Raw genomic sequence first — 72,089 nt, forward strand, 5'->3', positions numbered from 1 at the left:
AGTCGCACACATGCAGATGCGACACCTGACACAAACACATACACTCTCAACACCTGACACCCACGTGGCAGCTGACGCATACAAATGCAGCACCTGAGATACACACATATACACGTGCAGCACCTGAGACACACACATACACGCACATGTACGTACACGCGCGGCACCTGACACACACACACACACACGTACATACACGTGTGGCACCTGACACACACACACGTATGCACACGCGTGGCTCCTGACACACATACACACATGTACGTACACGCGCGGCTCCTGACACACACACATACACATATATGTACGTACACGCGCGGCTCCTGACACCCACACACATGTACATGCGCGGCTCCTGGCACACACACACACACACGTACACGCACGACACCTGACACACGTACGTACACGCACGGCACCTGACACACGTACGTACACGCACGGCACCTGACACACACGTACATACTAGTGATGAGTGGGTTCGGTTCGTCGGAATCCGAACCCCCGAACTTCACCCATTTTACACGGGTCCGAGGCAGGTTCGAACCTTCCCGCCTCGCTCGGCTAACCCAAGCGCGCCCGAACGTCATCATCCCGCTGTCGGATTCTCGCGAGATTCGGATGTCTGCATTCGTGGAAAGGGGTCCTATGTGTAAACATGGGACCCCTTTCAGTCCGTGTGGTCCGGGTGTTCGGTTTGTTGTTTTGCCAAGTACGTGGATTTAATCTGGAACCTGGATCAGGTGAGTATAATTATCTTTTATTTTCAGGTACCTGTGGATTCTACTTGGAGAAGAGGACCGACTGCTTCGTGTCAACATAGGTAAGTATGTGTGTGTCGGCAGGTGTGAAATAAAGTTATACTTTCACGGTGTCTGTGTCCTGTTTTTATTTGGGTATTTTTTTCCCAGTAGAACTACAGGTACCAGCGGGCCCGTTTTTCTCCAGCATGCTGGTACTTGTGGTTCTCAAAGTACCAGCTTGCGGGGGAGGCTTGCTGGGACTTGTAGTACTACTGGAAAAAACAATATTCTTTCAATTTTCTCAAGGCTATCAGCCTCCCATCCGCAGCCCTTTTATGGGGGGGACAGCCTCGGGCTTCACCCCTGGCCCTTGGGTGGCTGGGGGGGGGACCCCTTGATTGAAGGGGTCCCCACTCCCCCAGGGTACCCCGGCCAGGGGTGACTAGTTGGATATTTAATGCCACGGCCGCAGGGCACTGTATAAAAGTGACCCCCGGCTGTGGCATTATCTGTAGAGCTAGTGGAGCCCGATGCTGGTGTAAAAAATAAGGAGGACCCCTACTCTTTTTGTCCCCCGTATTTTTTGCACCAGGCGCAGAGCCTGGTGCTGGTTTTAAAAATACGTGGGATCCCCTGTCCGTTTTCCCCCTGGATTTTTAGAACCAGGACCGGCTCGAAGAGCCCGAGGCTGGTTATGCTTTAAGGGGGGACTCCACGCAATTTTTTTTACGGGTTTTTCACATTCCATTTAAAAAATAATAATAATCTTTTAAAAAATATATAAATAATACTTGTGCCTCCAAAAAAGACAAACCAAGTACCTAATCCCTTCTAATATAAATAGATATGATATTACCAAAAAAGAAAACTGCAAAAAAAACATGTTTTTACATTTTTTTATTAGATTCCGCCAGCAAAGTGTGGCGGATTGAAAATGACGAATTTACTGTTTAAAAGCACTGTTGTCGAATTTACAAACTTCAATTGAATATACTTTTGTCGAATTGCCGCATTTGTACCATTGCAGAAAAGTCGAATTTGTCAAATGTCGAATTTTTAAAAAAATCGAATTTTGAAAGCCTGTAAGAATAGGCCCCGCCCCCTTCTTCACATCAGCCGTCCCCTTCTACCCCTGTACCTTGCTCTCTCCTGTCTGTGTTCTCTCCCGTCTGTAGGACTAGGCCCCGCCCCCTTCTTACCCTCCAGTGACTGCTCTCTCCTGACAAGTGGACCAGGCCTGCCCCCTACACGCTGCTGGTGTCTTCATTGTTACTTGGTCTGGAGCTCCGTTGGGAAGAGAACTCACGTGAGCTCATTAAGAATGAGGAACTGGGATGCTTTAATTTTATTGTGAGTAGTGTAGTGTGGTGATGTAGTATGTTGTATGGGGGGTATAGTGTAATTATGAAGTGCAGCATATGGGAGGGCTATAGCATAGTGATGTAGTGTGGCATATGGGGGGTGGTAGCGCATAGGCGTGCGTACAGGGGGTGCCTGGTGCGCACAGGCACTCCCTAATGTCCAGCACCGCTGCACGCCACGCTTGCTGTAGCACAGTGATCACTGAGTGTGTGATCGGTGGAGCCTAGCCTGCAGCTCATTTCCGTACCTCCCACCACCGATGCGCCCGCCCCCCCTCTGCCTGCTGCTAATACTATGCTGAGTGCATTAGTTGGCGGCCTCACTGGGGGGACTGGCGTCACCTTGCAATGTGACTTGGTGATGTCCGCCCATGCTCTCCTCCCGCCCACTTGTGCTTTCCTCCCGCTGCGGTCTCTCAGTCCTAGTGTGCCGCGGCCGCCACACCACTGGGGACTGGGAGCCGCCGGCAGACACATTCTGCTGAGACTTACTTGTCAGTGCGGGTTCCGGACGGCAGGCGGCGGGTGGGAGGGCAGACGGGGAGCAGGTGTCACAAGGAGTGTGTGGGTAACTAATTCACAATACTTCCGCTCAACGTGGCACTGCTGGTCCTTCATCTCCCATGTCTCTTCACCAGGTGGCGGGCGGCCCGGAAATTAAGTGATGTGTTGTGCAGCAGTCAGTGTGAAGTGACTGTGAGTAACACTGGTGGTGCTGATGATGCTGCTGCAGAATCGGGAAGCAATTAATTCATAAATATAATGTACTCTATCAATGTATTATACATACATAAACATGGACATTCGTGTATTTGTGTATACATGTATATACATGAGTGTGTGTGTGTGTGTGTGTGTGTGTATATATATATATATATATATATATATATATATGACTTGGGGTTTGTTTTATTAGATAGAGCATGTCCCAGTGAAGTGCCTTTTGGGGTTGTGGTTTTTCAGAAAGTTACAGGTTTTTTATTAATTAAGAGAAATATGCCCCATTAGAGATCGGGCATTTCAATTTGTTGCGCCTGCACAGTGGCCGCCAGCAGGGGGTGTATTAGAGTGCCTTCACTTGAGAGCCGCAATATGGCCGCCTTCTCCCCGGTTATTCTGTAAATAGGAAAATAACCTCACAGGTTCACATAGGGCAGAGTTGCCACCACTAGTGCAGGGCTGTAACGTACAGTACTAAGGAAAAGCCATATACTAAAGCGGCACGGTGACCTCACCCCTCTCAGAGACACCAGGGCGCAGCACACTGTACGGGGTACACTTGGTACACACACCTGTTAGCTCAGGGCAGCACTATAGGACCCTCCTGTAATGCTGTGCTGGCGGCGTGTAGTGATCAGGGCACTGGGAGACTGGCTGGCTGGTCTCCGTCTCTGCTGCCTATAGAACTTCCACCTCTGTTATATATCAGGGCTGCTCTCCTGTGTGTTCTCTTCCTCTCCTACTTCACACTGGAACTAGCCGCCCAGAGAACGAGAGGGCAGCGGCTGACATCAGAGAGGGTGCAGCAATCTGTGTGGGCAGAGCCCCTCACAGCAAGGTGTCCTTTTGCTGTGCCCCATGTAATCACTGTGATCCATACAGACTCTCACCCTGGTAAGCTCTCTATTTATTATTTATTTTTGTACACTGCAGCATGCTCGAGGGAAGGGAGCAGGCACCCCCCCACCCCCACCCCACCGCCACTACTCCTCCGCCAGCATCACTGCCGAGCCGGTCAGTGTTCCGGTGGCAATGAGCAGTAGGCAGCCACCAGCAACAACAGCCAGGAAGCTGTTACTCCCGGCAGCAGTAGCGTCAAGCTGCAATTCAGCCAGCGGCACGATGATCCGGGAGACAGTGGCAGCACAGGGAAGCAGTACCCCCTCCAATCGCAGCACCAACCTGGAGACTGAGGCAGCAACCCACCCCCAGCAGCAGCACCACCCTGATGATAGGTAAGATGCATTTTGGTGTCACAAGAAGGTGGCCGGAGTAGTGGCTGGCTGTGGTCACACCCCGGGCAAAAGTGATAGTGATTTCAGTGTTCCCTTGCGCGGGGATTGGATGTGTAGATGTATGGAGGCTATGTTTGTATAGATGTGAGCGGCAGTGCGCGGATGTATGAGAGCGGCAATGTACGGCTGTATGAGTGCGATGGTGTGCGGCTGTAAGAGTGCGATGGTGTGCGGCTGTAAGAGTGCGATGGTGTGCGGCTGTAAGAGTGCAATGGTGTGCGGCTGTAAGAGTGCGGCAGTGTGCGGATGTATGAGAGCGGGGTTGTACGGATGTATGAGAGCGGCAGTGTATGGATGTATGAGAGCAGCAGTGTACAGTTGTGTGAGAGCGGCAGTGTATGGATGGCAGCATCATGGGGAGGGATGTCAGAATGCTGTTATAGGGTTCCTAATACAAAATGGAATCCGTATAGTGGGCGGGGCTGCACCATGGCACCACGTTGGGCTTGATGGGCAGGTAGTGCGGCAAGCACACCCAAATTGGCGTCTGACGTCGCCCGCAGTCCACACTGTTGTGAGGAGTCAGAGTTAATTTTGACTGTGTAGTGTACTCACAGAGGACCTACCGCCCGTCCCCTCCTCGCATCTGAGCAGCAGGTCAGTCTCTTATTTTCTTTTTAATCAGGAGAGGCCGAGTGAACTCTGAGCAGGGGGGCAGAGCTACATGGGACCCAGAGGGGCTGCTGTGCTGTCAGAGAGGAAGAGAGAGATGAAGCTACTGCAGATCCCCAGCTGATTGTGAGGTGCCGGGTTGAAGGGTGATGTGATCACCCTTCTCCCTCGCTGCAGCTGGGGACCGCATCTAGGCTTCCTCCATCGAGTGCATGCGGCGCAGCAGTGGGCGGCGTGTAATGAGTTTGTCTGACTCATTATACTGCTGCCTGTTGTGGACACCTCCGTCCGTACGGACTGGTGTACATGCCCAGCACAGAGGTGACAGTGTTGGTAGAAGTGCTGCCCAGCTCTGACCCTGCAGGCCTCCCTGATCTGGCTGCGGCCGCTGCTGCTGTGGCCTGAAACCCCTGCCGGTCCCCTCCATAGACTTCCGCCTGGCCAGCGCTGAGGTACTAGGGGTAGCCCAGCTGCGGGAAGGGTATGTCTCTGGCTTTCTCTCCGGCAGGGGAAGGTGACAGCGGCGGAGGAAGTGCTGCCCACCTCAGACACTACAGGCCTCCCCGATCCAGCTGCGGCCACAGCTGATGCTGCCAGAACCCCCTGCTGGTCTCCTTTGTTGACTGCCGCATGGCCAGTGCTGAAGTACTGGGGGTAAGCCAGCTACGGGAAGAGTGTCTCTGGCTCTCTCTCTCTGGCAGGGGAAGGAAGGGCTGATTCTCTGGCACAACAGGGAGGGCTGGGCTGCAGGAACACAGCACTGGAAGAAACAGGAGGCCGAACTCATGACCAAAAAGTGAGCAGTGCAGTGATCAGCCCCCTAGTCTTTCCCTCTCTCTGGGTGCAGAGCTGTATTCTACAGAGAGAGCTGGGATGGGAAGAAGGGGAACGGCACTTGACATACACATACACGCGCAACCTGACACACACATACACGTGCGGCACCTGACACACACACACGTAGCATCAGACACAATAAAATAAACATGCAGCACCTGACCCACACATACACGCGCAACACCTGACACACACACATATACACGTGCGGCACCTGACACACACACGTAGCATCAGACACAATTAAATAAACATGCAGCACCTGACACATGCATATACACGCAGCACCTGACACATACATATACACGCACACCATCAGACACACACATACACATGCAGCACCTTACTCACACACACATAGACACGTGTAGTACCTGACGCACACACATGTACACGCGCAGCACCTGACGCACACTCATGTACACACGCAGCACCTGACGCACACTCATGTACACGTGCAGCACCTAATGCACACTCATGTACACACGCAGCACCCGACGCACACTCATGTACACGCGCAGCACCTAATGCACACTCATGTACACGCGCAGCACCTGATGCACACATGTACACGCGCAGCACCTGACACAGACATACGTATTCATGCACAGCACCAGACCTACCCTTGTACACACGCGGAGCACCTGATACTCACACACATATACACCCGCAACACCTGACACACATACACGTGCGGCAGCTGACGCATACACACGCACCATCAGACACACTCGTATATACACGCAGCACCTGACACACATACACACACACACAGGAGCTGATACACAGGCAGCACCTGACACACACACACACACACATATACACGCGCAGCACCTGACACCACGCACTCACACGTACAAGCAATGCATTTCACGCCTACCTCCAGCCTCAGTCACAGGCTGCTGCCGCCTACCCCCCTCCCTGCATCAGCTGCAAAGGCAGCAAAATATTTTGACCAAAGTCTAAAGGCCCATACACATTAAACGATGTCGCTCTGTGAGCGACATCATCTAATGTTTCCCCCGGCCGGCCGGCGGCCAACTGTACACGCTGAGCGATATGACCGCTCATATCGCTCAGTGACGTCACGCCCCCGCCAGCCCTGCATGAAGGTCGTGGACGACAGTCCACATCCTTCATGCATGACCTACCGACAGCGACGATTGTTGCCGACCCGCGGGGCCGTGCACCGTTCGTCGCTGGCGGCATACACACTTAACGATAAAACGAGCGACATCGCTCAAGGAGGGGGAAAATGAGCGACGTTGCTCATTAAATCGTTAAGTGTGTATGGACCTTAAACAATTCGGTTTGGTTAATAAAATAATTTTGCACAGAACAGTGATGTTATACGAACATTTTCATTAAACATTTAAAAAATCAAATGTTTATTCTTACAGTGAAATTTTACATTTCTGAATAAAAAGAATAAATTTAAAAAAAGCGATGAAATTCCATAGACAAAAAACCTTACGGTTTCACATGTCCCATTAAGGCTTCTTAGACATGATCGAAATTTCAGAAACCTGTTGTAACTCTTCCACTCAAACTCCAAAAAGCAATGAAATTCCGATCATTAAGGCTGACGCCTTAATGGACGTGTTCCTTGCGCAATACAGATATGGTATGCCATCACAGCCTGTGGGTAAGTGCAGATTCAGCACTCTCACAGAGTGAGATTGCTGTCACTCACACAATGGTGGAGCTGCTAATTCACAGATTTGTGTGCTCATTGGAATACACACATGCAGTCTATGCAACTGAAGGTCTGAGCGGAAGACAAAGCTGCTCAGATGAGGTAAGAGTGTTGTTGATTGGAGGGAGGAGAGCGGTGTGGATGGGGGAACAGAAGTGTGTGGATAGAGTTGAACACTAAGCAGCACTGATGGGGGGGACAAAGAAACACAGGGGGTAATTCAGACCGCAGCAGCAGCAATCGCAGTCTGAATTAGTTTGTGAGGTGCGCACGTGCAATGGCCGCACTGCGCGTGCGTACCCCAGGAGCCCAGTGAGATGCTATCAGCATCTCACTGGCTGCGATCACCCTGCCTGATTGATAGGCAGAGGTGGTTGCGGGGAAGGAGGGGGGTGTGCAAACAGCGTTAGCATGCCATTGGCAGGGCATGGTCTGCACAACGGAGGCGTTTCCAGACCACTGGGGGGTGGGCTGTAGCGGTTATCCCCCTGCCAAGAGCACATGATCCACGAAATTTACCTTCAGGATGTCAGCTACATGAATGGGGTAAGAGTGGTGTGGATAGGGGGTAGATTAAGCAGCAAGTATGGGAAGGGAGACAGAGCGGTGCAGATGGGTTGAAAACACTGGCATGGATGGGTAGAAAACTGGTGCAGATGGGAGAGAAAATAGTGTGCCATGTACTGAAGGAGGCAGAGTGACGTTGAAGAAGGAAACACTGAGCAGCACAGAGAGAAGGGAACGGTGGTACAGACAAGGCACAGGTGGGGAAAGACAGATGGTGCAGATAAGTTAGTACAGACTAGCACAGATGGGAGAACACAGCAGTAGGGATTGGGGAAGATGTTTGAGGGAGCTAAATGTGTATACTATGTGAGATGGATGTATGGAGTCAGAAGGATGTTGTAACAAGGTGGGATGGTTGTGACCGAATGGGATGGTTGTGGGCACTGTGTGGGATGGGAGCACCACAAAACTGCTCAGACCTTCAGTTGCATAGACTGCATGTGTGTATTCCAATGAGCACACAAATCTGTGAATTAGCAGCTCCACCATTGTGTGAGTGACAGCAATCTCACTCTGTGAGAGTGCTGAATCTGCACTTACCCACAGGCTGTGATGGCATACCATATCTGTATTGCGCAAGGAACACGTCCATTAAGGCGTCAGCCTTAATGATCGGAATTTCATTGCTTTTTGGAGTTTGAGTGGAAGAGTTACAACAGGTTTCTGAAATTTCGATCATGTCTAAGAAGCCTTAATGGGACATGTGAAACCGTAAGGTTTTTTGTCTATGGAATATATTATATATTTATATAATATATATAACTTGACTCTCATAGAACCCACACACAGTACACACCTACTGAAATGAATGCCTTTCCTTTAAAGTCTCTAGTTTGCATATCAATGCTGTGTGCTTTTTGACTGCCTGTTCAAGAGGGTTGCTCACTGCTAAGAAAAAGCAGTTACACAGGTTAATTTGCATTTCAATGGCTATGTTATAGCAAGCAGAGTTAACTGAATCTTAGAGAAAAAAAACTTTTTTTTTTATATCTGTGTGTACTTCTTACATCAAATATTCATCTTACTATTAACTTTTCACTAGGCCCAGCTGAAACTATTTGTAATTGACTATGGCATGGGTTAAATAAATGCATTGGTAACTCATAAATGGTGATTTCTTTTTGACCAAGGAGGGCTGATTATTCCGGGCAGTGAAAATCAGCCATTTAGAAAAATGACCTTCCCAACATGGCCGCTGCTCCTCCCCCTTCCACATCCATGAGGGTTACACAAAATGGTGGACAAGCCATGTGGTTAGTCCAAAATGGAGGACAGACCATGCGGCTTCCTTTGTCACAAAGAAATCACACACCATGCAAGCCCCTGAAGTTATTTTAGGCCTGAGTTAAAAAAAACACTATATCAAGGCTTTTGCAGCAACTTTTAAATGTACTTTAACCCTACTTAACAGATAAGCAATCCAATCTGAATCAAACACAATATGACTCATTTGAACCTTGTTTTGCAACAATATGATCAGATATGCAGAGTACAGGTGTATGCTTGTATTGTGTGCGCATTTGGCGCCAAACAGAAATTCACAGACTTTAAAAATAGCTTTGTATATTTACCTTACGGATCCTACCAGCATCCCTACAAACCATGCAGAGCAGACGCTTATCTTATCAGCACTTGAGAAAGAGTTTACCAGAGTATCCACCATCCAGGAGAAGGCTTACGTGGATACCTGTCCGCCCTTTGCTGATAGTCTGTCGTACCCTTCTAGGCTGTGGGTATGAGGAAAAACAGGACGATGCCCCCAATTGATAATGTCGATATTATCTTAAACCATAAAGCTATACCTCTAGATACACTTTTACCGTGGAGCCACTATGGCCGCTAGACTGAATACACGCACTACGCACTTTGTACGCTATTTGCGTACAGAGTCCCATATGTGGTACGTACTTGGCGTACACACGCTGCGCTGAGTGTACAGAGTACACACAGCGCGCGCACACACAATTGATAACCTTTAATCCTTTTTAGTAATACAATGTAATAATATGGTTACACTTTAACCCTTTATGCAGCAAAGCACTGCAATTATGTTATACCTTAAACCTTAAGTAGCGCTGATGGTATAAAGTACCCGCAGTGCGTACACCTTATCAATACTTATAAACCTTATACCTGTCACGATCCGGGTATCTGGACGCCATTTCTTACCCATCAGATGTCTCCTAAGGCTGGCTCAGCGCTCCAGGACCGGATCCCATCTGTTATCCTGATGTGTACATTCCTGTATCCTCTCCTGTCACTCTGGGACGCTGTCACAGTAAACGCCATATTACACCTGGCATGGCGTCTCCCGCGGCCTCCGCCGCCGTCCCTGAACTTCTGCATGCAGAGTGTCTGAGTGGCGATTACGTCAGCCGCGGCCTCCGCTGTGTCCGCGTGGTTGGATGTGCATCTGTCAGCCTGGCGCCTCCTGTCTCCGGTGGCCGGCGCCGCCATTACTGTTTTCATTACCACATGGATTACAAACCAAACTTCCCTCCAAGTGTCTGCATGGGCGCAGCCATCTTGGATTCTGTCAGCTGATCATTTCCACCAATCTGTTCTCAGTATTGATAATCTGCATAATTGCCTAGCCAATCCCTTCCTTGCTGCAGGTATAAATACACTGTGCCTGAGCAAGGAAGGCGTCAGTGCTTTGGTTGTCAAACCTAGTTCCTGTTTGTCTCTCTCCTGTGATTGTCTTCCAGGTTCCAGCTCCTGTCTCAAGACTTCCACCATAGAGACCCGCACCAGCATTCCACCTGCGGTGTAGCCTGACTCTCCAATCCATTGTGGATTCATCTGTTTCCAGCTACAACATTACCTGCTTCCAGCTCAGCTTCCAGCAGAGTACAGCTTCCCTTAAAGGGCCGGTGTCCTTTCTACACTTTACCACTCTCCACCGGTATTATTATTTCTCCGCTCTCAAGTTCTACATTTCAGTTCATATTTCATCGCTCCCAAGTTCATTTATTATTTAACTGGTTCCAGCCAGTGTCCACTCCGTGCTAACAACAGTCTGGTTCCAGCCAGTATCCACAGCAGCTGTTTTATCTTCAGCAACCCAGCTTTTCCTGGAACACCAGCTGGCACAATCCTGGGTTGTCTCCATTGCTACAGTCGGGCCTGGTAAGGACTTTCCATCTAGAAGATCATAAGAACTATCTCACACTACCAGTGCCCTGTGGCTCCTGCCATCCTGTAGTACCCAGGAACTGTATTTATTCTTTGCTGACTTTTACGTTTTCTTTTACTGCTGCTGTGTTGCGGAGTTGTCATAATAAACATCATTGACTTTTATCCAAGTTGTCGTGGTCACGCCTTCGGGCAGTTATTATTCATGTTACTTACATGTCCAGGGGTCTGATACAACCTCCCAGGTTCCGGTACATCTCAGCCCCTACAACTGAGGCTGCCTCCCGTCAGCTCAGGCCCTCAGTTGTGACAATACCGTTAAATACGCTTTAAACCCTAGCAGGGAAATGAGGACACAACACCGATATGTAGTTGAACCACAGGGTTCTAAGGCCACAGTGGATTATTTCAAAAGGTAAAACAGTACAAATTATTTACTACAGGCTAACAAGATAAATCTACAACAGAATAATGGCTACAGTCAATGTACATACGTGAGAATGTTCGCTTGCGCAACCCGGCCGGTCCTCCGCTTGTCAGGTAGAAAGCGTTCAAAGTCTTCTGACCAGCCAGGCAGCAACAGGCTTTTTTATACACTACTTCCATATACAATACAATGGTCACTGTAATCCCTTTGTCTATTGGACACAGAGATGTATCTTTATATTACAGGAGAGGTCATAGGTTGATTTGAAAAGGTGGGCGATGTCTTTCTCAACTGCTCTTGTGGGTGGTCTCCTCTGGATTCCCGCCGCATACATAATATACAGTAAATATAGTTTAAACCTATATTCTGCTTCTGCATCTAACTATCCTCAGGGACATGCAATCTTCCTCAAACCAACACCAGAATGTTTCCCTAAAAATACCCTACAGCTGGATACCAAACACCACCTTGTAACCTTGTTCTGTCCCCTCCTATCCTGTAAAGGTGAATCCCTTTGTTCTGTTACCATTTTAAACAGCTATTTCTTTCTGATGTGGTGCAGGGGGCTATGTGTACAATGTGCACTATTTGGGTTAAATATGTAATGTTCTGATAACCCTCTATGCGCTCACAAACTCCGCCGTAAATACCCATACCACGCGCATGATCGCAGTAGCGATCCTACGCAAATTGCGGATATGTGCACGCACGGCGGAATAAGTGCACACGCAGCGGGCATGTGTATGGGGTTAGTACTTGCTGTATGCATTACAATATTTTTTGACTTTGACAGAACGGCTAATGCCCACTCCTATGTTCCTCATGACTAGTGGGTCAGCTTCACATGAGGATGGAAGCACTCATCCTCCCGCTAGAAAAATGAAAAGAGTTAAGCTGGCAAAAGCACAGCAAAGAACTGTGCGTTCTTCTAAATCACAAATCCCCAAGGAGAGTCCAATTGTGTCGGTTGTGATGCCTGACGTTCCCAACACTGGACGGGAAGAGGTGGCTCCTTCCACCATTTGCACGCCTCTTGCAAGTGCTGGAAGGAGCACCCACAGTCCAGTTCCTGATAGTCAAATTGAAGATGTCACTGTTGAAGTACACCAGGATGAGGATATGGGTGTTGCTGGAGCTGAGGGGGAAATTGACCAGGAGGATTCTGATGGTGAGGTGGTTTGTTTAAGTCAGGCACCTGGGGAGACACCTGTTGTCCGTGGGATGAATAAGGCCATTGACATGCCTGGTCAAAATACCCAAAAAAATCACCTCTTTGTTGTGGAATTATTTCAACAGAAATGCGGACAACTGGTGTCAAGCCGCGTGTTGCCTTTGTCAAGCTGTAATAAGTAGGGGTAAGGACGTTAACCACATAGGAACATCCTCCCTTATTCGTCACCTGGAGCGCATTCATCAGAAGTCATTGACAAGTTCAAAAACTTTGGGAGACAGCGGAAGCAGTCCACTTACAACTAAATCCCTTCTTCCTCTTGTACCAAAGCTCCTGCAAACCACACCACCTACTCCCTCTGGCAAGTCTGACGAGTCCTCTCCTGACTGGGATTTCTCCGATGGATCCTTGAGTGTAACGCCTACTGCTGCTGGAGCTGCTGTTGTTGCTGCTGGGAGTCGATCATCATCCCAGTGGGGAAGTCGGAAGACCACTTGTACTACTTCCAATAAGCATTTGACTGTCCAACAGTCCTTTGCGAGGAAGATGAAATATCACAGCAGTCATCCTGTTGCAAAGCGGATAACTCAGGCCCTGACAGCTGTGTTGGTGTTAGACGTGCGTCCGGTATACGCCATTAGTTCACAGGGACTTAGAGAATTTCTTCAGGTAGTGTGTCCCCGGTACCAAATACCATCTAGGTTCCACTTCTCTAGGCAGGCGATACCGAGAATGTACACAGACATCAGAAAAAGAGTCACCAGTGTCCTAAAAAATGCAGTTGTACCCAATGTCCACTTAACCACGGACATGTGGACAAGTGGAGCAGGGCAGGGTCAGGACTATATGACTGTGACAGCCCACTGGGTAGATGTATTGCCTCCCGCAGCAACAACAGCAGCGGCGGCACCAGTAGCAGCATCTCACAAACGCCAACTCGTTCCTAGGCAGGCTACGCTTTGTATCACCGCTTTCCATAAGAGGCACACAGCTGAAAACCTCTTATGGAAACTGAGGAACATCATCGCAGATTGGCTTACCCCAATTGGACTCTCCTGGGGATTTGTGACATCGGACAATGCCACCAATATTGTGCGTGCATTACATCTGGGCAAATTCCAGCACGTCCCATGTTTTGCACATACAATGAATTTGGTGGTGCAGAATTTTTTAAAAAATGACAGGGGCGTGCAAGAGATGCTGTCGGTGGCCTGAAGAATTGCGGGCCACTTTCGGCATTCATCCACCGCGTGCCGAAGACTGGACCACCAGCAAACACTCCTGAACCTGCCCCGCCATCATCTGAAGCAAGAGGTGGTAACGAGGTGGAATTCATCCCTCTATATGCTTCAGAGGATGGAGGAGCAGCAAAAGGCCATTCAAGCCTGTACATGTGCCTACGATATAGGCGAAGGAGGGGGAATGCACCTGACTCAAGCGCAGTGGATAATGATTTCAACGTTGTGCAGGGTACTGCAACCCTTTGAACTTGCCACACGTGAAGTCAGTTCAGACACTGCCAGCCTGTGTCAGGTCATTCCCCTCATCAGGCTTTTGCAGAAGAAGCTGGAGAGATTGAAGGAGGAGCTAAAATGGAGCAATTCCGCTAGGCATGTGGGACTTGTGCATGGAGCCCTTCATTCGCTTAACTAGGATTCACGGGTGGTCAATCTGTTTAAATCAGAGCACTACATTTTGGCCACCGTGCTCGATCCTAGGTTTAAAGCCTATGTTGTATCTCTCTTTCCGGCAGACACAAGTCTGCAGATGTTAAAAGACCTGCTGGTGAGACATTTGTCAAGTCAAGCGGAACGTGACCCGCCAACAGCTCCTCCTTCATTTTCTACCGCCACTGGAGCTGCGAGGAACAGATCAAATTTCCAAAACCACCCTCTTGCGGTGATGCAGGGCAGTCAGTAGAAAACTGACAACAGGTCCGTACTGAAGGATCTGACAACGATTACTGACATGTCATCTACTGTCACTGCATATGATTCTGTCACCATTGAAAGAATGGTGGAGGATTATATGAGTGACAGCATCACTGTAGGCATGTCAGACAGTCCGTATGTATACTGGCAGGCAAAGGAGGCATCTGTGATGATGGGGATGTACACAGTAAAAGGGGTGCGGAATCAGACGATGAGGAGGAGGTGGACATCTTGCCTCTGTAGAGCCAGTTTGTGCAAGGAGAGATTGATTGCTTCTTTTTTGGTGGGGGCCCAAACCAACCAGTCATTTCAGCCACAGTCGTGTGGCAGACCCTGTCGCTGAAATGATGGGTTTGTTAAAGTGTGCATGTCCTGTTTATATAACATAAGGGTGGGTGCTAGGGCCCAAGGACAATTCCATCTTGCTCCTCTTTTTTATTTTTATTTATCTTTGCATCATGTGATGTTTGGGACCAATTTTTTGAAGTGCCATCCTGTCTGACACTGCAGTGCCACTCCTAGATGGGCCAGGTGTTGTTCTGGCCACTTGGGTCGCTTAGCTTAGTTATCCAGCAACCTCGGTGCAAATTTTAGGACTAAAAATAATATTGTGAGGTGTGAGGTGTTCAGAATAGACTGGAAATGAGTGGAAATTATGGTTATTGAGGTCAATTATACTATGGGATCAAAATTAGCCCCCAATTCTATGATTTAAGCTGTTTTTGAGGTTTTTTTTTAAAAAACACCCGAATCCAAAACGCACCCGAATCCGACAAAAAATGTTAAGGGAGGTTTTTGCCAAAACGCGTCCGAATAAAAAACACGGCCGCGGAACGGAATCCAAAACCCGAAAAATTTCCGGTGCACATCACTAATATATACATATATATATATATATATATATATATATATATATATATATACAAACAAAGAACCCAGCACTCACCAAAGTAAACTCACTTATCCTCAACAATTCAATAAATAAATGATGGGGGTTTAGTTAGTGGATTGGCCAATGCACGGAAGCCTGCATACCGATTTTCAAGGTACCCCACCTTCATGCAGGTCCTACACTATCACAGAGTCTTAAAACCTGACTACTTCACTGCTGTTACACACATCATCTGCTTGCTAGATTTAATGTGTACCTGCCACACCTTTATGGCTTTTAAAGGTACAATAGTCACCTTTTGCACTGGCTCAAAGATGATTGCTAAGGAACAGCTGAGACAGGTTCAGGATAATAAAGTCCACACAGGGGTGCATGAAAAAGCTAGTGGCCACGGTTAATAAGAGCTAACCATAGATTAACCCCATCGTATACACACAGAGAAAAAACCACAGCACTCACCACAACTCCTTAGGTCCAAAAAGTTGACCTCCACCTTGCTCATATCGAATGTCAATTGTATATTTAAATGGTTGTTATTTAAATGTGTGCAGAAGGCGTCGAGGGATCTCCGATCACCTCCCCACACAAAGATAATGTCATCGATATAGCGATGCCAGGACACCAGACTGGCACCCAGCTGATGGCCCCCCATACTGAAAATTCTTCCCAATGGACCATAAACAAGTTAGCATAGCTGGGCGCCAGTCTGGTGCCCATCGCCGTGCCTGTGAGCTATAAGTAAAAAGCATCCTGAAACCAAAATAAGTTATTCTTGAGGATAAGTGAAATGCCCTCCAGAACAAATTCCCTTCTATTCTCCTCCATTTTAATTGCTTCCAAGAAAAACCTGGTGGTTTCTAAACCATGTTCATGTTCAATGATGGTGTACAGAGATAGTTTTCTTTAAATTTACACATCTCCTTCATGAGTTCATAAATTTTAATCCCCCCCCCCCCCCCTACACCCACGTCTCCTTATTACTTTCTTGTCTTTTACCTCCACTTTCTGTGGCTCCTCGCTCCCATTCCTAAAAAATTAGATTCACTTCCAGGGGTGTCATACCCAGTCTCCTCCCTAGGGGCCCTATGTTCTTTACCCCTATAAGTGTATTCCTGATATCATTCCTCTGGATATCTCTTATTCTTCCATGTGTTATTTTCTTCCTTCTAGTGTGTATCCCCCTATTCTCAAAACTTTTATATTGAGTCCTTCTCTCCATTTGTCCCCCCCTTGTTCGTCCTCCAATGACCCTGGGTCAGTTCCGGAGTGGTAAACCCTTCTCTCTTTAATGTTATTTTTTACCCTTTCAAACTTATGCTCATATCTATTCCTTTGATTGGCTTGATTAATGTACTCCCAGGCATCTTGGATGGGTCTTCTGACCTTTTTGGGAGGCCTTCAACTGCTCCAGGATTTCTCTGCTAGCAGGGCACCCGGGGCGCTGCAGAATGAGTGTGCGGCTGCAGTCACCCTGTCAGAGCCATGAATTGAGTATGCCCACCCGCTTAACACCCACCACCTCCCACTGTCTGCCTTCTGCTGCACACACACAGCTTCTTCCCCCCGTAACTAATGTGAAGCTGGATGGAAGTGAGCTAAGAGAGCCAGGGGCGACACACAAACACACACACCCTCATTCACTCTCTTTCTCTAGAGGGGCTCTACCTGGTGCAATAGGTTTAAGGGTCTGCCTGGCGCAATGTGTATAAGAGGCTCTACCTGATGCAATGGGTATAAGGGGCTACCCAAGTTTGATTGTATGTTATAACGATATAGCAATAAAAATTGATTTTGAAAAATGGCTGTGAAGTGGTCAGAAATGAGGTTGGGAGACTGTATTACCTCATTTCTGACCACTTCACAGCCATTTTTTCAAAATCAATTTTTATTGCTATATCGTTATAACATACAATTATATTATACATTCTTAAGCGCAATGTTTTATAGATCTTTTTTCGTTTAGTTTATGCTAGAGACTCTAACCAAGCCTCAAAACATACGCTGCTGTTTACCTATATTGGTTATATCCTTAAATAGAAAATGTATATAATTTTTATATTTTCTATATATATATATAAGCGCCGGGAGAGTGGGACTGGCATACCACTAGAGATCCGTTTTCTCTCTATATCCTAGTACCCAAGTTTGATGACATCAAAAATTGCTCTTGGCAAAATCATATCAGGCTTGTATGGCTCCCAGAGTCTATCAAGGACAGAGGTGTAACTAAGGTCTTTGGCACCCAGGGCAATATCAAGAACAGTGCCCCCCTCTCAAAACTATGAGCCCTTCAAAGGTGTGCAGTGAAAAATGGGCAAGCCCACATGCCGTAATGAACCTGGGCACCAATAATAGGGCGTGTCAACATGACATGTTACCCATTTCTCATCACTTTCTGTTTACATTCCATATGCACCTTACCTATATGGTGGTTTCTGACAATGTGGAACCTTCAAAGAAATGTATCCTCCCTGGGAAGACGGCATCTTCAGTCGGTAATCACTATTCATGTAGGATATCACATCATCCGGAAGATACCTGTTTGTGTAGGAATAATAAAAAGATAATCTGCTAGTCATTTTGGTGCCATGTGGCAGAAAGAGAATTGGTGCCCCCTCCCACCCATATTTAAAATAGAGACAGTGTGCGCCAAAGACACACATCAAATAATATAGGGGGAGTGGCTTCATGGGGAAGGGGCATGGCTACAGAATAGTACCAATTCACATTATACTGCACAGTAGTGTCTGTTATAGTGCCCCTTATACATGTTACACCACACAGTAAAGCCCCTTATACACGTTACACCACACAGTAAAGCCCCTTATACTTGTCACTCCACAGTAGTACCTCTCATCTGCTCTCTCCCTATCTCCCCCCTGTGTGCCTCTCATCTGCTCTCTCCATAGCTCTCCCCATGTGCCTCTCACCTGCTCTCTCCATAGCTCTCCCCATGTGCCTCTCACCTGCTCTCTCCATAGCTCTCCCCATGTGCCTCTCACCTACTCTCTCCATAGCTCTCCCCATGTGCCTCTCACCTGCTCTCTCCATAGCTCTCCCCATGTGCCTCTCATCTGCTCTCTCCATATCTCTCCCCATGTGCCTCTCATCTGCTCTCTTCATAGCTCTCCCCATGTGCCTCTCACCTGCTCTCTCCATAGCTCTCCCCATGTGCCTCTCACCTGCTCTCTCCATAGCTCTCCCCATGTGCCTCTCACCTGCTCTCTCCATAGCTCTCCCCATGTGCCTCTCATCTGCTCTCTCCATATCTCTCCCCATGTGCCTCTCACCTGCTCTCTCCCTATCTCCCCCTGTGTGCCTCTCACCTGCTCTCTCCCTATCTCCCCCCTGTGTGCCTCTCACCTGCTCTCTCCATAGCTCTCCCCATGTGCCTCTCACCTGCTCTCTCCATAGCTCTCCCAATGTGCCTCTCACTTGCTCTCTCCATAGCTCTTCCCATGTGCCTCTCACTTGCTCTCTCCCTAGCTCTCCCCATGTGCCTCTCACCTGCTCTCTCCCTATCTCCCCCCTGTGTGCCTCTCACCTGCTCTCTCCATATCTCTCCCCATGTGCCTCTCACCTGCTCTCTCCATAGCTCTCCCCATGTGCCTCCCACTTGCCCTCTCCCTAGCTATACCCCATGTGCCTCTTACCTGCTCTCTCCATAGCTCTCCCCCTGTGTGCCTCTCACCTGCTCTCTTCCTAGCTCTCCCCATTTGCCTCTCACCTGCTCTCTCCCTAGCTATACCCCAGTGTGCCTCTAACCTTCTCTCCATCTCTTTTCCCTATACCTCTCTCTACTCGCAGATCTCATGTTAAAAGCAATTGTTTTTTTTCTGTCTGTCTGTCTCCTCACTAAAACTTTCCCTTCATGTCCCAGTAAGCCCTCTCAACCCAATTTCCCCCTTTACTCCCTCATACAGAGACCTCAGATATTCTCTCCCCATCACCATATACCGTTCTCTATAACACTCTGTCACCTTCTCCCCATCACTCTATGCCTTTCCCTGACCCTTTCTCCCAGTCTCCCTCAGCTTCTCACCCTCTCATGTATAAAGGGCTATACCATGGCATTATGTGTAAAAGGAGCTCTAACTAACATGTAGAGATGTGTCCACATTTACCTTTCTGAAAACAGTGCCATGGCACTCAATTTGGCAGGACATCAATTCCTTGTGTTGTTGTGCTATGATGTTGTGCCATGACACATCATAGTTTCACCACTGGGTGGCCAGTGCATCACATAATGTAGCTTTCAACCCACATTTGCTGTAGAACAGAATTTTTTCAAGTGCAGAAAGAGGACAAATGAAGGATGTTTACTGGACGCCAATGTAGACTAGTGTACTAATGCTTTGATTTAGTAAACCAAGTACCCAGGTTCAAACCCCAGGAAAACAACTTAATTTTATATACATTTTAATTCTTAAAAAAGAGTTTAAATATAATCAGACACCGTTTTAAAGTGAACAACGAGTATAGTATATCAGTAACTTTTTTTAAACTAATATTTATAATATACTATACACATTTTACAATAGTCAAGTCAAACAATATAAAAAATTATATAACCTTAATCACAGTAAACAATATATAATAAACAGAAAACCTGATACTAATATACTCGGAAGGAAAAGCAGGTATAATTGTAATAATGTGGACAACAAAAACCAGGTTGCACTTGACAATCAAAAAAATATGAAAATGTATTGTAATAAAATTTTTTACAACAATTCTCCAGGGAGTATGATAAAAACAATTCAATATTAGAGATGAGCGCCGGAAATTTTTCGGGTTTTGTGTTTTGGTTTTGGGTTCGGTTCCGCGGCCGTGTTTTGGGTTCGACCGCGTTTTGGCAAAACCTAACCGAATTTTTTTTGTCGGATTCGGGTGTGTTTTGAATTCGGGTGTTTTTTTCCAAAAAACCTAAAAAACAGCTTAAATCATAGAATTTGGGGGTCATTTTGATCCCATAGTATTATTAACCTCAAAAACCATCATTTCCACTCATTTTCAGTCTATTCTGAATACCTCACACCTCACAATATTATTTTTAGTCCTAAAATTTGCACCGAGGTCGCTGGATGACTAAGCTAAGCGACCCTAGTGGCCGACACAAACACCTGGCCCATCTAGGAGTGGCACTGCAATGTCACGCAGGATGTCCCTTCCAAAAAAACCTCCCCAAACAGCACATGACGCAAAGAAAAAAAGAGGCGCAATGAGGTAGCTGTGTGAGTAAGATAAGCGACCCTAGTGGCCGACACAAACACCGGGCCCATCTAGGAGTGGCACTGCAGTGTCACGCAGGATGTCCCTTCTAAAAAACCCTCCCCAAACAGCACATGACGCAAAGAAAAAAAGAGGCGCAATGAGGTAGCTGTGTGAGTAAGATAAGCGACCCTAGAGGCCGACACAAACACCGGGCCCATCTAGGAGTGGCACTGCAGTGTCACGCAGGATGTCCCTTCCAAAAAACCCTCCCCAAACAGCACATGACGCAAAGAAAAAAAGAGGCGCAATGAGGTAGCTGTGTGAGTAAGATAAGCGACCCTAGTGGCCGACACAAACACCGGGCCCATCTAGGAGTGGCACTGCAGTGTCACGCAGGATGTCCCTTCCAAAAAACCCTCCCCAAACAGCACCTGACGCAAAGAAAAAAAGAGGCGCAATGAGGTAGCTGTGTGAGTAAGATAAGCGACCCTAGTGGCCGACACAAACACCGGGCCCATCTAGGAGTGGCACTGCAGTGTCACGCAGGATGTCCCTTCCAAAAAACCCTCCCCAAACAGCACATGACGCAAAGAAAAAAAGAGGCGCAATGAGGTAGCTGTGTGAGTAAGATAAGCGACCCTAGTGGCCGACACAAACACCGGGCCCATCTAGGAGTGGCACTGCAGTGTCACGCAGGATGTCCCTTCCAAAAAACCCTCCCCAAACAGCACATGACGCAAAGAAAAAAAGAGGCGCAATGAGGTAGCTGTGTGAGTAAGATAAGCGACCCTAGTGGCCGACACAAACACCGGGCCCATCTAGGAGTGGCACTGCAGTGTCACGCAGGATGGCCCTTCCAAAAAACACTCCCCAAACAGCACATGACGCAAAGAAAAATTAAAGAAAAAAGAGGTGCAAGATGGAATTGTCCTTGGGCCCTCCCACCCACCCTTATGTTGTATAAACAGGACATGCACACTTTAACCAACCCATCATTTCAGTGACAGGGTCTGCCACACGACTGTGACTGATATGACGGGTTGGTTTGGACCCCCACCAAAAAAGAAGCAATTAATCTCTCCTTGCACAAACTGGCTCTACAGAGGCAAGATGTCCACCTCATCATCATCCTCCGATATATCACCGTGTACATCCCCCTCCTCACAGATTATCAATTCGTCCCCACTGGAATCCACCATCTCAGCTCCCTGTGTACTTTGTGGAGGCAATTGCTGCTGGTCAATGTCTCCGCGGAGGAATTGATTATAATTAATTTTAATGAACATCATCTTCTCCACATTTTCTGTATGTAACCTCGTACGCCGATTGCTGACAAGGTGAGCGGCGGCACTAAACACTCTTTCGGAGTACACACTTGTGGGAGGGCAACTTAGGTAGAATAAAGCCAGTTTGTGCAAGGGCCTCCAAATTGCCTCTTTTTCCTGCCAGTATAAGTACGGACTGTGTGACGTGCCTACTTGGATGCGGTCACTCATATAATCCTCCACCATTCTTTCAATGTTGAGAGAATCATATGCAGTGACAGCAGACGACATGTCCGTAATCGTTGTCAGGTCCTTCAGTCCGGACCAGATGTCAGCATCAGCAGTCGCTCCAGACTGCCCTGCATCACCGCCAGCGGGTGGGCTCGGAATTCTGAGCCTTTTCCTCGCACCCCCAGTTGCGGGAGAATGTGAAGGAGGAGATGTTGACAGGTCGCGTTCCGCTTGACTTGACAATTTTGTCACCAGCAGGTCTTTCAACCCCAGCAGACTTGTGTCTGCCGGAAAGAGAGATCCAAGGTAGGCTTTAAATCTAGGATCGAGCACGGTGGCCAAAATGTAGTGCTCTGATTTCAACAGATTGACCACCCGTGAATCCTTGTTAAGCGAATTAAGGGCTCCATCCACAAGTCCCACATGCCTAGCGGAATCGCTCCGTGTTAGCTCCTCCTTCAATGTCTCCAGCTTCTTCTGCAAAAGCCTGATGAGGGGAATGACCTGACTCAGGCTGGCAGTGTCTGAACTGACTTCACGTGTGGCAAGTTCAAAGGGCATCAGAACCTTGCAGAACGTTGAAATCATTCTCCACTGCGCTTGAGACAGGTGCATTCCACCTCCTATATCGTGCTCAATTGTATAGGCTTGAATGGCCTTTTGCTGCTCCTCCAACCTCTGAAGCATATAGAGGGTTGAATTCCACCTCGTTACCACTTCTTGCTTCAGATGATGGCAGGGCAGGTTCAGTAGTTTTTGGTGGTGCTCCAGTCTTCAGTACGTGGTGCCTGTACGCCGAAAGTGTCCCGCAATTCTTCTGGCCACCGACAGCATCTCTTGCACGCCCCTGTCGTTTTTAAAAAAATTCTGCACCACCAAATTCAAGGTATGTGCAAAACATGGGACGTGCTGGAATTTGCCCATATTTAATGCACACACAATATTGCTGGCGTTGTCCGATGCCACAAATCCACAGGAGAGTCCAATTGGGGTAAGCCATTCCGCGATGATCTTCCTCAGTTGCCGTAAGAGGTTTTCAGCTGTGTGCGTATTCTGGAAACCGGTGATACAAAGCGTAGCCTGCCTAGGAAAGAGTTGGCGTTTGCGAGATGCTGCTACTGGTGCCGCCGCTGCTGTTCTTGCGGCGGGAGTCCATACATCTACCCAGTGGGCTGTCACAGTCATATAGTCCTGACCCTGCCCTGCTCCACTTGTCCACATGTCCGTGGTTAAGTGGACATTGGGTACAGCTGCATTTTTTAGGACACTGGTGACTCTTTTTCTGAGGTCTGTGTACATTTTCGGTATCGCCTGCCTAGAGAATTGGAACCTAGATGGTATTTGGTACCGGGGACACAGTACCTCCAACAAGTCTCTAGTTGGCTCTGCAGTAATGATGGATACCGGAACCACGTTTCTCACCACCCAGGATGCCAAGGCCTCAGTTATCCGCTTTGCAGTAGGATGACTGCTGTGATATTTCATCTTCCTCGCAAAGGACTGTTGGACAGTCAATTGCTTGGTGGAAGTAGTAAAAGTGGTCTTACGACTTCCCCTCTGGGATGACCATCGACTCCCAGCAGCAACAACAGCAGCGCCAGCAGCAGTAGGCGTTACACGCAAGGATGCATCGGAGGAATCCCAGGCAGGAGAGGAATCGTCAGAATTGCCAGTGACATGGCCTGCAGGACTATTGGCATTCCTGGGGAAGGAGGAAATTGACACTGAGGGAGTTGGTGGGGTGGTTTGCGTGAGCTTGGTTACAAGAGGAAGGGATTTACTGGTCAGTGGACTGCTTCCGCTGTCGCCCAAAGTTTTTGAACTTGTCACTGACTTATTATGAATGCGCTGCAGGTGACGTATAAGGGAGGATGTTCCGAGGTGGTTAACGTCCTTACCCCTACTTATTACAGCTTGACAAAGGCAACACACGGCTTGACACCTGTTGTCCGCATTTCTGTTGAAATACTTCCACACCGAAGAGCTGATTTTTTTGGTATTTTCACCAGGCATGTCAACGGCCATATTCCTCCCACGGACAACAGGTGTCTCCCCGGGTGCCTGACTTAAACAAACCACCTCACCATCAGAATCCTCCTGGTCAATTTCCTCCCCAGCGCCAGCAACACCCATATCCTCCTCATCCTGGTGTACTTCAACACTGACATCTTCAATCTGACTATCAGGAACTGGACTGCGGGTGCTCCTTCCAGCACTTGCAGGGGGCGTGCAAATGGTGGAAGGCGCATGCTCTTCACGTCCAGTGTTGGGAAGGTCAGGCATCGCAACCGACACAATTGGACTCTCCTTGTGGATTTGGGATTTCGAAGAACGCACAGTTCTTTGCGGTGCTACTGCTTTTGCCAGCTTGAGTCTTTTCATTTTTCTAGCGAGAGGCTGAGTGCTTCCATCCTCATGTGAAGCTGAACCACTAGCCATGAACATAGGCCAGGGCCTCAGCCGTTCCTTGCCACTCCGTGTGGTAAATGGCATATTGGCAAGTTTACGCTTCTCCTCCGACAATTTTATTTTAGGTTTTGGAGTCCTTTTTTTACTAATATTTGGTGTTTTGGATTTGACATGCTCTGTACTATGACATTGGGCATCGGCCTTGGCAGACGACGTTGCTGGCATTTCATCGTCTCGGCCATGACTAGTGGCAGCAGCTTCAGCACGAGGTGGAAGTGGATCTTGATCTTTCCCTAATTTTGGAACCTCAACATTTTTGTTCTCCATATTTTAATAGGCACAACTAAAAGGCACCTCAGGTAAACAATGGAGATGGATAGATACTAGTATACAATTATGGATGGACTGCCGAGTGCCGACACAGAGGTAGTTACAGCCGTGGACTACCGTACTGTGTCTGCTGCTAATATAGACTGGATGATAATGAGATGTAGTATGTATAAAGAAGAAAGAAAAAAAAAACCACGGGTAGGTGGTATACAATTATGGATGGACTGCCGAATGCCGACACAGAGGTAGCTACAGCCGTGGACTACCGTTCTGTGTCTGCTGCTAATATAGACTGGTTGATAATGAGATGTAGTATGTATAAAGAAGAAAGAAAAAAAAAACCACAGGTAGGTGGTATACAATTATGGATGGACTGCCGAGTGCCGACACAGAGGTAGCTACAGCCGTGGACTACCGTACTGTGTCTGCTGCTATATTAGACTGGTTGATAATGAGATGTAGTATGTATAAAGAAGAAAGAAAAAAAAAACCACGGGTAGGTGGTATACAATTATGGATGGACTGCCGAGTGCCGACACAGAGGTAGCTACAGCCGTGGACTACCGTACTGTGTCTGCTGCTAATATAGACTGGTTGATAATGAGATGTAGTATGTATAAAGAAGAAAGAAAAAAAAAACCACGGGTAGGTGGTATACAATTATGGATGGACTGCCGAGTGCCGACACAGAGGTAGCTACAGCCGTGGACTACCGTACTGTGTCTGCTGCTAATATAGACTGGTTGATAATGAGATGTAGTATGTATAAAGAAGAAAGAAAAAAAAACCACGGGTAGGTGGTATACAATTATGGATGGACTGCCGAGTGCCGACACAGAGGTAGCTACAGCCGTGGACTACCATACTGTGTCTGCTGCTCATATAGACTGGATGATAATGAGATGTAGTATGTATAAAGAAGAAAGAAAAAAAACCACGGGTAGGTGGTATACAATTATGGATGGACTGCCGAGTGCCGATACAGAGGTAGCTACAGCCGTGGACTACCGTACTGTGTCTGCTGCTAATATAGACTGGATGATAATGAGATGTAGTATGTATAAAGAAGAAAGAAAAAAAACCACGGGTAGGTGGTATACAATTATGGATGGACTGCCGAGTGCCGACACAGAGGTAGCTACAGCCGTGGACTACCGTACTGTGTCTGCTGCTAATATAGACTGGATGATAATGAGATGTAGTATGTATAAAGAAGAAAGAAAAAAAAACCACGGGTAGGTGGTATACAATTATGGATGGACTGCTGAGTGCCGACACAGAGGTAGCTACAGCCGTGGACTACTGTACTGTGTCTGCTGCTAATATAGACTGGTTGATAATGAGATGTAGTATGTATAAAGAAGAAAGAAAAAAAAACCACGGGTAGGTGGTATACAATTATGGATGGACTGCCGAGTGCCGACACAGAGGTAGCTACAGCCGTGGACTACCGTACTGTGTCTGCTGCTAATATAGACTGGATGATAATGAGATGTAGTATGTATAAAGAAGAAAGAAAAAAAAAAACACGGGTAGGTGGTGGTATACAATTATGGATGGACTGCCGAGTGCCGACACAGAGATAGCTACAGCCGTGGACTACCGTACTGTACTGTGTCTGCTGCTAATATAGACTGGATGATAATGAGATGTAGTATGTATAAAGAAGAAAGAAAAAAAAAACCACGGGTAGGTGGTGGTATACAATTATGGATGGACTGCCGAGTGCCGACACAGAGATAGCTACAGTCGTGGACTACCGTACTGTACTGTGTCTGCTGCTAATATAGACTGGATGATAATGAGATGTATAAAGAAGAAAGAAAAAAAAACCACGGGTAGGTGGTATACAATTATGGATGGACTGCCGAGTGCCGACACAGAGGTAGCTACAGCCGTGGACTACCGTACTGTGTCTGCTGCTAATATAGACTGGATGATAATGAGATGTAGTATGTATAAAGAAGAAAGAAAAAAAAAAACACGGGTAGGTGGTGGTATACAATTATGGATGGACTGCCGAGTGCCGACACAGAGATAGCTACAGCCGTGGACTACCGTACTGTACTGTGTCTGCTGCTAATATAGACTGGATGATAATGAGATGTAGTATGTATGAAGAAGAAAGAAAAAAAAACCCACGGGTAGGTGGTATACAATTATGGATGGACTGCCGAGTGCCGACACAGAGGTAGCTACAGCCGTGAACTACCGTACTGTGTCTGCTGCTAGTATAGACTGGATGATAAATAATGATATAAAAAATATATATATATCACTACTGCAGCCGGACAGGTATATATTATATAATGACGGACCTGCTGGACACTGTCTGTCAGCAGAATGAGTTTTTTATAGAATAAAAAAACACCACACAAGTCACACGACGAGTGTTTAACTTTTTCAGGCAGACAATCACAATATACTGGTGGTCAGTGTGGTCAGGTCACTGGTCAGTCACACTGGCAGTGGCACTCTGGCAGCAAAAGTGTGCACTGTTTAATATGTACTCCTGGCTCCTGCTATAACCTATAACTGCTCCCCAGTCTCCCCCACAATTAAGCTGTGTGAGCACAGTCAGATATTATACATAGATGATGCAGCACACTGGGCTGAGCACAGATATGGTATGTGACTGAGTCACTGTGTATCGTTTTTTTCAGGCAGAGAACGGATAATATTAAATAATAATAAAACTGCACTGGTGGTCTCAATGGTCAGTCACTACTAGTATAACTAACTAACTACTATCAGCAAAATTCTGCACTCTCTGAGTACTCCTCCTAAGCTCCAGTAAATGAAGTGTCTCACTGTCACTCTCCTATCTATTTCTAAACGGAGAGGACGCCAGCCACGTCCTCTCCCTATCAATCTCAATGCACGTGTGAAAATGGCCGCGACGCGCGGCTCCTTATATAGAATCCGAGTCTCGCGATAGAATCCGAGCCTCGCGAGAATCCGACAGCGTGATGATGACGTTCGGGCGCGCTCGGGTTAACCGAGCAAGGCGGGAAGATCCGAGTCGCTCGGACCCGTGTAAAAAAACATGAAGTTCGGGCGGGTTCGGATTCAGAGGAACCGAACCCGCTCATCTCTATTCAATATGACATAATAATCTGCTCAAATAGAATACCCCTGAGCTTTGATAATTCATTAATTAGAAGGTACTTTCTATGCAAAGAATGCCTAATGCTGTTTGATGCAAACTACAGATGGTTAAAAAAGAATTTGTAACACTGATGGTGAACTAAAAAATAAACTGCAGATCTGTATACAGAAAAATAAAACTCACTTAATCCGTGGAAACAAAGTCCCAAGAAAAGTCTTACATCTATAGCAGCACGTGACGGTTCCAATGATCTTTAAATGATGTGGAATCTTAAGTGAATAAACAATGTCCGAGTGATATGGAAATAAACTGTGCAGATACACAATTACCCACTGTGATGATGACAGCAGAGAGAGCTCGGAGTGATGTCGTCTCGGTCAGCCGCTATGCCCCTGCATGGGGACGGGAGAGCAGGGTCCGCACTGAGCCGCCCGGCCGAGATGAAATGCAGCCATGCACGCTGGCGGCTGATGCGGATCCTTCCCGGGCGGCTAAGCTGTTACCTGTGCGGCCCGATGCCAGCGGGCTCTCACCAATAGCGGCACGACGGGACTCCCACGGGCAGCTCAGAAGGAGCCTCTCTGTTGTTCACCTATATGAAGGTGAGATGATGATGGAGTCACAGGGTGTCTGCAGTGTTTGTAAACTGCAGTCAAACACGCTGGTAATGATGGTGTGGTAGCTGAATTACCACACAGAGCTCCAGGTGGGCTTTGCTGAGATGCACAGCTGCCGTGATGAGATGACTCCAATAGCCGGTGTCTGGCTGTGAGCTGAGTAGTGAACAGCCGCCGTGGCCGTGCTCGTGCTGCAGCTAATCCTTTGTGATAGAATATTCTCAGGGGTATACAGGAATGAGGGAGAATAACCTGTATCCTTAACTAGAGATGAGCGGGTTCGGTTTCTCTGAATCCGAACCCGCCCGAACTTCATGGTTTTTTTCACGGGTCCGAGCAGACTCGGATCCTCCCGCCTTGCTCGGTTAACCCGAGCGCGCCCGAACGTCATCATGACGCTGTCGGATTCTCGCGAGACTCGGATTCTATATAAGGAGCCGCGCGTCGCCGCCATTTTCACACGTGCATTGAGATTGATAGTGAGAGGACGTGGCTGGCGTCCTCTCCATTTAGATTATAAGAGAGAGAGATTTACTGGAGCTTAGGACTAGGAGGAGTACTGTAGAAGTGTAGAGAGTGCAGAGAGTTTACTAGTGAGTGACCACCAGACAGTGCAGTTTATTTAATATATCCGTTCTCTGCCTGAAAAAAGCGATACACACAGTGACTCAGTCACATACCATATCTGTGTGCACTGCTCAGGCTCAGCCCAGTGTGCTGCATCATCTATATATATTATATATCTGTCTGACTGCTCAGCTCACACAGCTTATAATTGTGGGGGAGACTGGGGAGCACTGCAGTGCCAGTTATAGGTTATAGCAGGAGCCAGGAGTACATAATATTATATTAAAATTAAACAGTGCACACTTTTGCTGCAGGAGTGCCACTGCCAGTGTGACTGACCAGTGACCTGACCACACTGACCACCAGTATAGTTAGTAGTATACTTATATTGTGATTGCCTGAAAAAGTTAAACACTCGTCGTGTGACTTCACTTGTGTGTTGTTGTTTTTTTTATTCTATAAAAATAAAACTCATTCTGCTGACAGACAGTGTCCAGCAGGTCCGTCATTATATAATATATAATATATACCTGTCCGGCTGCAGTAGTGATATATATATATTTTTTATATCATTTATCATCCAGTCGCAGCAGACACAGTACGGTAGTTCACGGCTGTGGCTACCTCTGTGTCTGCACTCGGCAGGCAGTCCGTCCATAATTGTATACCACCTAACCGTGGTTTTTTTTTCTTCTTTATACATACATACTACTACGACATCTCTTTATCAACCAGTCTATATTAGCAGCAGACACAGTACAGTACGGTAGTTCACGGCTGTGGCTACCTCTGTGTCTGCACTCGGCAGGCAGTCCGTCCATAATTGTATACCACCTAACCTTTTTCTTTGCATCATGTGCTGATTGGGGAGGGTTTTTTGGAAGGGCCATCCTGCGTGACACTGCAGTGCCACTCCTAGATGGGCCCGGTGTTTGTGTCGGCCACTAGGGTCGCTAATCTTACTCACACAGCTACCTCATTGCGCTTCTTTTTTTCTTTGCGTCATGTGCTGTTTGGGGAGGGTTTTTTGGAAGGGACATCCTGCGTGACACTGCAGTGCCACTCCTAGATGGGCCTGGTGTTTGTGTCGGCCACTAGGGTCGCTTATCTTACTCACACAGCGACCTCGGTGCAAATTTTAGGACTAAAAATAATATTGTGAGGTGTGAGGTATTCAGAATAGACTGAAAATGAGTGTAAATTATGGTTTTTGAGGTTAATAATACTTTGGGATCAAAATGACCCCCAAATTCTATGATTTAAGCTGTTTTTTAGTGTTTTTTGAAAAAAACACCCGAATCCAAAACACACCCGAATCCGACAAAAAAAATTCGGTGAGGTTTTGCCAAAACGCGTTCGAACTCAAAACACGGCCGCGGAACCGAACCCAAAACCAAAACACAAAACCCGAAAAATTTCAGGCGCTCATCTCTATCCTTAACGCGTTTCAACGCCAGCAAGGCGTCTTTTTCCAAAAGGCAGGTATAGATTGTAATTGTAATGATAATGATCCAGGATGAACTTATTTCAAAATAATTATGCAAAAAAAATATATATATTTTTTTCTATAAATATACAGTAAACTCCACACATAATCTGCAACTAAACATAAGTGGCCCTTGTGGACATAATAGCATTAATAGAAGTGATCAAGGATTTACTTACTCCAATCTAACTAGGCCGATCTAGCATTGCACATATGATTGCACATGTAAACTCCACACTGAAACTGCAATAAAGAATTAAATACTAATCTTATTACATATATATAAAAATAAAACTAGAAGTGAAGTAATATAAATTCAGATATCAGTATATATGAACCATTAATAGCTTATCCTATTACCTGAGTGCATAACTTAAGCATATTAAAAACATATATGTATGCATATATATATATATATATATATATATATATATACCATATATATTATCCTTAAATGTTCAGTGTAAACATATAAGTGTCATTATTAAAAAGAAAGATCACCTAAAAGTGAAATCTAGATGAAAAGTATGAATAAAACATAGATAAATATAAAGTGATAATGAAGGTGTGGAACAAACACATAAAAAAGTATCCGGGGCTCGGAGGTGCAGCGGGGAAATGCCCTTAGGGTAAGAATAGTGCACCAATATTTCAGGTATGTTTGAGTTTTGATCACGTCATACAAGTGTTTTGTGTTGTTTGTAAATGTATATTTAGGCAATGTCTAACAGATTTCGTTTTTCTAAAAAAAAAAACCACACACAAAAAAAAAGTGGCCAACATACATTATTAGTGGTTTATTGAATATTCAAACATCAAAAATTTAAAAATTGTTACTGGTTTCACATAAAACATATTGGAATGCAGACAAATTAAAAAAATACAATGTCATGAGTTACTAAACACCAGCAGTGTTATGTTGTCAACATATATCTTGTTTTGAACAACAATTATGTAATGTATTTATTGACACATTAGAAAGTTTAACATAAAAAATGTAACAAGTATAATGCATATGTGTTTGTGATGCCTTTATGTGTGTGTTTTAATTTTTTTCTTATTACTTTTTTCCTACATAAACTAACACATCTACCCTGCAGGATCTTCAATAAAAGGCTAGTTTTTCCTTAAAACACAGATTACAGTAGCACACACTCGCAATTGAATACGTAAACGACTGCATGGACTATACTGTTCATGTGTATTAATAGCAATAAAGCTTATTTGTATTTATGACCATCACACCTGGTGACCAATCAGCAGTAGGCGCACAGTATAAATATTTGCTATTATGATGATGACGCCATTGGCACCATGCGAGCTGCTGCATTCAGCATGAGGGAGCTGCGGCTACTCACATCAATAATGGACTGCCGCATAGGCCGCACGGCCCTTATGTGCCCAACGCCCGGAAGCGTGTGGCTTATGCAGAGGTTTGTAGAAAGTTGAGGATGAAGCTCCGCAGCAGGCGTTGCATAGTCCAGCTTGAGCGGCGGTAGTCTGACCTCCCCCGCAGACAGCCGCATTTGCTGGCGGATTTACGCCAGCAACTACAACAACGTAAGTACGGCATACTGTCGCATTTGTGTGCGCATGAGTGTGTCTGCATCTCTGAATATGTTAAAGTTTGCTTCCATAAGTGGGTGTATGTTTAGGCTGAACATCTGGGAAATGTATATTGTTCTGCATGGATGTTTGAGTGGATGTAGAGAGTATGTATGTGGGTTGTATGTTGAGTAATAGACCAACATTAGCATAACAGTAACAACGTTGGGCTTAATTTAAGTTTAATAAAGCTTGTTTCATTGTTGTTAAAAAAAAACCTTCATCTTTAATATTGAGTTGTGTATTTTTAGAATACAATATATACCATATTCTAAAACATAAACTGTGTTCCTCTATCCTTAGGAAGAGAAGAAAGAAAACAACCCACACAACCACCTCCATCACCCTCTCAACCTCCCTCTCCCCCTCAACCACCTTCCCCCATTCAACCTCCCTCTCCCCCTCAAACACCTGCCCCATTCAACCTCCCTCTCCCCCTCAACCACCTTCCCCCATTCAACCTCCCTCTCCCCTTCAACCACCTTCCCCATTCAACCTCCCTCTCCCCCTCAACCACCTGCCCCATTCAACCTCACTCTCCCCCTCAAACACCTTCCCCCATTCAACCTCCCTCTCCCCCTTAACCACATTTCCCCATTCAACCTCCCATTCCCCCTCAGCCACCTTCCCCCATTCAACCTCCCTCTCCCCCTCAACCACCTTCCCCCATTCAACCTCCCTCTCCCCCTCAACCATCTTCCCCCATTCAACCTCACTCTCCCCTTCAACAACCTTCCCCCATTCAACCTCCCTCTCCCCTTCAACCATTCAACCTCCCTCTCCGCTTCAACCACCTTCCCCCATTCAAACTCCCCCTCCCCCTCAAACACCTTCCCCCATTCAACCTCCCTCTCCCCCTCAACCACCTTCCCTCATTCAACCTCCCTCTCCCACTCAATCTCCTGCCATCATTCAACATCCCTCTCCCCCTCAAACACCTTCCCCCATTCAACCTCCCTCTCCCCTTCAACCACTTTTCCCCATTAAAACTCCCCCTCCCCCTCAAACACCTGCCCCATTCAACCTCCCTCTCCCCCTCAACCACCTTCCCCCATTCAACCTCCCTCTGCCCCTAAACCTCCTTCCCCCATTCAAACTCCCCCTCCCCCTCAAACACCTGCCCCTATTCTACCTCCCTCTCCCCCTCAACCTCCTTCCCCCATTCAAACTCCCCCTCAACCTCCTTCCCCCATTGAAACTCCCCCTCCCCCTCAAACACCTGCCCCCATTCAACCTCCCTCTCCCCCTCAAACACCTGCCCCATTCAACCTCCCTCTCCGCTTCAACCACCTTCCCCCATTCAAACTCCCCCTCCCCCTCAAACACCTACCCCCATTCAACCTCCCTCTCCCCCTCAACCACCTTCCCCCATTCAACCTCCCTCTCCCCCTCAATCTCCTGCCCCCATTCAACCTCCCTCTCCCCCTCAAACACCTTCCCCCATTCAACCTCCCTCTCCCCTTCTACCACTTTTCCCCATTCAAACTCCCCCTCCCCCTCAAACACCTGCCGCATTCAACCTCCCTCTCCCCCTCAACCACCTTCCCCCATTCAACCTCCCTCTGCCCCTAAACCTCCTTCCCCCATTCAAACTCCCCCTCGCCCTCAAACACCTGCCCCTATTCTACCTCCCTCTCCCCCTCAACCTCCTTCCCCCATTCAAACTCCCTCTCCCCCTCAACCTCCTTCCCCCATTGAAACTCCCACTCCCCCTCAAACACCTGCCCCCATTCAACCTCCCTCTCCCCCTCAAACACCTGCCCCATTCAACCTCCCTCTCCGCTTCAACCACCTTCCCCCATTCAAACTCCCCCTCCCCCTCAAACACCTTCCCCCATTCAACCTCCCTCTCCACCTCATACACCTTCCATTCATTCAACCTCCCTCTCCCCCTCAATCTCCTGCCCCCATTCAACCTCCCTCTCCCCCTCAAACACCTTCCCCCATTCAACCTCCCTCTCCCCTTCAACCACTTTTCCCCATTCAAACTCCCCCTCCCTCTCAAACACCTGCCCCATTCAACCTCCCTCTCCCCCTCAACCACCTTCCCCCATTTAAACTCCCTCTCCCCCTCAACCACCTTCCCTCATTCAACAACCCTCTCCGCCTCAACCAGCCGCTGGGGTTGAAGAAGAGGAGGAGGAGTGTGGTGCTTATAATGTCAATTATTACCTTTAAACATAAAGCTATACACTATTACGGACTGAGTACGCTATTTGTGCACTGAGTACCGTAGGGGTACGCACTTAGCGTAGCAGATGCTAGGCCGTGGGCACGACGCAAGAGCGACACGTACGCTCACGGATTCACGCTTCGTACCAAGCACGCTATTGGTGTACCGAGCATCATACTGCTACACTATTAGCGTAGCAGACGCTGCACCGCGAGAGTGAGACACGAGCGGCATGGACGCTCACAGAATGATATACAGTAAACCTTATTAATGAAACAATGTAAGGATATACTAATACTCTAAACCTTAGTAGTCAAATACTGCAATGATGTAATGCCTAAAAACCTTAACAATGTGAATGCTGTTTGAGCGATTAAGACGCTAAGAAAGCCCTTTGCAGGAAAGTGAAAACACAACACCGGGTTTGGTTACAACCACAGCAGCTCTAACAACGCCGTGGATTATTCAGAGTAAAAGGGGAAAACAGGTACAAATTATACACTACAAGCTAACATAGAAAATCTAACAGAATAACAGAGAATAAAGATGAACAATGGCTACAGAGAATATACATACGTGGAAAATCTTTCGCAAGCGTGACCTGGAATCCAGTCCTCAGCTATTCAGGTAGAAAGCCTTCAGAGTCTGACGCTGGCCAGGCAACAGTGGTCTTTATATACACAACATACATTCACAATACAATGGTCCCTGTAATCTCATTGTTCATTGGACACAGAGATGGACACTGCTCAGGTGGGTGGTATCCTCTGGATTTCCGCCGCATGTGTAATTTACAGCAAATACAGTTAATGTTCATAATCTACTTCTGTACATAACTATACGCAGGAGCGAGCGATCCTTTCCTAACTAACATCGGAATGTTACCCTTAAAATACCCTACAGCTGGATACTAGACACCACCTTTCAACCTTTATCTGACCCTTCCTATCATGCAAAGAGGAATCTCTCTGTCCATGAACTGTTTAAACTAATCATACTCGCTGACATGGTCCAGGGGAATATTATCTACAAAATGCACTATTTGGGTTAAATATGCTACGATCGAGTTGCACACTACATGCTCACAAACTCAGCCGTAAATACACATCTCATGTGCACGAGACGCTGGAGCGTCTCCTACGCAACGTGCGGGTATGTGTACGCACGGGGGACCAGGTGCACGAGCAGCATACATGTGCATGAGGGGTTAGTTCAAGGGGTATGCATCATGATATTTTTCGACTTTGACAGTCCACCCTTTGGCAGTCAACAATAACTGCCACTATCGAAACAATTAAGCAGAAAAATATACAATACAATGAAATACCTATAAATGATTGGGTGGAGGGAGGAGAGGAGAAGGTGGGAAATGCATGACCTTGTGGGATAGTAAAAGCATGTATGTATGAAATTCATGTCTGAGGGGTCATGTATCATCGTGCCGTACATGTTCTAGATAAGCTTCGAGGTATTGCGAAGTATACATTAAATCCTTCTTATCCTGTATTAAGGGTCTGTAAGTGGGCCAACAAACACTACCGAGCTCTCTTCGGCTTCTTGTTCCAACAAATGGGGAGCACATTAGTTGATGATACATGGGGGGGGGATATGTGAGTGCTAATATATGTACCTATATCACCTGTCGACTATGTGTGTCACTACCTGAAGATCGTAGAGATGAAGATAAGAAACATATGTCACAAATACATTCATATGATAATGTGTGTAATTGTCCTTGGGTGTCTGTTGAAGTCTTGTCCGGATAGGTGTATCCTTGCTGTGGGTGATAAGCAAAGTCTTGCAAGTGTCCATACAAAGTCTTTTAAAGTCTCTAAAGTGTCTGTGAAAAAGTTCATCAAATGTCTGTAGAAATGTTCATCAACGGTCTGTAGAAATGTGCATCAAAATCTTCCTCCGAGTGGATGTCTTTTTACCTTGGAGAAAAACAAAGGAGAAACGGGTGAAAGAAACGGACCGTGGAATCACGTCTTATCACAACATTGTCTCGATTGATGGGTCATAAATTAAACCAGTTGTCATAACAATGCCCTCGCTCCTCAAACTCATCACTCTGGTACTGCGCTTGCAATGCATTAAAATCCAAACACATCTAAATATCAAACCAATCATTATGACAACTCCCAGGATACAAAGGAGAAATTTCCCTACATTCACGATAACATTTTGAGCCCATTCTCCTAAACCTGAGAACCAATTGCGTGGGTTCAACCATGAAACCCAGCCAATCAGTTCATTACTTACAGCAGTAAGGGTAAGGTTGTGTCTCCTTTGGAACTCCCACTTCAATTGCAAGATATCATCCATCTTTTGATCTATGACCTCGGTTGGGTCATCGGTGCTGTTTGTGATATATGTACAGCACTTCACGCCATACTGAGTTGCTAGGGTGACACAATACCCGCCTGTCACCGCTGTGATGTAATTGAGAACCATCCTGTGCTGGATCAGTTCCGTTTTGTAAGCTTGCAATTCCCTCCCAGTATACCTGAAGGTGTCATCATACATCTCGGTGATATTGTCTATTTGGTTTCTTAACGCATTAATATACCTAAAATGTATAATTCCTCTGGCGGTACGGGTGATATCTAACGCGAGTAGGAATTGAATCCCGGTGGATTCGTGGATCAAATCAGAGGCTGCGTGCTCTGTCCTATATATAAGGTGTCTCTTAACAATGTGTTCGTAATGAGTGTTGAGCGTAAGGAGCTTGAACATTGCGGTGAACGTCTTGCATCTTATCACGGGTAATGGTCATTACTTCTGGCAACACTCTTCCAATGTAACACAATCCCTCTGAGTTTGGGGCAAGCCACTTATACTCCTTCCTCCCACATAAGAAATATGCATCATCGGGGAGAACATATGGGACTGAATATGACATCACCATATTGCAAACCTTCCAGGTGAAAAATCCTATCCCTAACTCTCTCATCTGTTCAGTACACGTATCAGGCTGTATGATATGCGCACAGTACCGTGGTGATACTTCTCCAACCCGCATGGTCTTACTTCCTAGAGTATACCTATACTGAAAATATCTCCCACCGTTGGCTATATGGCGTATAAGTTCTGAGTCTACGGGCATTCTATCGGCTCTGTGTGAAAATGCCATGGTTTGGTTGTTCCATGTCACTTACCAATTTCCCGGCTTTCGGGGATTGGAAATGTTTAAACATATTAAGGACCTATCCACATGATATTGGTGGAGCTTCAAACTAGGTGTCCTAGAAATATAACATTTCTTGTCCACCGGTCTCCCACCCCTTAATTCAAGTACCTCATCTATTATTAAAGAGTATGGCACTAGTACTGACTTGCTCTGACCTTGAGGTACTTGTGAGCACACCCAGCATTCCGTTTGGTTTAAAACCTTACCCACTAATGAGTGATAGTCACTCAATGGATGACGGTCCATGTTGATATTAAGGCTGGACTGACATCTCTGGATGCACTCGTCCTCAACTATGTTTTCACAATTCCTACAGATACAATTCTCCTCAGCTAACAATCCTTCACAGTGTCTCCTAGTGTCATGACTACCAGATCGTTTTCTGATACTCGCCTTTGCTCGGTGACTGTGTTGCTCTTGGAATTCTACTAATCCATCCTTGTCATCAGAACCCATTCCAGATCCTTTCTCGACCTCTCTGGTACTCTCACCGAAATAGACTGTTCTGGTCAACAACAGGGTCAATAGGAAAACCCGGAACGCAGTCTCTTGGGGTAAGTCCATCTTGCAGGAGGAGAAAGAAAGAGTGGTAATGGGAGGTAAAGAAAATAATTAGAAGGAAAAGAAAACTGGTACGATAACCGCCTCTAGTCTTGTTGTTCTTCTTGCTCAGATGCCATCTCAACAGTGCTGCCTCTCAGTCTTCCCAAAATGGACACTCCAGTGACACGCTGTTCTCTCCGAGTCAGCGACCTTTCTGTAAGGAGCATAAATCTTGCATTACCATTTGTTTAACTGTTGTGTGACATACCATCCGTAGAACATGGAAAAACAAAAAGAGAGAGAAAATAGAAAAAGAGAAAAATTGTCAGATTTCCGTTCACCATCAGGCTGTCACACCAACATGTCTATCGGTATCTCTGCACAGTCTCCCCCACCAGTATTTCTACTCTCCACCCTTTGTGCATGGCCAGGCACAATGATGCTGGTAAGATATACTGGGGTTGGGCAGACCTCTGAAAAGACCAAGTAGACATGTGACGTTTGAGCTGTAGTTCTGCTGGTGAACGTCAGAGATGAAGAGGAAACATTTAAAGATAAATCACAGAGTTTACCTGGCCGCCCCTGTATCTACAAGATATGATCTACCAACTGTACTTCACTGGCTGCAGACTACGGGTGCGGCCCAAAATTTCCCCTATATGATCCCTGACTCCAATTACGTGTGTCATAACATTGCTCGTGTTCTTGTCTAGGGGGTCTGACTTTATGTGTGTCTCTAAATCTGTAACTCCATGCAATATGTCCTTCCTTCTGGCAGTTACAACATTTTACCACATACGACTTACCAACAGGGGTCTGGGATTTAGGCTGATGTGGCTTCGTTGTCAGGACTTTTATACTTATTGTCATCAGCTTACCCCCCTGTGACTCCCTGTGTTTACTGATGTTCCGATCGTGCTTAACAGCGGACTCTCTTAATGCAGCCACCGAGATACCTCTCCAGTTAGGTTGAGTGGTTTGTACCCTGGTTCTCAACGTTTCTTTTAAACCTTCCATTAATACGGACACAGCTACCTCTCTATGATGCACATTATTCTTAATGTATTCGATCCCAGTAAATCTAGCCATTTCCTGCAGTGCTCGGTGGAAATAATCAAGCAGTTTCACCTTCTTTTTGTCTAATGGAGAAAATTTTGTTCCACTTGACAACAGTTGGGAAATATGTTCCTAATTGCAGATTGATTTGTCGTACATTCTCCTGAGTGTGTTCCTCAGTGAGAGGTACTTCTGCATCTAATTTACAATCAGTAATGAATTTCGCAGGGTTAATATTGGAGGGTAGACATACTCGTAGCACTGTTCGCCAATCTTTGTTTGTGGGTTCGGTGGCATTACCTAATTCTTTAATAAACTTCTGGCATGCAACTAGATCTTTTCTGGGATCTGGAAATTCTGACATAATTGTTCTCAATTCTGCCCGGGACCAGGGACAATGCATAGCAATGTCCTTGACGGGAGTGACTCCCTGAGCGTCAGTCCTCCCATTGGGGACTGTGATCACCCTGACAGGATTTAGTTCAATTACACCATCTTGTGTTGACTCTACAATGTGAGGTGCAATTGTCTGTGCATGATGTACAATACCGTACTCACCTGTGGACACGACCTCACCTGACCCTCCGTTAGGGGGCTTTACTACTGCCCTTACCAATTGAGCCGTGCCCACCTGGGTGTCCTGTATGGTGGCTGCTGGAGAAAGTGCCGACATCATGCTGGGCTCACTTTCTTGCTTGTAATCCTGAGGGAAGTTTAAAATGGGGTGCAACTTGCACGGGTTATAATTTATACATTTATCAGTTTTACTCCTATTGTCATTAATACATTTATTACATTTACTCTTATCGTCATTAATACATTTATTAGGTGCACTCTTATAGTCATATATCAGTATGCCATTCTCTGTAGCCATCATCTCTCCTGTAGTGTACGGTGGTTGTGCAGTTGCTATCAGTTTCCTGCCAGTATTGGAACCAGCTGTGTAAGCTAGTTCCCTCTGTATATCACTCTCTCGTTGCCATAAATGTAAACAGTTTGTGTGTCTGATCCTCTGTTTTTGGGATTTTATGAGACAGATCCTAAGCCTTAGATTATGCAATACCTCTGAGTCAAAACTACCTATCCCAGGAAATGGTGCTTTATCCCCCACAGTCATTCGTGTCCATTCATCACAAAAGGTCTCAGTGTGGGGACCATACTTCCCCCACATTACTAACCGAGCTGACCCCCGGGGTCTGAGCTCTGCAGTCTGAACCCTGACTGCTAAACGTCCCTGTGTTGTGCACTTGGCTTCCATTGTGGACCTTTTTAAGACAGAAAAACTTCCTAAAATGCACCAAACACAGTAATCTACCGGTGGAAATCCTTAAAGCTCTTCCACTGAACTTCTTCTGCTCCGAGTATCCCCGGTCCGCCTTCTAGCAGACACGTGTAGCCGTTGCAGGCCCAACCTCTAGAGATTTTCCTGAGAGACCAGCGAACATTCCCTAAACCTTTACTTTACACAAATCACGCTTGCATGTGCTCCCTACAACGCGTATGATGACAAGATTTATGCACAAATATGCAAAACCTCGTATCACGTTGCGTCACGTGTTCCCCATACAACCATGCAGTCCAATCGTACCGCTTATAGACACTTGTTATCTATAAATGGTAGGATCATTGGAGTCTCCCTACTGTGCTCCAAAACAGCCGGAGCGTAATACCACAAAAACTTTTATCACACTCCATCGCACGTGTACACCTGGACCGTGCTTCACCAAGCCTCACCAAGCTTCACCAAGCTTCACCAAGCTCACCAAGATCACCAAGACCACCAAGCGGGGTTCAATACACTCATACCTTTTTCAGCCCACACTATCATTCTATAGTTTTCTGATCAGAAAAATCCTTTCCTGTAAACTGATAGCTTTCCCCAGAGGTAATACAGAAACAAAGGTTTTTTTTTAAACTAAATATTGGAAACTGATTGATTTGTGCTATTATCGCGTGGCTACCGTCTCGCCTAAACTGGAACAATGCTATTGTGTAATTTGTATTTAGTGGGCGTATCTGTACGCACGTTGCGTAAAATGCGCCACGTGTGTAGGCCTTTGCGTTGCATACGCAGTCCCGCACGTTGTCCGAGAGACGTGTACAAAGGCCGGATACGTCCGCAGCAAATACAAATAACACGCTTCTATAAACATAAACGATATTCAACTATAATCGCTTACCAAGCACCGCACAGTATCTCCTGTATAACCCTTTATAACTGGGCCAGGCTGCGTGTGTGTTTTACATGTACTCCCTTAAATATTACTCTATATTTTTAACTAAATAGCAACAAATTTTCTCAGCATGGGTCAAAATGCATCTAATAATCAATGGTAATGGCAACAAGCGAATAGATATGCAGAGTACACAAATAAAATACAGGTGTGTGTGTGTATTTCGTGTGTTGTGTGCGCACTTGGCACCAAACAGAAATTTAACAGCTTTTTAAAAAAAATAAGAATTTACTTACCGATAATTCTATTTCTCGTAGTCCGTAGTGGATGCTGGGAACTCCGTAAGGACCATGGGAAATAGCGGCTCCGCAGGAGACTGGGCACAAAAGTAAAGCTTTAGGACTACCTGGTGTGCACTGGCTCCTCCCCCTATGACCCTCCTCCAAGCCTCAGTTAGGATACTGTGCCCGGACGAGCGTACACAATAAGGAAGGATTTTGAATCCCGGGTAAGACTCATACCAGCCACACCAATCACACCGTATAACTTGTGATCTGAACCCAGTTAACAGCATGATAACAGAGGAGCCTCTGGAAAGATGGCTCACAACAACAATAACCCGATTTAGTTAACAATAACTATGTACAAGTATTGCAGACAATCCGCACTTGGGATGGGCGCCCAGCATCCACTACGGACTACGAGAAATAGAATTATCGGTAAGTAAATTCTTATTTTCTCTGATGTCCTAGTGGATGCTGGGAACTCCGTAAGGACCATGGGGATTATACCAAAGCTCCCAAACGGGCGGGAGAGTGCGGATGACTCTGCAGCACCGAATGAGAGAACTCCAGGTCCTCCTCAGCCAGGGTATCAAATTTGTAGAATTTAGCAAACGTGTTTGCCCCTGACCAAGTAGCTGCTCTGCAAAGTTGTAAAGCCGAGACCCCTCGGGCAGCCGACCAAGATGAGCCCACCTTCCTTGTGGAAGGGCTTTTACAGATTTTGGCTGTGGCAGGCCTGCCACAGAATGTGCAAGCTGAATTGTACTACAAATCCAACGAGCAATAGTCTGCTTAGAAGCAGGAGCACCCAGCTTGTTGGGTGCACACAGGATAAACAGGGAGTCAGATTTTCTGACTCCAGCCGTCCTGGAAACATATATTTCCAGGGCCCTGACAACGTCCAGCAACTTGGAGTCCTCCAAGTCCCTAGTAGCCGCAGGTACCACAATAGGCTGGTTCAGGTGAAACGCTGAAACCACCTTAGGGAGAAATTGTGGACGAGTCCTCAATTCTGCCCTGTCCGTATGAAAAATCAGGTAAGGGCTTTTATAAGATAAAGCCGCCAATTCTGACACGCGCCTGGCCGAAGCCAGGGCCAACAGCATGACCACTTTCCATGTGAGATATTTCAAATCCACAGATTTAAGCGGTTCAAACCAAAGTGATTTTAGGAACCCCAAAACTACATTGAGATCCCAAGGTGCCACTGGAGGCACAAAAGGAGGCTGTATATGCAGCACCCCCTTGACAACGTCTGAACTTCAGGAACTGAAGCCAGTTCTTTCTGGAAGAAAATCGACAGGGCCGAAATCTGAACCTTAATGGATCCTAATTTTTAGGCCCATAGACACTCCTGTTTGCAGGAAATGCAGGAATCGACCCAGTTGAAATTCCTCTGTTGGGGCCTTCCTGGCCTCGCACCACGCAACATATTTCCGCCAAATGCGGTGATAATGCTTTGCGGTCACATCCTTCCTGGCTTTGATCAGAGTAGGAATGACTTCTTCCGGAATGCCTTTTTCCTTCAGGATCCGGCGTTCAACCGCCATGCCGTCAAACGCAGCCGCGGTAAGTCTTGGAACAGACAGGGTCCTTGCTGGAGCAGGTCCCTTCTTAGAGGTAGAGGCCACGGGTCCTCTGTGAGCATCTCTTGAAGTTCCGGGTACCAAGTCCTTCTTGGCCAATCCGGAGCCACGAGTATAGTTCTTACTCCTCTCCGTCTTATAATTCTCAGTACCTTGGGTATGAGAGGCAGAGGAGGGAAACACATACACTGACTGGTACACCCATGGTGTTACCAGAGCGTCCACAGCTATTGCCTGAGGGTCCCTTGACCTGGCGCAATACCTGTCCAATTTTTTGCTGAGGCGGGACGCCATCATGTCCACCTTTGGTTTTTTCCAACGGTTTACAATCATGTGGAAGACTTCTGGGTGAAGTTCCCACTCTCCCGGGTGGAGGTCGTGCCTGCTGAGGAAGTCTGCTTCCCAGTTGTCCACTCCCGGAATGAACACTGCTGACAGTGCTATCACATGATTTTCCGCCCAGCGAAGAATCCTTGCAGCTTCTGCCATTGCCCTCCTGCTTCTTGTGCCGCCCTGTCTGTTCACGTGGGCGACTGCCGTGATGTTGTCCGACTGGATCAGCACCGGCTGACCTTGAAGCAGAGGTCTTGCTTGGCTTAGGGCATTGTAAATGGCCCTCAGCTCCAGGATATTTATGTGAAGTGATGTCTCCAGGCTTGACCACAAGCCCTGGAAATTTCTTCCCTGTGTGACTGCTCCCCAGACTCGCAGGCTGGCATCCGTGGTCACCAGGACCCAGTCCTGAATGCCGAATCTGCGGCCCTCTAGAAGATGAGCACTCTGCAACCACCACAGGAGAGACACCCTTGTCTTTGGTGACAGGGTTATCCGCTGATGCATCTGAAGATGCGATCCGGACCATTTGTCCAGCAGGTCCCACTGGAAAGTTCTTGCGTGGAATCTGCCGAAAGGGATTGCTTCGTAGGAAGCCACCATTTTTCCCAGGACCCTTGTGCATTGATGCACTGACACTTGGCCTGGTTTTAGGAGGTTTCTGACTAGTTCGGATAACTCCCTGGCTTTCTCCTCCGGGAGAAACACCTTTTTCTGGACTGTGTCCAGGATCATCCCTAGGAATAGAAGACGTGTCGTCGGGATCAACTGCGATTTTGGAATATTGAGAATCCAACCGTGCTGCCGCAACACTACTTGAGATAGTGCTACCCCGACTACCAATTGTTCCCTGGATCTTGCCCTTATCAGGAGATCGTCCAAGTACGGGATAACTAAAACTCCCTTCCTTCAAAGGAGTATCATCATTTCGGCCATTACCTTGGTAAAGACCCGGGGTGCCGTGGACAAACCAAACGGCAGCGTCTGAAACTGATAGTGACAGTTCTGTACCACAAACCTGAGGTATCCTTGGTGAGAAGGGTAAATTGGAACATGGAGGTAAGCCTCCTTGATGTCCAAAGACACCATATAATCCCCTTCTTCCAAGTTCGCAATCACCGCTCTGAGTGACTCCATCTTGAATTTGAACCTGTGTATGTAAGTGTTCAAGGATTTCAGATTTAAAATAGGTCTCACCGAGCCGTCCGGCTTCGGTACCACAAACAGCGTGGAATAATACCCCTGTCCCTGTTGCAGCAGGGGTATCTTGATTATCACCTGCTGGGAATACAGCTTGTGAATGGCTTCCAATACCGCCTCCCTGTCGGAGGGAGACGTCGGTAAAGCAGACTTTAGGGGAGTGCCTGAGTCCGCTTGTAAAGCCCCAGCGTCATGCTGAGGACTTGGCAGAAACGGGAGAGGGCTTCTGTTCCTGGGAACTGGCTGTTTGCTGCAGCCTTTTTACTCTCCCTCTGCCACGGGGCAGAAATGAGGAGCCTTTTGCCCGCTTGCCCTTATGGGGCCGAAAGGACTGCGCCTGATAATACGGCGTCTTCTTATGTTGAGAGGCTACCTGGGGTAAAAATGTGGATTTCCCAGCAGTTGCCGTGGCCACCAGGTCTGATAGACCTACCCCAAATAACGCCTCCCCTTTGTAAGGCAATACTTCCATATGCCTTTTGGAATCAGCATCACCTGACCACTGCTTCGTCCATAACCCTCTTCTGGCAGAATTGGACAGCGCACTTACTCTTGATGCCAGTCGGCAAATATCCCTCTGTGCATCACGCATATATAGAAATGCATCTTTCAAATGCTCTATAGTCAGTAATATACTGTCCCTATCTAGGGTATCAATATTGTCAGTCAAGGAATCCGACCAAGCCACCCCAGCACTGCACATCCAGGCTGAGGCGATTGCTGGTAGCAGTATTACACCCGTGTGAGTGTATATACATTTTAGGATATTCTCCTGCTTTCTGTCAGCAGGTTCCTTAAGGGCGGCCCTATCAGGAGACGGTAGTGCCACCTGTTTTGACAAACGTGTGAGCGCTTTATCCACCTTAGGGGGTGTTTCCCAAGGTGCCCTATCCTCTGGCGGGAAGGGGTATGATGCTAATAACCTTTTAGGAATTATCAGTTTTTTATCGGGGGAAACCCACGCTTCATCACACACTTCATTTAATTCCTCAGATGCAGGAAAAACTACAGGCAGTTTTTTCTCACCAAACATAATACCCTTTTTAGTGGTACTTGTATTATCAGAAATATGTAAAACATTTTTCATAGCAATCAATCATGTAACGTGTGGCCCTACTGGAAGTCACATTCGTCTCTTCATCGTCGACACTGGAGTCAGTATCCGTGTCGGCGTCTGTATCTGCCATCTGAGGTAACGGGCGTTTTAGAGCCCCTGATTGCTTTTGAGACGCCTAGACAGGCACAAGCTGAGTAGCCGGCTGTCTCATGTCATCAACCGTCTTTTGCAAAGAGCTGACACTGTCACGTAATTCCTTCCATAAGCTCAGCCACTCAGGTGTCGACTCCCTAGGGGGTGACATCTCCATTACAGGCAACTGCTCCGCCTCCACACCATTTTCCTCCTCATACATGTCGACACAATCGTACCGACACACAGCACACACACAGGGAATGCTCTGATAGAGGACAGGACCCCACTAGCACTTTGGGGAGACAGAGGGAGAGTATGCCAGCACACACCAGAGCGCTATATATATACAGGGATAACCTTATAGAAGTGTTTTTCCCCTTATAGCTGCTGTTTTATTTATACTGCGCCTAATTAGTGCCCCCCTCTCTTGTTTTACCCTTTTCTGTAGTGCAGGACTGCAGGGGAGAGTCAGGGAGACGTCCTTCCAGCGAAGCTATGAGGGAAAATGGCGCCCGTGTGCTGAGGAGATAGGCTCCGCCCCCTTCTCGGCGGACTTTTCTCCCGCTTTTTGCTGTATTCTGGCAGGGGTTAAAATACATCCATATAGCCCTGGGGGTTATATGTGATGTATTTTCGCCAGCCAAGGTGTTTCTATTGCTGCTCAGGGCCCCCCCCCCAGCGCCCTGCACCCTCAGTGACCGGAGTGTGAAGTGTGCCTGAGGAGCAATGGCGCACAGCTGCAGTGCTGTGCGCTACCTTGGTGAAGACTGATGTCTTCTGCCGCCGATTTTCCGGACCTCTTCTTGCTTCTGGCTCTGTAAGGGGGCCGGCGGCGCGGCTCTGGGACCGGACTCCGAGGCTGGGCCTGTGTTCGGTCCCTCTGGAGCTAATGGTGTCCAGTAGCCAAGAAGCCCATGCTGGCTGCAAGCAGGCAGGTTCGCTTCTTCTCCCCTTAGTCCCCCGATGCAGTGAGCCTGTTGCCAGCAGGACTCACTGAAAATAAAAAACCTAAAACTAAACTTTTACTAAGAAACTCAGGAGAGCCACCTAGAATGCACCCTTCTCGGCCGGGCACAAAAATCTAACTGAGGCTTGGAGGAGGGTCATAGGGGGAGGAGCCAGTGCACACCAGGTAGTCCTAAAGCTTTACTTTTGTGCCCAGTCTCCTGCGGAGCCACTATTCCCCATGGTCCTTACGGAGTTCCCAGCATCCACTAGGACGTCAGAGAAAAACACAATAGCTTTACGTTCTTACCTTTCGGATCCCACCAGCATCCCTCCAAACCAAGCGGAGCAGACGCTTATCTAATCAGCATCAATGTATCCCCGACCACAAAACGGCTAGCAGGGGATACTACCTTCTCGCCCTTTGCTGATAGATAAAAGTCTGCCTTGTCCTGATAGGCTGCGGATATGAGGAGAACCGGATGATGCCACCAATTGATAATGTCAATTATTACCTTTAAACATAAAGCTATACACTATTACGGACTGAGTACGCTATTTGCGCACTGAGTACCGTAGGGGTACGCACTTAGCGTATCAGACGCTAGGCCGTGGGCGCGACGCATGAGCAGCACGTACGCTCACGGATTCACGCTTCGTACCAAGCACGCTATTGGCGTACCGAGTATCGTACTGCTACGCTATTAGCGTAGCAGACGCTGCACCGCGAGAGTGAGACACGAGCGGCACAAACGCTCACAGAATGATATACAGTAAACCCGGTTAATAAAACAATGTAAGGATATACTAATACTCTAAACCTTAGTAGTCAAATACTGCAATGATGTAATGCCTAAAAACCTTAACAATGTGAATGCTGTTTGAGCGATTAAGACGCTAAGAGAGCCCTTTGCAGGAAAGTGAAAACACAACACCGGGTTTGGTTACAACCACAGCAGCTCTAACAACGCCGTGGATTATTCAGAGTAAAAGGGGAAAACAGGTACAAATTATACACTACAAGCTAACATAGAAAATCTAACAGAATAACAGAGAATAAAGATGAACAATGGCTACAGAGAATATACATACGTGGGAAATCTTTCGCAAGCGTGACCTGGAATCCAGTCCTCAGCTATTCAGGTAGAAAGCCTTCAGAGTCTTGTGTCCGGCCAGGCAACAGTGGTCTTTATATACACAACATACATTCACAATACAATGGTCACTGTAATCTCATTGTTCATTGGACACAGGGATGTGTCTCTACATTACAGCAAAGGTCATAGGTGGATTTGAATAGGTAGGCGATGTCCTTTCTCAACTGCTCTGGTGGGAGGTATCCTCTGGATTCCCGCCGCATGTGTAATTTACAGCAAATACAGTTAATGTTTATAACCTACTTCTGTACATAACTATACACAGGAGCGAGCGATCCTTTCCTAACTAACACCGGAATGTTACTCTTAAAATACCCTACAGCTGGATACTAGACACCACCGTTCAACCTTTATCTGACCCTTCCTATCATGCAAAGAGGAATCTCTCTGTCCAGGAACAGTTTAAACTAATCATACTCGCTGACATTGTCTAGGGGAATATTAACTACAAAATGCACTATTTGGGTTAAATATGCTACAATCGAGTCGCACGCTACACGCTCACAAACTCCGCCGTAAATACACATCTCATGCGCACGAGATGCTGGAGCATCTCCTACGCAACTTGCGGGTATGTGTACGCACGGGGGACCAGGTGCACGAGCAGCGTGCATGTGCATGAGGGGTTAGTACAAGGGGTATGCATCATGATATTTTTCGACTTTGAGAGTGCGATGGAGGAGAGTAAGTTTTTTTTTTTTTTAACAAAAACTTAAAATTACAAATGTAATTAGATTTTTGTTTCTTTAAACAAATAGAGATACCTCTGCCAATTCAGCTGCTGCGGAACTACACATCCCAGCATGCCTTGCAACAGTTGCCCAATTTTGGAAAGTGTAAACTGTTGCAGGGCATGCTGGGATGCAGTGTCGGACTGGGGCATGAAAGGCCCACCGGGGGAAAGCAGTGATAGGGGGGTGTGGCCATCCTAAAAAGAGGGTGTGGCCAGTCTGCACAGAGGCTTGAAATACACAATAGTCTAGTGCAGTGTAATGCAACATATCTACTATGTATAATACAAGTGCACAGTCTAGAACCTGATCCCTAGAGGAAGGAGTGGGCACTCAGGCAGTGGGACCTACCGGTGGTTTCCCTGGTACCCCTGTGGGCCAGTCCAACCTTGCTGGGATGTGTAGTTAAACAACAGATTGTGATCCGCTGTTTGAGGACCCTGGACCTAGACCAGTGATGTGGAAACTTTGGCCCTGCAGTTGTTGTATAACTACACATCCCAGCATGTCCTGCAACAGTTTTTCCATTTGTCCATGCTAAAAATGTTGCAGGGCATGCTGGTATGTGTTGTTCAACAACCGCTGGAGTGACAAGCATTAACCAACCCTGACCTATACAGTGAACTGTTCAAGTGTGTTTGGTGCATTGCTTCTATATTGCATAATGGTGGTCATTCCGAGTTGTTCGCTCGTTGCCGATTTTCGCTATGCTGCAATTTGTTGCTAACTGCGCATGCGCATGGTACGCAGCACGCACGCGCTTAGTTACTTTACTAAAAACTTAGCAGATTTGCTGTGGATTCAGCGGCGCTTTTCAGTCGCACTGCTGATCGGTGAGTGATTGACAGGAAGTGGGTGTTTCTGGGCGGCAACTCAGCGTTTTCATGGCGTTGGCTAAAATACGCAGGCGTGTCAGAGAAAAACGCGGGAGTATCTGGAGAAACGGGGGAGTGGCTGGCCGAACGCAGGGCGTGTTTGTGACGTCAAACCAGAAACTAAACGGACTGAGGTGATCGTAGTGTAGGAGTAGGTCTGGAGCTACTCAGAAACTGCAGGGAATTATTTAGTAGCAATTCTGCTAATCTTTCATTCGCAATTCTGCTAAGATAAGATACACTCCCAGAGGGCGGCGGCCTAGCGTGTGCACTGCTGCTAAAAGCAGCCAGCGAGCGAACAACTCGGAATGACGCCATTGTTGGGTATTTTTATAATAATAGTTCAAACATTCTTTACAGATGCTGAGGTTGGAGATCGCCCAATCACTTTATGCCTGCAGCGGCCGGAGGAGCACATACAGGGCGTCCTCGCAGAAATAAATGTGCTGACAAATATTTTTGGTTGATTTTGTTTTTTTTTAACAACAAATGTATTATTTTTTACAAAAAGTAAACAAATTTCTCTAAACAGTTTTTTTCAAGGTAAATATCATATATGTATTGCTGTTGCATCACTTTGGAAGTGTTTCAATGGAGAGTGCTAAAGTACCTTTAAAAAAAACATATAGATTTGTTAAAACACTGCCGGTGACTTGTCAGTTAGGAGCTGATTGTTTGATACTTTATCACTCCCATTTGTAACTATTTCAAAAATATTAATCATATACTATATGCAACAGTCAATAATGTGTAAATAATGTATGGAATACATTCAGTGCTTATTCCATAGCATTACAAAGTACATATCCAACCAGTTTATTAATAAAATCTTTAAAAACCACCTTCAACATTCAGGGCCGGATTAACAATGGGGCGGATGGAGCTTCAGCTCCAGGCCCCCCATCAGAATAGGCCCAAAGCATATCCTGTGCTGCTGCTGTAGGCAGAAATAAATGCTTTCCTGCTACAGCAGCCTGCAATGGCCAGCCGAGGTCTCCCCGCCCTTCGGCAGTAGCCGTAAGCCTGTAGCAAACCCCCCCCCCCCCTTCCCCTGTGACATCGGCGGTACAAAGTCTACAAACCCCACCGCAGCGTAGACAGGATCTTTATACAAATGACGGCGCAGTAGAACGCTTCACTAGCCTGATATGCGCCGCACACGCGATGACGCGGCACCTCCTCCAAGCCGCGTGATGTCACAAAGTACCGCCCCACCACCACCGCGACAGGAGGGATTGGGAAGCATTGGCAGCGAGCACAGTAGGCGCTCCGTGAAGGCGGCCCGGGTCTCAGGCTGACTGATCATCCTGAGGTGAGCTGTCAGCCCTGCTGGCTGCTGCATGCCTTATATAATAATTATAAATAAGGCACTGACATGCGATATAGATATATATATATAGATATATATATATATATATATATATATATATATAATATGTGTCCAAAGCGACACTGCGCAAAATGTGATAAGCTAAATCTTAAAAAATGCGCTAGCACGATGCCCTCCAAAATGCTTCATGTACTGTTCAGCGTAATTCACCATGTTCTAACGGCAGCACTTGAAATGACAACACCAGGCAGTTATATGACATCAGGGTTATATACCCTGACGAAAATGCATATAATGGAGCATTGAAACATTGGTAACCATACTGCCTGGTGTTGTCATTTCGAGTGCCACTGTTAGATTATATATATATATATATTTTTTTTTGTGTGAAAATACAGTACTACTTGTGCATAAAAGTTGGACTCACAGAGGCCTCTAAAAATATTCAACACATAAAAGCAAAAGACGCACACGTACTAATTATATATTGGAAATGTATATATGTGCAATATATACTATAAATATCTATGTGTATATATTAAAAATACATAGAGCATGTATGACTTTTATTATATATATGCTGCTTTTATATATATATATATATATATATATATATATATATATATATAAAAGCAGCAGACGGTGCAGCACTCCAGTGATTTACACTTGAGACTGAGATAAGTTACAACGTTTCAATGCCCGTTTTAATAATGTGGCATTTTCGTCAGGTAATGATTACCTGACGAAAATGCCACATTATTAAAACGGGCATTGAAACGTTGTAACTTATCTCAGTCTCAAGTGTAAATCATTGGAGTGTCACACTGTCTTTGCTGCTTCTGTATCCATTTGTGAGGGCACCCAATGTAATCTTGCTATAAGTGGCTATACATACATACATACATATCTTTTGTGCTGCCTGACGACGGGCGTTAAACTCCCAAAACATTGCATACCTCCGGTTTGTAGATGTGATTTATTGACATTACCAAGATCACAGAGTGCCAAATTTCGTCTCATTATGTGTGTGTATATATATATATATATATATATATATGGCTGGTATTCATGTGACCGGCGGTCAGCAGACCGACAGTCACATGACCTCCTCCACCATCCCGACCGCTCACTATCCCGATGGTCGGCATGCCCATCCACGACATCCATAGAGTGGGAATAGAACCCGTGGTGACCACAGCGAGCCCGCAAGGGGCTTGCTGCACTCACCCCTCCCCGCTGCTGGGATCCCGGCGTCGGTAAGCTGACCGGCGGTCTCCTGACCGCTGGTCAGCCGTACTACACCCATATATATATATATATATATATATATTACACACACACAAGCTGTTCTACCCGTTCTTCACACGGGTGTTTCTAATTTTCTCGATTGTGAATATAGACGAGTGTTAAAAATCTGGAAAATATGTAGAGCTGTAAATTTGAAACGTCGTAATGTAAGTTAATATTAATCCATGGTTCTTGCCATTTCCCAAGGAGCACCCGTAGCAGATACGGTAAAAAGTGACAGGACCATTTCTATGAAATTCTACACTCTGTAAGTGCAATCCAAATTTTTATCCAATTGTCCGTTTGGGCGTTATTGTTCACACAACACAAGTCACGCATCGGTAATTACGTCATTACCCCTTTTCATTCCCTTAGGGGAGGTTTATAAAAAATCTAATTGCATAGTTTTCCAATTTCCCACCTGAAGAACTAAGAGAATTAGTGAGTGAGTGAGTGAGTGAGTGAGTGAGTGAGGGCTTTTTCATATTAGATTAGATAGATATACATATACACACAGGGGCGTATCTACAGGGGAGGGGACCCGTGTGCAGTCTCTGGGTGTGGACCCCTCCACTCCCATCCCATAGCCGGCAGCAGCGCTGTTAGCGCTCTGTGTGAGCACTAGAGACTCTGGCACAGTGCTAGAGTCTACAGCGTATGCACAAGTCTCAGAAAAAATGGTGCTGCGGCCATGTTTTCAAAGACCTGCGCATGCACTGTAGACTCTAGCACTGTGCCAGAGTCTCTAGTGCTCACACAGAGCGCTTACAGTGCTGCTGCGGCTGCCGGCTACGGGACTCGGGAGAGGAGGGGACCCACACCCGGACACCAGAAAGATAAGTCTATAGAAGAAATGGGTGTAGTGTGTGCACCCATTATAGATACGCCACTGTATGCACACACTTACACATACATACATACATACATACATACATACTTACATATATATTTTGGATAAGATTTACTGTGTCATTGGACATAGGAAGGGGAATCCAATTGTTTCTTGCATGCCCATAAGTAATGGCAGCCCGACAGCTATTCAATTGTAATGCAAATGGAAGTGGCACATATTGCTTATCACGGCCAAAAGCACTGGGTTTAACTGCGTAAAGTGCCTAAATCTGTCTAAAACTATTGGGCATGCTGCCAAAACAATAGTTTGGGTGTTCCAACAGCCAATTTTTCACAGATTTCTGCTCACCACCTCAAGTGGCTGTGAGCAGAAATCATGCAGTCATGGCAATACAACTGAATAGTTCCGTCAGGTGCCTGTGGGAAAAAATTCCCCCCAGTGACTCTTTCCATTTTATCTCCTTCTCTCTCTCTCAATTGCTAGATAGATAGATAGATAGATAGATAGATAGATAGATGTAGAGATATATAGATTTATAGATAGATCTTTCTATTTTCCAAACACGCATACACACAAGTATATATATATATATATATATATATATATATATATACTGGTCACGCACCCATATTAGTAGCCCCCGTCACACCGCCATACCCCCTGCGGAAGCACACAATAGGCCCTTTGAAAATTTCAGCTCCAGGCCCATGAGGACCTTAATCTGGCACTGTCTACATTCAGGGTATTGGGCAAATAGGATAACAAATATATTACAGTTATATGTTTGATGACTTAATTGCTGAATGTTATTGTGCAATTCGGTTGTCAAACGCTTCATTTTGCAGAGTTTGAACACTTAAATGGTCAATTACATAACAAATCCTTTGGCTAATTGGTCTATTAATATTGAAAGGAAGGGATGAGAAAAAAAACCACACTGTGGGAAAATGTGCAGACTAACGAATGAATAGCGCATGTACGACAGTCTTCGTGTTGTTAGCGATGTGTTTGGCAGCCATGCTTAATAGTAAACATCTACTTTGTGTATTGCTGCATGCTCGTTTGCAGGTGTACGTGGTGGGCGTTTGTTTATGTCCGTGTGATGTGAACGCCGCTTGCGTGCGCCTCAAATAGCAATCAGGTCAGAATGACCCCCATGGTTTTTATGCAGGTCCAAATAGCTGAATGAGTAGGGTGTAAATCCTGGGTATGGCAGTATATAAAATGTGTTATTTAATAAAGGGAAGTGTAACTGAAGAACAACAAGATCTCACGTTACTGTACATGCATGAATGTGGTATAAAGAGGATTTGTGTCCGAGTCCATTTTCTTGCAGTGCTCTCTAAATGTGTGTGTATTATTTATATATAAAATGTGGGCTCTCTCTGGGATCAATCTTGTCATAATCCTTCCCTACAAGGCGTGTGCATGACCCTATTGGAAAATGGGGGCGCCAATTCTCTCTCTGGCACAGGGCACCAAAAAGTCTAGTTACGGCTCTGGCGTAATGTGTAAGGGGCACCTGTACTACATAGTATAATGGGTCCTACTATTGTGGCATATAATGTGTATAAGGGGTATGATGGTGTGGTACAATACGCTTAAGGACAAGCCACCTTTCAGTGGCCATGCCCCCTTTTCCAAAGGCGCGAGCATAATTACAACCTTCAATGTTCCATACCCCCACTTCAAAAATTCCACTTCGACCACTGCTGCAAAGGCAGAACCTGGTTGTGTTATTTCACAGAATTGAAAATGTCAGTGTGTTTATTCTCCTTAATGGCTTCCTTCAATCATATGATGTTTGTCCTGCACAACCTGCCAAGTCTGCCTACGGGTGTTATTGTACTGTCGGAATAATAAAGCCAGTTGCTGTGTGTATAGAGACAAATTATGGAAGGTTCCCACCTTTGCCAAATAACACTGCTGCTGCCAAGCACTATGCCCAAAGCACAAACTTCACTGCTTGAGACTTGGATTTTTGGAAAGTTGAAGCCATTTGCAATGTGTTGTGGAGAGAGTCTGTCTTTGCCAAATAACACCACAGCCTTTCATGCTGGACCCGAAAGCCCAGACCGAGACCCCTCCACTGCACAACCCAGCCAAGGCAGTGAGAAACCAGGGAGTAACATCCAGACTGAGTCTTCTCCACTTCACAACCCTGCCAAGTCAGAAAGAAACCAGGGTGTAACACCAGACTGAGACCATTCCACTGTACAACCCTACCAAGTCAATAAGATACCAGGGAGTAACATTTAGATCGAGACCCCTCCACTGCACAACCCTGCCAAGTCAGTAAGATACCAGGGAGTAACACCCAGACCGAGACCCCTCCACTGCACAACCCTGCCAAGTCAGTAAGATACCAGGGAGTAACACCCAGACTGAGACCCCTCCACTGCACATCCCTGCCAAGTCAGTAAGATACCAGGGAGTAACACCCAGACCGAGACCCCTCCACTGCACATCCCTGCCAAGTCAGTAAGATACCAGGGAGTAACACCCAGACCAAGACCCCTCCACTGCACAACCCTACCAAGTCAGTAAAATAACAAGGAGTAACACCCAAACCGAGACCCCTCCACTGCACAACCCTGCCAAGTCAGTAATATACCAGGGAGTAACACCCAGACCAAGACCCCTCCACTGCACAACCCTGCCAAGTCAGTAAGATACCAGAGAGTAACAACCAGACCGAGACCCCTCCACTGCACATCCCTGCCAAGTCAGTAAGATACCAGGGAGTAACACCCAGACCAAGACCCCTCCACTGCACAACCCTGCCAAGTCAGTAATATACCAGGGTGTAATATCTATACCAAGATCCCTCCACTGCACAACCCTGCCAAGTCAGTAATATACCAGGGAGTAACACCCAGACTGAGACCCCTCCACTGCACAACCCTGCCAAGTCAGTAAAATACCAGGGAGTAACACCCAGACCGAGAACCTTCGACTGCACAACCCTGCCAAGTTAGTAAGATAACAAGGAGTAACACCCAAACCGAGACCCCTCCACTGCACAACCCTGCCAAGTCAGTAATATACCAGGGAGTAACACCCAGACTGAGACCCCTCCACTGCACAACTCTGCCAAGTCAGTAATATACCAGGGAGTAACACCCAGACCAAGACCCCTCCACTGCACAACCCTGCCAAGTCAGTAAGATACCAGGGAGTAACACCCAGACGAGACCCTTCGACTGCACAAACCTGCCAAGTCAGTAAGATAACAAGGAGTAACACCCAGACTGAGACCCCTCCACTGCACAACCCTGCCAAGTCAGTAAGATACCAGGGGGTAACACCCAGACCAAGACCCCTCCACTGCACAACCCAGCCAAGTCAGTAAGATACCAGGGAGTAACACCCAGACCAGGACCCCTCCACTGCACAACCCAGCCAAGTCAGTAAGATACCAGGGAGTAACACCCAGACCAAGACCCCTCCACTGCACAACCCAGCCAAGTCAGTAAGATACCAGGGAGTAACACCAAGACTGAGATGCCTCCACTGCACAACCCAGCCAAGTCAGTAAGATACCAGGGAGTAACACCAAGACTGAGATGCCTCCACTGCTGGTCGATAAGTATGGCTTATCCTCTAACCAGAACGTCTTGTTGTTACATGCTTTAACATTTCTTATTTTGTGAGTGCATTTGTATTAAAAAAAAGTTTTACCCCTTTATCAATAAGGTGTGCACTATTATTAGTTGTTCCCTCTCCTTTCATATGGAATGCTTCTAACCCTGTGAGTAGAAACTGTGGAGGAGACCAGATTTTGAACACAAAGGTCATGTTAAGAAGCTTCTTGTGGAATATATGACCTCACTACAAAGGTTCTTCACTTGGAACTTTAATTTGAAGGGTGATTATTTTTTTGAGACTCTTTATGCTGGTATTGCGCATGGTTACATTTGTCTACCTTTTATCTAAATTGTTTATAGAGAGTCTTGTGAAGCTCTCAATTATGTATTGTGCTGCATGATTTTACTGGTGGATAGTGCAAAATCACAGAATTTTTTTGTGTATTAGGCAGTGCTTAAAGTGGTCCTAGACACGTGGTGGAACTCACCCCCCTCCCCACGGCGCCTATGTAATAAAGTTATTATGCGTGCCGTAGCCGAAGGCGCGCAAGCTCTGGAAAAGGGGGCATGGCCAATAAGAAGGGGCGTGTCCTTCAGTGTATTTTACCACACCATATACGCCATATACACATTATGCACCACAATAGTAGGACCCCGTTCTGGTGCCCCTTTCACATTATACCACACAGTATGAGCCGAAAATTCACATTATACCACGCAGTATGAGCAAAAAATTCACATTATAGCTCACAGTATGAGCTGAAATTCACATTATAGCACACAGTATGAGCTGAAATTCACATTACAGCACACAGAATGAGCCAACATTCAAATTATAGCACATAGTATGAGCTGAAATTCACATTATAGCACACAGAATGAGCTGAAATTCACATTATAGCACACAGAATGAGCCGAAATTCACATTATAGCACATGGTATGATCCAAAATTCACATAATAGCTAGTGATGTGCACCGGACATTTTTCGGGTTTTGTGTTTTGGTTTTGGGTTCGGTTCCGTGGCCGTGTTTTGGATTCGGACGCGTTTTGGCAAAACCTCACCGAAATGTTTTTGTCGGATTCAGGTGTGTTTTGGATTCGGGTGTTTTTTTCAAAAAACCCTATAAAACAGCTTAAATCATAGAATTTGGGGGTCATTTTGATCCCATAGTATTATTAACCTCAATTACCATAATTTCCACTCATTTCCAGTCTATTCTGAACACCTCACACCTCACAATATTATTTTTAGTCCTACAATTTGCACCGAGGTCGCTGGATGGCTAAGCTAAGCGACACAAGTGGCCGACACAAACACCTGGCCCATCTAGGAGTGGCACTGCAGTGTCAGGCAGGATGGCACTTCAAATAAATTGTCCCCAAAAAGCACATGATGCAAAGAAAAAAAGAGGCGTTCCAAGGTCGCTGTGTGACTAAGCTAAGCGACACAAGTGGCCGACACAAACACCTGTCCCATCTAGGAGTGGCACTGCAGTGTCAGACAGGATGGCACGTAAAAAAATTGTCCTCAAACAGCACATGATGCAAAGAAAAAAAGAGGCGCACCACAGGTATAGAATGTAGATGGATAGTATACTTAATGACGACACAGAGGTAGGTACAGCAGTGGCCTTCCGTATATTACTGCTATATATAGTATACTGGTGGTCACTGTGTCAGCAAACTGCAAAACTAAAATGCACCACAGGTATAGAATGTAGATGGATAGTATACTTAATGACGACACAGAGGTAGGTACAGCAGTGGCCTTCCGTATATTACTGCTATATATAATATACTGGTGGTCACTGTGTCAGCAAACTGCAAAACTAAAATGCACCACAGGTATAGAATGTAGATGGATAGTATACTTAATGACGACACAGAGGTAGGCACAGCAGTGGCCTTCCGTACCGTACTGCTATATATAGTATACTGGTGGTCACTGTGTCAGCAAACTGCAAAACTAAAATGCACCACAGGTATAGAATGTAGATGGATAGTATACTTAATGACGACACAGAGGTAGGCACAGCAGTGGCCTTCCGTATCGTACTGCTATATATAGTATACTGGTGGTCACTGTGTCGGCAAACTGCAAAACTAAAATGCACCACAGGTATAGAATGTATATGGATAGTATACTGGTGGTCACTGTGTCAGCAAACTGCAAAACTAAAATGCACCACAGGTATAGAATGTAGATGTATAGTATACTTAATGACGACACAGAGGTAGGTACAGCAGTGGCCTTCCGTACCGTACTGCTATATATAGTATACTGATGGTCACTGTGTCAGCAAACTGCAAAACTAAAATGCACCACAGGTATAGAATGTAGATGGATAGTATACTTAATGATGACACAGAGGTAGGCACAGCAGTGGCCTTCCGTATCGTACTGCTATATATAATATACTGGTGGTCACTGTGTCGGCAAACTGCAAAACTAAAATGCACCACAGGTATAGAATGTAGATGGATAGTATACTTAATGACGACACAGAGGTAGGTACAGCAGTGGCCTTCCGTATCGTACTGCTATATATAGTATACTGGTGGTCACTGTGTCGGCAAACTGCAAAACTAAAATGCACCACAGGTATAGAATGTAGATGGATAGTATACTTAATGACGACACAGAGGTAGGCACAGCAGTGGCCTTCCGTACCGTACTGCTATATATAGTATACTGGTGGTCACTGTGTCAGCAAACTGCAAAACTAAAATGCACCACAGGTATAGAATGTAGATGGATAGTATACTTAATGACGACACAGAGGTAGGCACAGCAGTGGCCTTCCGTATCGTACTGCTATATATAGTATACTGGTGGTCACTGTGTCGGCAAACTGCAAAACTAAAATGCACCACAGGTATAGAATGTATATGGATAGTATACTGGTGGTCACTGTGTCAGCAAACTGCAAAACTAAAATGCACCACAGGTATAGAATGTAGATGGATAGTATACTTAATGACGACACAGAGGTAGGTACAGCAGTGGCCTTCCGTACCGTACTGCTATATATAGTATACTGATGGTCACTGTGTCAGCAAACTGCAAAACTAAAATGCACCACAGGTATAGAATGTAGATGGATAGTATACTTAATGATGACACAGAGGTAGGCACAGCAGTGGCCTTCCGTATCGTACTGCTATATATAATATACTGGTGGTCACTGTGTCGGCAAACTGCAAAACTAAAATGCACCACAGGTATAGAATGTAGATGGATAGTATACTTAATGACGACACAGAGGTAGGTACAGCAGTGGCCTTCCGTATCGTACTGCTATATATAGTATACTGGTGGTCACTGTGTCGGCAAACTGCAAAACTAAAATGCACCACAGGTATAGAATGTAGATGGATAGTATACTTAATGACAACACAGAGGTAGGCACAGCAGTGGCCTTCCATATCGTACTGCTATATATAGTATACTGGTGGTCACTGTGTCAGCAAACTGCAAAACTAAAATGCACCACAGGTATAGAATGTAGATGGATAGTATACTTAATGATAACACAGAGGTAGGCACAGCAGTGGCCTTCCGTACCGTACTGCTATATATAGTATACTGCTGGTCACTGTGTCAGCAAACTGCAAAACTAAAATGCACCACAGGTATAGAATGTAGATGGATAGTATACTTAATGATAACACAGAGGTAGGCACAGCAGTGGCCTTCCGTACCGTACTGCTATATATAGTATACTGGTGGTCACTGTGTCGGCAAACTGCAAAACTAAAATGCACCACAGGTATAGAATGTAGATGGATAGTATATTTAATGACGACACAGAGGTAGGCACAGCAGTGGCCTTCCGTATCGTACTGCTATATATAGTATACTGGTGGTCACTGTGTCGGCAAACTGCAAAACTAAAATGCACCACAGGTATAGAATGTAGATGGATAGTATACTTAATAACGACACAGAGGTAGGCACAGCAGTGGCCTTCCGTATCGTACTGCTATATATAGTATACTGGTGGTCACTGTGTCGGCAAACTGCAAAACTAAAATGCACCACAGGTATAGAATGTAGATGGATAGTATACTTAATGACGACACAGAGGTAGGCACAGCAGTGGCCTTCAGTATCGTACTGCTATATATAGTATACTGGTGGTCACTGTGTCGGCAAACTGCAAAACTAAAATGCACCACAGGTATAGAATGTAGGTGGATAGTATACTTAATGACGACACAGAGGTAGGCACAGCAGTGGCCTTCCGTATCGTACTGCTATATATAGTATACTGGTGGTCACTGTGTCGGCAAACTGCAAAACTAAAATGCACCACAGGTATACAATGTAGGTGGATAGTATACTTAATGACGACACAGAGGTAGGCACAGCAGTGGCCTTCCGTATCGTACTGCTATATATAGTATACTGGTGGTCACTGTGTCGGCAAACTGCAAAACTAAAATGCACCACAGGTATAGAATGTAGATGGATAGTATACTTAATAACGACACAGAGGTAGGCACAGCAGTGGCCTTCCGTATCGTACTGCTATATATAGTATACTGGTGGTCACTGTGTCGGCAAACTGCAAAACTAAAATGCACCACAGGTATAGAATGTAGATGGATAGTATACTTAATGACGACACAGAGGTAGGCACAGCAGTGGCCTTCAGTATCGTACTGCTATATATAGTATACTGGTGGTCACTGTGTCGGCAAACTGCAAAACTAAAATGCACCACAGGTATAGAATGTAGGTGGATAGTATACTTAATGACGACACAGAGGTAGGCACAGCAGTGGCCTTCCGTATCGTACTGCTATATATAGTATACTGGTGGTCACTGTGTCGGCAAACTGCAAAACTAAAATGCACCACAGGTATAGAATGTAGATGGATAGTATACTTAATGACGACACAGAGGTAGGCACAGCAGTGGCCTTCAGTATCGTACTGCTATATATAGTATACTGGTGGTCACTGTGTCGGCAAACTGCAAAACTAAAATGCACCACAGGTATAGAATGTAGATGGATAGTATACTTAATGACGACACAGAGGTAGGCACAGCAGTGGCCTTCTGTATCGTACTGCTATATATAGTATACTGGTGGTCACTGTGTCGGCAAACTGCAAAACTAAAATGCACCACAGGTATAGAATGTAGGTGGATAGTATACTTAATGACGACACAGAGGTAGGCACAGCAGTGGCCTTCCGTATCGTACTGCTATATATAGTATACTGGTGGTCACTGTGTCGGCAAACTGCAAAACTAAAATGCACCACAGGTATAGAATGTAGATGGATAGTATAGTTAATGATGACACAGAGGTAGGCACAGCAGTGGCCTTCCGTATCGTACTGCTATATATAGTATACTGATGGTCACTGTGTCGGCAAACTGCAAAACTAAAATGCACCACAGGTATAGAATGTAGATGGATAGTATACTTAATGACGACACAGAGGTAGGTACAGCAGTGGCCTTCCGTACCGTACTGCTATATATAGTATACTGGTGGTCACTTTGCACTGTACTCCTCCTATATAATATTAATTATACTGGTGGTCCCCAGTCCCCACAATAAAGCAGCACACTGAGCACAGATATGGAGTGTTTTTCAGGCAGACAACGTATAATGGTGGTCACTGTCAGCAAAACTCTGCACTGTACTCCTCCTATATAATATTAATTATACTGGTGGTCCCCAGTCCCCACATTAAAATAAAGCAGCACACTGAGCACAGATATGGAGTGTTTTTCTGGCAGACAACGTATACTGGTGGTCACTGTCAGCAAAACTCTGCACTGTACTCCTGCTATATAATACAGCTGCTCCCCAGTCCCCACAATTAAGCAGTGTGAGCACAGATATATATTAGAGATGTGCACTTGAAATTTTTCGGGTTTTGTGTTTTGGTTTTGGGTTTGGTTCCGCGGCCGTGTTTTGGGTTCGACCGCGTTTTGGCAAAACCTCACCGAATTTTTTTTGTCGGATTCGGGTGTGTTTTGGATTCGGGTGTTTTTTTCAAAAAACACTAAAAAACAGCTTAAATCATAGAATTTGGGGGTCATTTTGACCCCAAAGTATTATTAACCTCAAAAACCATAATTTCCACTTATTTTCAGTCTATTCTGAATACCTCACACCTCACAATATTATTTTTAGTCCTAAAATTTGCACCGAGGTCGCTGGATGACTAAGCTAAGCGACCCTAGTGGCCGACACAAACATCTGGCCCATCTAGGAGTGGCACTGCAGTGTCACGCAGGATGGCCCTTCCAAAAACACTCCCCAAACAGCACATGACGCAAAGAAAAAAAGAGGCGCAATGAGGTAGCTGTGTGAGTAAGATAAGCGACCCTAGTGGCCGACACAAACACCTGGCCCATCTAGGAGTGGCACTGCAGTGTCACGCAGGATGGCCCTTCCAAAAAACACTCCCCAAACAGCACATGACGCAAAGAAAAAAAGAGGCGCAATGAGGTAGCTGTGTGAGTAAGATAAGCGACCCTAGTGGCCGACACAAACACCTGGCCCATCTAGGAGTGGCACTGCAGTGTCACGCAGGATGGCCCTTCCAAAAAACACTCCCCAAACAGCACATGACGCAAAGAAAAAAAGAGGCGCAATGAGGTAGCTGTGTGAGTAAGCTAAGCGACCCTAGTGGCCGACACAAACACCTGGCCCATCTAGGAGTGGCACTGCAGTGTCACGCAGGATGGCCTTCCAAAAAACACTCCCCAAACAGCACATGACGCAAAGAAAAAAAGAGGCGCAATGAGGTAGCTGTGTGAGTAAGATAAGCGACCCTAGTGGCCGACACAAACACCTGGCCCATCTAGGAGTGGCACTGCAGTGTCACGCAGGATGGCCCTTCCAAAAAACACTCCCCAAACAGCACATGACGCAAAGAAAAAAAGAGGCGCAATGAGGTAGCTGTGTGAGTAAGATAAGCGACCCTAGTGGCCGACACAAACACCTGGCCCATCTAGGAGTGGCACTGCAGTGTCACGCAGGATGGCCCTTCCAAAAAACACTCCCCAAACAGCACATGACGCAAAGAAGAAAAAAAGAGGCGCAATGAGGTAGCTGTGTGAGTAAGCTAAGCGACCCTAGTGGCCGACACAAACACCTGGCCCATCTAGGAGTGGCACTGCAGTGTCACGCAGGATGGCCCTTCCAAAAAACACTCCCCAAACAGCACATGACGCAAAGAAAAAAAGAGGCGCAATGAGGTAGCTGTGTGAGTAAGCTAAGCGACCCTAGTGGCCGACACAAACACCTGGCCCATCTAGGAGTGGCACTGCAGTGTCACACAGGATGGCCCTTCCAAAAAACACTCCCCAAACAGCACATGACGCAAAGAAAAAAAGAGGCGCAATGAGGTAGCTGTGTGAGTAAGATAAGCGACCCTAGTGGCCGACACAAACACCTGGCCCATCTAGGAGTGGCACTGCAGTGTCACGCAGGATGGCCCTTCCAAAAAACACTCCCCAAACAGCACATGACGCAAAGAAAAAAAGAGGCGCAATGAGGTAGCTGTGTGAGTAAGATAAGCGACCCTAGTGGCCGACACAAACACCTGGCCCATCTAGGAGTGGCACTGCAGTGTCACGCAGGATGGCCCTTCCAAAAAACACTCCCCAAACAGCACATGACGCAAAGAAAAAAAGAGGCGCAATGAGGTAGCTGTGTGAGTAAGATAAGCGACCCTAGTGGCCGACACAAACACCTGGCCCATCTAGGAGTGGCACTGCAGTGTCACGCAGGATGGCACTTCCAAAAAACACTCCCCAAACAGCACATGACGCAAAGAAAAAAAGAGGCGCAATGAGGTAGCTGTGTGAGTAAGATAAGCGACCCTAGTGGCCGACACAAACACCTGGCCCATCTAGGAGTGGCACTGCAGTGTCACGCAGGATGGCCCTTCCAAAAAACACTCCCCAAACAGCACATGACGCAAAGAAAAAAAGAGGCGCAATGAGGTAGCTGTGTGAGTAAGATAAGCGACCCTAGTGGCCGACACAAACACCTGGCCCATCTAGGAGTGGCACTGCAGTGTCACGCAGGATGGCCCTTCCAAAAAACACTCCCCAAACAGCACATGACGCAAAGAAAAAAAGAGGCGCAATGAGGTAGCTGTGTGAGTAAGATAAGCGACCCTAGTGGCCGACACAAACACCTGGCCCATCTAGGAGTGGCACTGCAGTGTCACGCAGGATGGCCCTTCCAAAAAACACTCCCCAAACAGCACATGACGCAAAGAAGAAAAAAAGAGGCGCAATGAGGTAGCTGTGTGAGTAAGCTAAGCGACCCTAGTGGCCGACACAAACACCTGGCCCATCTAGGAGTGGCACTGCAGTGTCAGGCAGGATGGCCCTTCCAAAAAACACTCCCCAAACAGCACATGACGCAAAGAAGAAAAAAAGAGGCGCAATGAGGTAGCTGTGTGAGTAAGCTAAGCGACCCTAGTGGCCGACACAAACACCTGGCCCATCTAGGAGTGGCACTGCAGTGTCACGCAGGATGGCCCTTCCAAAAAACACTCCCCAAACAGCACATGACGCAAATAAAAATGAAAGAAAAAAGAGGTGCAAGATGGAATTGTCCTTGGGCCCTCCCACCCACCCTTATGTTGTATAAACAGGACATGCACACTTTAACCAACCCATCATTTCAGTGACAGGGTCTGCCACACGACTGTGACTGAAATGACGGGTTGGTTTGGACCCCCACCGAAAAAGAAGCAATTAATCTCTCCTTGCACAAACTGGCTCTACAGAGGCAAGATGTCCACCTCATCATCATCCTCCGATATATCACCGTGTACATCCCGCTCCTCACAGATTATCAATTCGTCCCCACTGGAATCCACCATCTCAGCTCCCTGTGTACTTTGTGGAGGCAATTGCTGCTGGTCAATGTCTCCACGGAGGAATTGATTATAATTTATTTTAATGAACATCATCTTCTCCACATTTTCTGGAAGTAACCTCGTACGCCGATTGCTGACAAGGTGAGCGGCGGCACTAAACACTCTTTCGGAGTACACACTTGTGGGAGGGCAACTTAGGTAGAATAAAGCCAGTTTGTGCAAGGGCCTCCAAATTGCCTCTTTTTCCTGCCAGTATAAGTACGGACTGTCTGACGTGCCTACTTGGATGCGGTCACTCATATAATCCTCCACCATTCTTTCAATGGTGACAGAATCATATGCAGTGACAGTAGACGACATGTCCGTAATCGTTGTCAGGTCCTTCAGTCCGGACCAGATGTCAGCATCAGCAGTCGCTCCAGACTGCCCTGCATCACCGCCAGCGGGTGGGCTCGGAATTCTGAGCCTTTTCCTCGCATCCCCAGTTGCGGGAGAATGTGAAGGAGGAGATGTTGACAGGTCGCGTTCCGCTTGACTTGACAATTTTGTCACCAGCAGGTCTTTGAACCCCAGCAGACTTGTGTCTGCCGGAAAGAGAGATCCAAGGTAGGTTTTAAATCTAGGATCGAGCACGGTGGCCAAAATGTAGTGCTCTGATTTCAACAGATTGACCACCCGTGAATCCTTGTTAAGCGAATTAAGGGCTCCATCCACAAGTCCCACATGCCTAGCGGAATCGCTCCCTTTTAGCTCCTCCTTCAATGCCTCCAGCTTCTTCTGCAAAAGCCTGATGAGGGGAATGACCTGACTCAGGCTGGCAGTGTCTGAACTGACTTCACGTGTGGCAAGTTCAAAAGGTTGCAGAACCTTGCACAACGTTGAAATCATTCTCCACTGCGCTTGAGACAGGTACATTCCACCTCGTTACCACATCTTGCTTCAGATGATGGCAGGGCAGGTTCAGGCGTTTTTGGTGGTGCTCCAGTCTTCTGTACGTGGTGCCTGTACGCCGAAAGTGTCCCGCAATTCTTCTGGCCACCGACAGCATCTCTTGCACGCCCCTGTCGTTTTTTAAATAATTCTGCACCACCAAATTCAAGGTATGTGCAAAACATGGGACGTGCTGGAATTTGCCCATATTTAATGCACACACAATATTGCTGGCGTTGTCCGATGCCACAAATCCACAGGAGAGTCCAATTGGGGTAAGCCATTCCGCGATGATCTTCCTCAGTTGCCGTAAGAGGTTTTCAGCTGTGTGCGTATTCTGGAAACCGGTGATACAAAGCGTAGCCTGCCTAGGAAAGAGTTGGCGTTTGCGAGATGCTGCTACTGGTGCCGCCGCTGCTGTTCTTGCAGCGGGAGTCCATACATCTACCCAGTGGGCTGTCACAGTCATATAGTCCTGACCCTGCCCTGCTCCACTTGTCCACATGTCCGTGGTTAAGTGGACATTGGGTACAACTGCATTTTTTAGGACACTGGTGAGTCTTTTTCTGACGTCCGTGTACATTCTCTGTATCGCCTGCCTAGAGAAGTGGAACCTAGATGGTATTTGGTAACGGGGGCACACTACCTCAAGAAATTGTCTAGTTCCCTGTGAACTAACGGCGGATACCGGACGCACGTCTAACACCAACATAGTTGTCAAGGCCTCAGTTATCCGCTTTGCAACAGGATGACTGCTGTGATATTTCATCTTCCTCGCAAAGGACTGTTGGACAGTCAATTGCTTGGTGGAAGTAGTAAAAGTGGGCTTACGACTTCCCCTCTGGGATGACCATCGACTCCCAGCAGCAACAACAGCAGCGCCAGCAGCAGTAGGCGTTACACGCAAGGATGCATCGGAGGAATCCCAGGCAGGAGAGGACTCGTCAGAATTGCCAGTGACATGGCCTGCAGGACTATTGGCATTCCTGGGGAAGGAGGAAATTGACACTGAGGGAGTTGGTGGGGTGGTTTGCGTGAGCTTGGTTACAAGAGGAAGGGATTTACTGGTCAGTGGACTGCTTCCGCTGTCGCCCAAAGTTTTTGAACTTGTCACTGACTTGTTATGAATGCGCTGCAGGTGACGTATAAGGGAGGATGTTCCGAGGTGGTTAACGTCCTTACCCCTACTTATTACAGCTTGACAAAGGCAACACACGGCTTGACAAATGTTGTCCGCATTTCTGTTGAAATACTTCCACACCGAAGAGCTGATTTTTTTGGTATTTTCACCAGGCATGTCAACGGCCCTATTCCTCCAACGGACAACAGGTGTCTCCCCGGGTGCCTGACTTAAACAAACCACCTCACCATCAGAATCCTCCTTGTCAATTTCCTCCCCAGCGCCAGCAACACCCATATCCTCCTCATCCTGGTGTACTTCAACACTGACATCTTCAATCTGACTATCAGGAACTGGACTGCGGGTGCTCAATCCAGCACTTGCAGGGGGCGTGCAAATGGTGGAAGGCGCATGCTCTTCACGTCCAGTGTTGGGAAGGTCAGGCATCGCAACCGACACAATTGGACTCTCCTTGTGGATTTGGGATTACGAAGAACGCACAGTTCTTTGCGGTGCTTTTGCCAGCTTGAGTCTTTTCATTTTTCTAGCGAGAGGCTGAGTGCTTCCATCCTCATGTGAAGCTGAACCACTAGCCATGAACATAGGCCAGGGCCTCAGCCGTTCCTTGCCACTCCGTGTGGTAAATGGCATATTGGCAAGTTTACGCTTCTCCTCCGACAATTTTATTTTAGATTTTGAAGTCCTTTTTTTACTGATATTTGGTGTTTTGGATTTTACATGCTCTGTACTATGACATTGGGCATCGGCCTTGGCAGACGACGTTGCTGGCATTTCATCGTCTCGGCCATGACTAGTGGCAGCAGCTTCAGCACGAGGTGGAAGTGGATCTTGATCTTTCCCTAATTTTGGAACCTCAACATTTTTGTTCTCCATATTTTAATAGGCACAACTAAAAGGCACCTCAGGTAAACAATGGAGATGGATGGATACTAGTATACTTATGGATGGACGAGCGACTGCCGACACAGAGGTAGCTACAGCCATGGACTACCGTACTGTGTCTGCTGCTAATATAGACTGGATGATAATGAGATGAAATTAATATAAATATATATATATATATATATATATATATATATATAATATCACTAGTACTGCAGCCGGACAGGTATATATATTTATTATGTAATGACTGATGACGGACCTGCTGGACACTGTCAGCTCAGCAGCACCGCAGACTGCTACAGTAAGCTACTATAGTAGTATGTATCAAGAAGAAAGAAAAAAAAAACACGGGTAGGTGGTATACAATTATGGATGGACGAGCGACTGCCGACACAGAGGTAGCTACAGCCATGGACTACCGTACTGTGTCTGCTGCTAATATAGACTGGATGATAATGAGATGAAATTAATATATATATATATATAATATCACTAGTACTGCAGCCGGACAGGTATATATATTTATTATGTAATGACTGATGACGGACCTGCTGGACACTGTCAGCTCAGCAGCACCGCAGACTGCTACAGTAAGCTACTATAGTAGTATGTATCAAGAAGAAAGAAAAAAAAAAACACGGGTAGGTGGTATACAATTATGGATGGACGAGCGACTGCCGACACAGAGGTAGCTACAGCCGTGGACTACCGTACTGTGTCTGCTGCTAATATAGACTGGATGATAATGAGATGAAATTAATATATATATATATAATATCACTAGTACTGCAGCCGGACAGGTATATATATTTATTATGTAATGACTGATGACGGACCTGCTGGACACTGTCAGCTCAGCAGCACCGCAGACTGCTACAGTAAGCTACTATAGTAGTATGTATCAAGAAGAAAGAAAAAAAAAAAACCACGGGTAGGTGGTATACAATTATGGATGGACGAGCGACTGCCGACACAGAGGTAGCTACAGCCGTGGACTACCGTACTGTGTCTGCTGCTAATATAGACTGGATGATAATGAGATGAAATTAATATATATATATATATATATATATATATATAATATCACTAGTACTGCAGCCGGACAGGTATATATATTTATTATGTAATGACTGATGACGGACCTGCTGGACACTGTCAGCTCAGCAGCACCGCAGACTGCTACAGTAAGCTACTATAGTAGTATGTATCAAGCGTTTTTTTCAGGCGGAGAACGGATAAAACTGGTGGTCACTGATCAGCAAAACTCTGCACTGTACTCCTCCTAACAGCTGCTCCCCAGTCCTCCCCACAATTAAGCAATAAAGCAATCAAGTTAAACAATAAACGGAGAGGACGCCAGCCACGTCCTCTCCCTATCATCTCCAATGCACGAGTGAAAATGGCGGCGACGCGCGGCTGCTTATATAGAATCCGAATCTCGCAAGAATCCGACAGCGGGATGATGACGTTCGGGCGCGCTCGGGTTAGCCGAGCAAGGCGGGAAGGTTCGAACCTGCCTCGGACCCGTGTAAAATGGGTGAAGTTCGGGGGGGGTTCGGTTTCCGAGAAACCGAACCCGCTCATCACTATTAATAGCACACAGTAGGAGCTGAAATTCACATTATAGCACACATTATGAGCTGAAATTCACATTATAGCACACAGTATGAGCTGAAATTCACATTATAGCACACAGTATGAGCTGAAATTCACATTATAGCACACATTATGAGCCGAAATTCACATTGAAGCACATTGAATGAGCCGAAATTCACATTATAGCACACAGTATGAGCTGAAATTCACATTATAGCACACAGTATGAGCTGAAATTCACATTAGAGCACACAGAATGAGCCGAAATTCACATTATAGCACACAGAATGAGCTGAAATTCACATTAGAGCACACAGAATGAGCCGAAATTCACATTAAAGCACACAGTATGAGCTGAAATTCACATTATAGCACACAGAATGAGCTGAAATTCACATTATAGCACACAGTATGAGCCGAAATTCACATAATAGCAAAAGGTATGAGCCTAAATTCACATTATAGAGTGACAGAGGGACAGGGAGAGTGACAGCAGGGACAGGGAGAGTGACAGCAGGGACAGGGAGAGTGACAGCAGGGACATGGAAAGAGACAGCAGGGACAGGGAAAGTGACAGCAGGGACATGGAAAGTGACAGCAGGGACAGGGAGAGTGACAGCAGGGACAGGGAGAGTGACAGCAGGGACATGTAAAGTGACAGTGGGGACAGGGAGAGTGACAGAGAGTGGGACAGCAAGAGCATACAGTAGGGACTAGGGAGAGAGAAAGGCAGCAGAGTACAATTGCCTGTTTAGCAGTGTCGGTGGTCTGCAGTGAGGTGGATGAGGAGGCTATGGTAGGCGTGGGGTGGGGGAGGCTGTGGGCCTCGGAGATACTATGGAGGAGGCTGTTGGCGTGCAGAGGTCTGAGGGTGGCAAAGGAGGCTGAGGGCGGCTGCAGCGGATCTGGGACCAGGCTGGCTTTATTATCCCCCAGTGGAAATGCCCCAGCAGTTATGACCCCAGTAGTTAACCCCCCTTTAGTTTAGCGTCCCAGTGGTAATGCCCCCTGTAGTTTAGCCCTCATGTAGTTTGCCCCATTTAGTTTAGACCCAGTGGTAATGCCCCCTGTAGTTTTGCCCCCTGCAGTTATGCCCCCAGTAGTTTAGCCCCATGTAGTTTGCCCCATTAGTAATGCCCCTAGTAGTTTAGCCCCTGTAGTTATGCCCCCTTGTAATTTGCCCCCTTGCAGTTTAGCCCCCAGTAGTAATGCACAAAAGTAGTAATGACGCCAGTAGTTAAGCGCCTGTAGTTATGCCCCCAGTAGTTTAGCCCCTGTAGTTATGCCCCCAGTAGTTTAGCCCCTGTAGTTATGCCCCCAGTAGTTTAGCCCCCGTAGTTATGCCCCCTTGTAGTTTTCCCCCTTGTAGTTTAGCCCCCAGTAGTAATGCCCCAAGTAGTAATGCCGCCAGTAGTTAAGCCCCTGTAGTTTAGCCCCCCTGTAGTTAAGCCCCCTTGTAGTAATGCCCCATTAGTAATGACCCTAGTAGTAATGCCCATGTAGTTATGCACCCAGTAATAATGCCCCCCAGTAGCTTGCCCCCTTGTAGTTTAGCCCCGTTGTAGTAATGCCCCATGTAGTAATGCCCCCACATAGTATTGCCCCTTTAGTTATGCCCCCTTGTAGGTTGCACCCAGAAGCTTGCCCCAGTAGTTAAGCCCCCCAGTAGTTAGCCCCAGTAGACACGCCGCTACACATATGGATAAAAAAACAACACACCAGTATACTCACCGTGCCCAGCTCCCGCGTCCGACCGCTGCATTCCTCTGGGCGTCCGCTCCTCGGCACTATGGGAGAGACGTCATGACGTCTCTCCCATAGTGCGCACTGACAGAGCCGGAAGCCGGAGCTCAGTAGTGAGCTCCTGCCTCTGGCTGACGCTGTGCAGGGAGAACCGGGCGCTGCTGGTAACACAATCTCAGTGGGCGCCCGGCATCTTCCTGTAGCGCT

Source organism: Pseudophryne corroboree, chromosome 4 (genome assembly GCF_028390025.1).
Source record: "Pseudophryne corroboree isolate aPseCor3 chromosome 4, aPseCor3.hap2, whole genome shotgun sequence".
In the NCBI taxonomy this organism is placed as follows: Eukaryota; Metazoa; Chordata; class Amphibia; order Anura; family Myobatrachidae; genus Pseudophryne; species Pseudophryne corroboree.